At 41.9% G+C, this 72,089-nt stretch overlaps 1 protein-coding gene across 2 annotated transcripts; it reads right to left on the bottom strand.

Moving 5' to 3' along the window:
- Window positions 1–18,851: 18,851 nt before the first annotated feature.
- On the bottom strand, window positions 18,852–49,453 carry LOC309601591 (tubulin-specific chaperone A-like). Of its 2 annotated transcripts, none has more exons than XM_082334695.1 (4): window positions 49,354–49,453; window positions 34,480–34,585; window positions 20,817–20,903; window positions 18,852–19,437 (listed from the first exon to the last, which is right to left on the bottom strand). In XM_082334695.1, the coding sequence occupies exons 1-4, from the start codon at window positions 49,404–49,406 to the stop codon at window positions 19,357–19,359; spliced, it is 327 nt and encodes a 108-aa protein (XP_082190821.1). In that variant the 5' UTR covers window positions 49,407–49,453; the 3' UTR covers window positions 18,852–19,356. The 2 variants fall into 2 exon arrangements, with proteins under 2 accessions (XP_082190821.1, XP_082190820.1); XM_082334694.1 differs by lacking the exon at window positions 49,354–49,453 and adding an exon at window positions 37,991–39,151.
- Window positions 49,454–72,089: the final 22,636 nt, after the last annotated feature.

Genomic DNA, 72,089 nt, shown 5'->3' with positions numbered 1-72,089 from the left:
TGCAGAAGACTTAAAAAAAACAGCTAGAGATTGAAAGTACCTTTTTCACATGTTAATCTTGAAATGTGTGCGATTTTTCTCTTGTAAGAGAATAGTTGCTTCTGCTTGGTTAACAGTATTAACTACCTGTAAGACAACATACTGCATACTTAAAATATTCTGTGCTTAAAACTGTCAAGAAGTTCTGAAGCTTGCGTGTTTGCATGTAAACTTTTTAATGACAAAATATTTCTTGCTTCTTCAGTTAAGTGTATTTTGTTCACTTAACTTTCGTGAGAGGACAGAATTATTAAACTGAAATAATCCTGACCACCACTGGGATAACAAAACTTAAAACACTTAGGTATTAGTTTATGGAAAAGTGAACTAAAGCTTGGAGAGACTAATTGATTTGCTGAAGAACAACAAAATGAAACTGCGGCGCTACTGGTAACCTGGCCCCAATGAGTGGTCTACTGCTCTGCCTAGTAATCACTCTAAAGCAAAGTAGAGTTTGTCTGTGTCTAGCTCATCAAGCATCTGGCCAGTGCAAGTTTTGCTTTTGTCTGTGAAGCCACAGAACAACATTTTTTACATTTTCCTGTTTGAGCTTCATGAGGGAGAAGTAAAACTTGAAAGTAGATTGGCTATTTCTGAAGGACTTCTATATGAAGAGTAGCACATCTCTTTGAAGTTACGCCAGCTGTGCAGTACTCTTGATCATAGGCAGCTGATGATGTTGCAGTTTTTGAGTAAAGTTTTTTATTTGGAAGTCTAAATAGAGAGTATTGGTCTAGCTCCAGCTGAGGTTTTAATTAAAAATTAATAGGAGCCTTTCTGAAAAGTTATATGTTTGGTGCAGAAGGGACTGGAATCTTCTGCTTATCCACAGGACATGTAGTCTTGGCAAAACTGTCTGACCTTTCTTACCTTGATTCCTCATTTCTGTGATGTGTCTTGACGCTGCTCTGGCAGTGCTCCTTTTAATGATAAGAAAATAGTTTAATGATAGGAAGGTAATTTAGTTTCCTGTCAGCTCAGCTCTAGGCTCCTTTGAAGGGGCTAGTATTTAGGATATGGGTTCTCCCCTCTTGTGCCTCTTACCATAAGAGAAATGGCTCTGCCTTGGAACCCTTCATAGTTTAGCAGTGTCCCATTTGCCATATGATATTATGAGGTTTTAATTGTCACCTCTGCTCTCCCATCTGTCCTTTGCTCCTGTAAGACTGCATTTCTTATTTTCTTTTCTGTAGCTTTTGTTGCATGTAGCTGTTGTTACACAGGGGCTTGAGTTCAAAGCCAAGTGAGAGCACTGGTTGTCCTCCTTCCAGTTTAATGCAGTCTCGGCTCTGCCTATCTGTGGAAAGAAACTGATTTCTAGTAGTAGCCACGTGGTACAGCCATCATCGTTTCCTCCTGGCTAAGAATCTTAATGTCTTGGTTACCTTTTTCCTTTTTTTGAGTCTTTGCTTGTCTTAGTCATGTGTTCACATGAGCACATAGACCATAAACTTGTTTGGATTATTGTTCTCCTTTATTTGTACAGCCCCTGGCACAGTGAGGACCTAGTGTGATGGCTTTTTAGATGCTGTCTCTGTAAATGCTCAATAATATTCAGAAATGGACTAGGTTTGATACCTGCGAATATAGATAGAAGCTCCTGAATACTCCCCTTTACCAAACAAAAGCAAATCTTTGTGAATAGTTAAGACACTTGTAAGATAAGAAGCTCCTGAATACTCCCCTTTAGACAGCTAGGCCTTGGGAGAGCAGATATGCGGAGCCATGAGGATAAGAAAGTTGCAAGATGACCATTAGACCAGAACAAACCGACCTTGAAGGACACCGTTTACGTGATCCCAGAACTGAGTTTGCGCAGAAGTAAAGGTCAGTCAGCGAACACAGTGAAGAAGACTACGAGCCTTTATCTGAAGACCCCTGAAGACCACCACGGAAGATGATTGCGCATGCGGATCGAACATTTACATATGTTAATAAGTTCCAGGAAATCTCATGTATATGTAGATGAATTCTTGGAAATCCTATGAATATGTATGTTTTCATAGTATATAATTACTGAAAGTCTATCAAGCCTTCGGAGCACTTATGGTGGAATTATCCCTAGTGCTGCCTGGCGCCACAATAAAGAATGCCTGCTTTCTAAAACTCCAAAATTAAGTTTTAGAGAGTGAATTATTTTGCTGCTTTCCGGTAACAGGTTCACTGTCTCAGTTTATGTAAGCTGCTGTAACAGTGTGTAGGTAATGTTGATGGTTATTGATTTTAAATTGGGTTTGGCCAAATAATCTGAGGTTTGTTAGCTTTGATGTGAAAATTGCTTCATTTTGATCACTCCACAAGCTTTTTTTTTTTTTTTTCCCACTAGCTCCATCTACTGCATCTAAGGGTACATGTGGAATTTCAGATGTCTTCAGTGTGGGTTTTCATGAGTCCATATTAGCCAGAAATTTCCAGTTTACTCAATATTCCTCAAAGCAGGGGGTAGCACTCCAAAAGTAGCAAAGGCAAACAAAATTAGAATTGGTGTCTGGATCCTTTAAAAACAAGTCAATGAATTCAGTATAGGTAGTTGTATCTTTTTAATATCACTGTTTAAAACTTCAGTTTCGTGTATACCTTCTTAATTTAAAGGAATATAAAACTTAAGTTTACAGCTATTTAATTTGCTCAACTAAGAGTAACAGTTTAGCTTTTTGGTTTTGGTTTTTTTTTTGTGGGTGGCTTGTTTTGTTTTTTTTTTTTTTTTTACACTGTTTAGAAGGCAGCTTGCTCTCTTGTGCTGGTTAGAGTTTTTACTGCAATTTTTATTTTTAGGTCACAAATGGTATTTGGTGCATTCATGGAGGTGAGGTCCATCAGTGGCTATTGGCCATGATACAGCCTTTGGGGGCTTAACTCACTGATTTCCCTGGCAGAGCTTCCCAGTTGTCATCAAGGATTGCTGTTATACTTGTTTCTTACACTTTTCCCTTGAGTACTGGCTACTGGCTTTTGCACCCTTCATCTGTGCCCCAGCTCAAGAGAGTGAGAATACAGCTCCCTGCTGCCACAAATGATGCAATCGAGTTTCCTGCATTTGGGGAAATTCCATGAGTCGTCATGTATTGAGTGTGAGGCTTGATCTTCACCCTGAGAAAACTGCATTCCTGCCCAGGGTGTTTCCCCTGGCTTCTGTTGATGGCAGGATACTTGGGGGAGAGAGCCCTTGGTCCGGCCCAGTATCAGGAGCTGTTCTGAGTTCTTACAAATCCTGCAGTGTGCTAGATGATAACTCTCAAGCCTTCCTTTTCCAGGTTCAGCACTGGTTCAGCTTGGCGCCTAGATGACCTGGTGGTAGGTGTTGTGTAAATGACCCAAGGGAATGAAACATAACACGTGTCCTGGTTTCAGCTGGGATAGAGTTAATTTTCTTCTTAGTAGCTGGTATAGTGCTGTGTTTTGGATTTAGGATGAGAATAATGTTGATAACACACTGATGTTTTGGTTCTTGCTAAGTAGTGCTAAGTTGTTGCTAAGTAGTTGCTAAGTAGGGCTTACACTAGTCAAGGACTTTTCAGCTTCCCCTGCTCTGCCAGGTGCACAAGAAGCTGGGAGGGGGCACAGCCAGGACAGCTGACCCAGACTGGCCAAAGGGCTATTCCATACCATATGATATCATGCTCAGTATATAAGCTGGGGGAAGAAAAAGGAAGGGGGGGGACATTCGGTGTGATGGCGTTTGTCTTCCCAAGTAACCGTTACGCGTGATGGAGCCCTGCTTTCCTGGGGATGGCTGAACACCTGCCTGCCGATGGGAAGTAGCGAATTAATTCGTTGTTTTGCTTTGTTTGCGTGCGCAGCTTTTGCTTTACCTATTTAACTGTTCTATTTTATTTTACTTCAATTATTAAACTGTTCTTATCTCAACCCATGAGTTTTCTCCCTTTTACCCTTCGATTCTCTTCCCCATCCCACCGGTGTGGGGGGGAGTGAGCGAGCAGCCGTGTGGTGCTTAGTTGCCAGCTGGGGTTAAACCACGGCACACATTAGTCCTTTTGTGGAGGCATTGATTTTTATGCAAAAATATGAAGTTTATCTTCTGTGTTGAAAACAGAGGAGAAATTATAAAATTGACATATGTGATCAATTGGTTTTGAATGGTACCATCTTCATTTGCAAATGCAGTCTTTTTTTTTTTAACCCACTCCCTTGGAAATGTGTAGAAGCTGTAAAACAGCAGGAAGCCAAGTCACTAAAAGCATCCAGAGGAATTTTATATTATTTTCATAAAGTAATCTACCCACTCGCATCTATCTGTGTAAACTAATTACTTTTTTTTTAATTAGGTAGTGAAAGGATTAAAGCTAAGATAGACAAAGCCATTGTATTAAAATGCCTCCTGAAAGAATTAAAGCCTAGGGGCAAGGAGGATATTTTAAATATCTTAGTCACTTAACTAAACAAAAGAAAGGCCTTTGTGATTTAGAGAGTAGTTAGAATGGTTGTAAAATAAGGGGGCTCCGGGATAATCCCATCTCAGACAACTGGGCCTTGGGAGAACAAATGCACAGAAGATAAGAAAGTTGCAGGGGGATGAAGGTCAGTCAGCGAACACAGGGAAGAAGACTTCATCTGAAGACCCCGATGACCACCCAAAGACCACCAAGGAAGACGACTGCGCATGCAGATCGGACATTTGCATATGTTAATAAGTTCCAGGAAATATCATGTTTACGTAAATGAATTATCGGAAATCCTGTGAATATGTAGGATTTTATAGTATATAATCTCTGAAAGTCTACCAGATCGGTGGAGCACTCATGGTGGAGAATCCCCAGTGCTGCCCAGCGCTGCAATAAAATGTCTGCTTAACAACACTCTGTTGTTATTGAGTTTCATTACATCGGTTTCCTTACCCAGCCGCACCTAGCTTCCCACCTCGGTGAGGAAAGTTAGAAAGCAAGGGGGTTTGGAGAACACCGATCTTTGTATCAATAGCCTTTTGATTGCTTATGGAGAGCTGTAGTGAAATTTACCACTAATTATGCTGGGGCAGAAGGAGGCCACTGGATTGTTAGGAAGGATGAGAAAATTTTATTTCCTTTCATTGAAATGGGGAGCAAGTAGTAATTGATGATACATAAATAATGTGCTTATTTTTCCAATTTCAACCTATTCAGCTTCTGTTAACCTTACTAATTGAGGCTCTTTCTATGGGTCATTGGGTTTCCTTCCATCTAATGTAACATCTACAGGAACTTCAGAACAATAAGGAAACAGAACTGTTGTAATGTTGGTTTTCCTTCTTTCTGTTAAAGGTAACGTTTATACTGAGTGGTTCTAGATTTTGAAATTTGGAGAGTTCCAGTGACGTTTGACCCAAAATGCTCCATCCTAGGACATGCTAGCAAGTAATCTGCAAAGTTCAAGTGCTGTTTTTTTTTCACTGTGGTTGAATATTTAGTGGTTGAATATTTAGTAAACTGGGGGAAGGTGGCAGTTTCACATCTCTTGTGCCATCTCCTCTGAAGCTCTAAGCCCATTGTTTAGATTTATTGTGAGGCCTGTGTGACATATAATAACACAGTATAGCCAAGATTGCACATGGAAGAGAACCCAGTAAGTGGTTCTCCTTTGTTTTCTGTCCGTGGTGTAGTCCTGGCTCCTTATAAAGAGTTGGTGCCCAGAGAGATCAGGTGGGAGGAGGGCCATTAAGATGGTTAGGCCATAAGCAGCATGTTTTCTCCTTTCCCTCAAGCTTCCAGTCCTGCTCTGAGTCTCTACTAAAGCTGAGACTTTCAACTGAATTTGCTGCACCTCCTCCCAGTTGTTTCCAGCAGGCCCCACAGTTCGCTTCTGGTGCCTTGCGAGCTCCATCCTTCAGTTCTCAGCTTCAGTCCAAACTTCTGGCTTATCTTTGCCTGAACGAGTCGCTTGTGCACAAAATAAACACCACTGACAAGTGGGAAATTTGAGGTATTTTTGGTATTGCATTAGTGGTGAGTGTTCAGAAACGTGAATAAAAACAAGTGGGAAGCCAGAAAAAATAACTTCATCTGGATCATAATCTAGTCCTTTCATTCAGGAGGACTATTTTCAGCTTCTTTCAATCCACTGTGTTGTAATGTGTAGTGTAAGGTCTGAAAGGTCTGATATGTATCACTGAAATCCTTTGAGGGGGCTCTGGGGATCACCTCTTCACTGTATTCTGAGTAGTTCACTTCAGCTGTGTCACGAATCTCACCTTTTTTTTACATTTCTGTGTGGGTGGGTGAGCCTAAAAGGGTGAGTGCTGCTGAGGGAAGGACAGTTGCACCATCCATCTCTAGATGCCTTTGCCTAATGCTCAAATATGAGGCAGGATCAACTGTCCCTGTGTCACATGTGACAGAGCTGTCTGGTCAAGAGAAGACCTATAGGAATGCATTTCTGACAGCCTCCCTGGGCAGTCTGTTCCAGAGCTTTGTTTGTCTTAGTTGTTTTCTGAGGAGAAAGGAACCTTTCTGACTTTTTTTTTTCCCCTTGCTGTAACTGAAGCCCATTGCATCTTACTCTGCTAAGCAAAAGTTTATTCCTTTCCTCCATGATCTTTTACATGCTTGAAGACTATTACCACCCTCAGTATTCTCCAGGCTAAAATGTCTGAATTTGTTCCATCTTTCCTTAGAGACCATTTTTTAGTCTTTTTGGTAGTTTTCACTGTTTTCCTCTGAATCTTTCCTATTCATTCATTCCTTTAGTTGTAGCTTCTAGCTGTGGTAATGCTTCTAGATGAAGCCTTACTAATATGAAGGAGAGTGTAAGGGCTGTTGCCTATGTCTTGTGAGCTAGGCTAATATTTTGCATATAATTCACTAAAACACATCTCTTTCAGAAATGCTGTCTAGCTTTTACCTTTTCCTGTGTTTATGCAGCAGATAATTTCTGCTGCCATGTAAAATTTTGCATTTTTCCATATTGAAATATGTTCTTACTGAAATGCATTTTTTCTAAACTTTCTCCAATTTGTTAGAAACATTTTGATTTCTAATCTTGTCCTTCAAGATATTGAACAGCCTTATGTCGCCCACATATTAAATATGCACACTTCCTCTTTCACCTCTTTCATCATATAGATCAGTTGAACAGAACTGCACCTTTTGGGGTGGTCAGAACATTCAATTTTCATAGTAAGCTCTTGGTAACTACCTAGTATAAGGGGCTGTGCACCCACCTATCCTACTTATGTGGGAATTCTGAGGACCTCAGTCTATTAGAAATGAGTGCAGGTATTACCCAGTAGTTAAGCATTTTCCTGGATTGGAACCCCTCTGCTTGCTTGATTTAGACCACGGACTTCAATCCTTCTCCCCCCCCCAAGAGAATGTTTTGAACTGTGGCTGCTAGGTATTCTGTGGGAGAACTCTCAGTCTGGGCTTTTAAAGCCAGTTCAGTCAGTGTTAGAGGAGTGTGGGAGATGATTGACTGCAGCTCAGAGTTGAAGGCTTTCACTAGAGGTGTGGAAGGTGGGTTGCCCAACCACTACATTATTCTAAGGAAATAGAGCAACTTTGTGTGTTTTTGTTTTGGAGTGTTTCGGTTTGGGTTTGTTTTTTTTTTAATTGGTAGATCTGGATTCAAGCCTCTGCCTTAGGTTAAGCAGAAAGGATTTGAAAATAGGTCTTCTAGATGGCAGATAAAGCCTGCCTTTTCCTGCTCCTAATCTTGACATTTCCTGCTGGCTAGAAACTTCTTGCTTAGTTTATTGCCTTTTGTGAATGCCATTCTGAAAGCCCAAATTTTTCCCATGCCTGAAAGTCAAAATCTGACAGAGCATGTCAGAAGTGTTTGTAGCATGGAGTACATTATATTCTGCAGATCCATGAGCATTAGACATCTATGAAATGATTGCCCTTGGATTCAGTGGCACTGGGCTAATTGGCTCTGCACTCTGCAGTCATCCCCTTTTCCTACCTCAAGGCATTTAGCACAGGACATACTGTACCATCTTTATCCTTTTTGTAGATTTAACTCAAAATATTCATGTACAGTTAGCTCTTCCCTTCTCTTAAGGGAAGTTGGAGCATAACCTCCCTGGAGATGTACACTGTAGTCCTTTTTTGTAGCTAATTATGTGCCTAAAGGATAGAGGAAGCAGACTTATTCTGTTGGAGGTTTACTTAAGTCTTGGATCTGATACACGCTCTGTCCCTTCTGAAACTGTGTTTCAATGGATAAATCTCCTTTTAACCTATGCTGTGTGATCTTAGTGAAATTCAGCTAATTCAACTCAATGAACAATATTTTTTATTGGAAAAAAATACATTTTTCAGTTTCATCCCTTTTATGCTAGTAAGCTATGGCCAGAAATGACCTGTACATAATGACGTTCCTTGTGCAAGTGCTTTTGGACCAGATTGTGCTTTCCCCTGCTCCCCATACTTCTTAAGTCATCCCAAAATCTATTTCCGAGTGTAAAATTTCAGTTATATTTGTGTTGTTGGTTGTTCTGTAGTATAGTGTGACCAATTATAAGAGCAGATTTCCATATTTCAAGGAAGTGGTAGCTGCTCGGCTAATAAATAAAAGGATGCAGCGGCAGCTGTTTCCTCTGGTTGCGTTTTGGGAGAAATAACTGACGTAGACATTGGACTCTAAGCAGAAGTTCAGGGTTGCTGTATTGGGTTTGCATGGCAAGGTTTTGGTAGCAGTGGGGCTACAGGGGTGGCTTCTGTGAGAAGAGGCCAGAAGCTTCCCCCGTGTCTGACAGAGCCAGTGCCAGCCAGCTCCAAAACAGACCTGCTGCTGGCCAAGGCCAAGCCAATCAGCGACGGTGGTAGTGCGTCTGTGATAACATATTTAAGAAGGGGAAAAAACTGCTGCACAACAGCAGCCGGAAGAGAGAGGAGTGAGAATATGTGAGAGAAACAACTCTGCAGACACCAAGGTCAGTGAAGAAGGAGGGGGGGCAGGTGCTCCAGGCACCAGAGCAGAGATTCCCCTGCAGCCTGTGGTGAAGACCATGGTGAGGCAGGTTGTCCCCCTGCAGCCCATGGAGGTCCACAGTAGAGCAGATATCCACCTGCAGCCCATGGAGGACCCCATGCTGGAGCAGGTGGATGTGCCCTGAAGGAGGCTGTGACCCCGTGGGAAGCCTGTACTGGAGCAGGCTCCTGGCAGGACCTGTGGACCCATGGAGAGAGGAGCCCACGCTGGAGCAGGTTTTCTGGCAGGACTTGTGACCCCATGGGGGACCCATGATGGAGCAGTCTGTTCCTGAAGGACTGTGCCCCGTGGGAGGGACCCCATGCTGGAGCAGGGGGAGGGTGTGAGGAGGAAGGAGTGGCAAAGACAACATGTGATGAACTGACTGCAACCCCCATTCCCTGTCCCCCTGTGCCACTCGGGGGGAGGAGGCAGAGAAATCGGGAGTGAAGTTGAGCCCAGAAAGAAGGGAGGGGTGGGGGGAAGGTGTTTTAAGATTTGGTTTTATTTCTCATTATCCTACTTTGACTTTTGATTGGCAATAAATTAAATTAATTTCCCCAAGTCGAGTCTTTTTTGCCCATGATGGTAATTGCTGAGTGATCTCCCTGTCCTTATCTTGACCCATGAGCCTTTCGTTGTATTTTCTCTCCCCTGTCCATTTGAGGAGGGGGAGTGATAGAGCAGCTTGGTGGGCACCTGGCATCCAGCCAAGGTCAACCCACCACAGTTGCAAATCTCAGCCAGAGAGGTGCAGCTTAGTTATTGGAATTAGAGCCAGAAGAACAGGGGTGAGGAAGGGATGTGTGGTTTAATGGTGTGCTTCCTACAGTTCGTGCTGAAGTCTGGATGTTTCCTGGATCCTCTTTTTAACTACAACATGTAGTTTTCAGAAGAAAAGTTCTTTTCCTGGATCTTCCTCCTAGACCATAAACACTGTAAAACAACAACCCACAATATGGTGCTAATAAATTGCAAGGTTTGCTTTTCATGCAGAATATTTTGAGATGTGTTGTATTATTAGAAGCCTGTAAGAAGCATTATTTTAGAATCAAGGTTTCTTTTATGAATGTAAGAAAGAAACTTACTTACCTTCAAAGAACCCTTGGGAAATTATTGCTGGGGATGAAAGTGCTTTGTATTAATTAAAACGCTTTTAGTAACATAACAAAAGCAACTGGCCTGCAAATTAGCCAGTTACAAGAAATTACCTTTGTGTTGTGGAGGTTTTTCAAGTGAAGGAAGGAGTTTAAATTAGAGGACAGAGTTTTGAAACTACTTTCAGTTTTGAATATACAGTATAACTGAGGACTTGGGAAATATTAGTTTCTGGGTGAAGATATCAAGTTTGTTTTGTATTTATATTTCAGATGCAGCACATCTTCTGAATCAAAGGGCAAGAATCTTAACTGTGCAAGGGTAAACTTAAAAGCAGGTAGTAGCTAGCAAGCATGTGATCAGAGCAATGGGCACAGGACTTATAATGATAACTTACTCACAAATTGTTATTTTCTGTACCTTTTTCTTCTAAAATCACCTTTGGACTCCTGTTCTGCTGTGGCCTTTCAGTAAAACAAATGCTTTGTTCAGCTGGCAAATAATTGAGAAACTTAAAATTTTTCTGCCATCAAGAGACAGAAGTGTCCAGGGCATAAAAATGCATTCATAAGAGTGCAGTATGAAAACTACTGAGTGATAAATGAACATGTATCATCATATGTAAGGGTAAATACACCTCGTGTCAATCTTAGGTAGACTTTGAAAGGCATCAGTAAAGCTAGTGACAAGGTTCAAAGAGGACAGAGGTCAAAAATGTTGCCCACAGGACTTTTATTTTTTGAAATGGTCTCTTGTATCCGCTAATGCAGACTATGTATCTCCAAAAAGAGTAGGTAACTTTAAAATTAGAAATAACATGGTGTTACTTGATGTGCTACTGCCTTTTGAGTTTGGGATCTGAGAGGACAAAACCAATACTACTACTTAGGCTTAATTTTCTGTATTTTACTTCGCTATGGAAATTGGCCCCAGTCTAAATGATAAATGTTTTGTCAGCAAAAATCATCTTCTATATGAATAATCTGCATTTGGCCACTCAGAGCACTGCTGGAAAAATTTAGTCTGCCATAATATATCACTGGATCAACTGTTTACTAGCATGAGTAATGCATTACCTGCATGGATTTGCCAGTCACCCTTCAAGGGCCAGCCAGATGTTATTGCTGCCTTGTCACAATTTTTTGGTATAGTTTTTACAGATATCATGCTGCTGTCCTCTCAGAAGTTAGACACTTTCAGGGGCACCTGGAGACAAGAAGAGAGCAAGTCCTTTCAGGTATGAACATCATACCTTGATTTTCATCAGTGAAGCTGGCTATTTTCTGTACAACAGTCTTTTGGAGAACTTAGTAAGAGGGAAGAAGAAATGGATAGGGGAGAGTATCATCTTAGTTCATGATATAATCAGAGGGAGCTAGAAAATAGCTTGGACAGAGATGTATAGGCAAACATGAGAAACCACTCTACCCTAGAAACTATTGCACCAAGAAACTTTTCCCTGGAGACTGGTATATATGTTAACTACTCAGTACCATGTGCCCTTAATGCTAAATGCCAACTTAAGCCATACCACAATGCTACTTCCCTTCAGCCACTACAGGTCCCACCTATGTTTAGATTTCATGCTGACCTGTGGTACTCAGCAACTGCACATCATTTTTCTGTGGGTTTGTGTACTGGTTTCAGCTGGGATAGAGTTAATTTTCTTCCTAGTAGCTGGCCAAAGGGCTATTCCATACCATATGATGTCATGCTCAGTAAACTGGGGAGAGTTGGCTGGGGGGCAGTGATTGCTGCTCGGGGACTGGCTGGACATTGGTCAGCGGGTGGTGAGCGGTTGCATCACTTGTTTTTCCTGGGTTTTGTTTCTCTCTCTCTTGTTTTCCTTTTCATTACAATTTACTATTATTATTATTATTATTTTATTTCAATTATTAAACAGTTCCTATCTCAACTCTTGAGTTTCCTTACTTTTACTCTTCCGATTCTCTCCCCCATCCCACTGGGTGGGGGGGAGGGTGAGCGAGCAGCTGTGTGGTGCTTGGTTGCTGACTGGGGTTAAACCATTACAGTCCTTTTTGGTGCCCAACGTGGGGCACGAAGGGTTTGAGATAATAACAGATTAACCAGAGTGTATTAAGGAATTTATATCTGTTAACAATTGCCAGTAACAATATTGATTCATCTGCTCTTGATCTTAGTTTATCTGATCTGCACCATGCTCTTCTTTTTTGCTGTACAGGTTAAAGATTGGTGTTGGGTTTTGCAGTTTGCTGTGCTCTGCCGTGATTAGTGATGTTTTGCCTGGGAGATTTGTTATTAAAACACTGACCTTGAGCGTTATCTGGTATTTGGGTTCTGTAGTGAAGCCATTACTGTACTTCGGGTACCACCTTATGGAGACAATTAGCAATTATACCTCTTCCTCTGAGAGGTTTTTTGTGGAGGAAATATAGAATGGCACCTTTGCTACCTTCTTCTATGATGTTTCCTCCTTCATTACAATAACTTTTCAGTACCTTGAACATCCTTGGGTAGTTAAGATATATCTATTGGTAGTTCTTGGGAATATTGTTTCAGTTTTGTCTAAGGTTAATAAGCAGTTTAAGAATATCATCCAGAGATCTGCTCCAAGGCTGGATAGTTATGAGTGGCAGGGTGTGTGGGAGACCATGGGCAAGTACCTAGGACAGTGGGCACCTCCAGTGTTTTGGAACTTCACCCCTGAACAAGTGCAGAATCCTGAAAAACTAGTAAAGTATTTGGAAAAAGTATGCTGTCACCCTGGTAACTCCAGAGAGACACAGATCACTGCAACGTGCTGGGGCCTGGCCCATGCCTTCCGAGCCCTGTTCAACACTATTCAGAACCCTCAAGGGGAAGAGAAGGTCTCTGGATCTGACGACAAAGCAACAGGCACTGTGGCTACTCCAACCCCCGTGACAGGCACTGCAGCTGAACCAGGGAACCAACCTATGCCGATATCAGTCACCCCTATACTCAAGAAGAAATCTTGGAAGCGAAAGTCAACTCTTTCTTTTAGAAAGGGATGATGAAAAAGCAGGGCCATCATGAGAGGAGGAGGAAGAGGAAGAACCCATAAATGAGATGGAAACCATCTGATCCCTGTCCCTGAGTGAGCTGCGAGATATGCGAAAAGATTTCAGCTGTCGTCCAGGCGAGCACATTGTCACCTGGCTGCTCTGATGCTGGGATAATGGGGCCAGTAGCCTGGAATTAGAGGGTAGGGAAACCAAGCAGCTGGGATCCCTTTCTAGGGAAGGGGGCATTGACAAAGCGATTGGAAAAGGGGCACAAGCCCTCAGCCTCTGGAGGCGACTCCTGTCAGGTGTGAAGGAAAGGTATCCCTTCAAGGAAGATGTTATATGTCACCCAGGCAAGTGGACCACCATGGAGAGTGGTATCCAGTACCTGAGGGAATTAGCTGTGCTGGAGGTGATTTATGGTGACCTGGACAGTGAGCAGATATCCAAAGATCCAGATGAAGTGCAGTGCACACGACCCATGTGGTGGAGGTTGGTATGGAACGCACCATTGTTGCATGCAAACTCTTTGGCAATACTGACCTGGAAAGATGAAGAGGGACCAACAGTGGATGAAGTGGCTAGCAAGCTAAGGGAATACGAAGAAAGTCTTTCTTCCTCCCTTGTCTCAGCTGTGGAGAAGCTGTCCTGGAAGGTCCAGCAACTCAAAGAGGATATGTCCTACTCTCCACCTGTATGGACCAGTATCTCAGCTATGACGAGTCAGCGGTCTTCTGCTCAAGAGAGAGGATATAGAGGGTACACACCACGGGGCACCCTATGGATTTTCCTGTGTGACCATGGAGACGATATGAAGAAGTGGGATGGAAAACCTACCTCAACCTTAGAGGCACGGGTACGTGAGTTGCAAGGAAAAACAATAACGCAAGGGGGTTCTTCCAGGAAAATTGCTGCTCCAGTTTCCAGTGGACGGTTCCCCAGACAGAGTAGAAGGGCTGATCTTACTCCTGATTGTAATGAAGGAACTCCCGACTCATATTTACAAGAAGTGAGTAAAGGATATTATGACCAGAATTAGAGGGGCCCTGCCTCCAGCCAGGTGGAGGAAAGGGGCAACCGGGTGTACTGGACCGTGTGGATTCGATGGCCTGGCACATCAGACCCACAGGAGTAGAAGGCTTTAGTAGACACCGGTGCACAGTGTACCCTCATGCCATCAAGCTGTAAAGGGGCAGAACCCATCTGTATTTCTGGAGTGACAGGGGGATCCTAACAGCTAACTGTATTGGAGGCCGAAGTGAGCCTAACCGGGAACGAGTGGCAGAAGCACCCCATTGTGGCTGGCCCAGCGGCTACGTGCATCCTTGTCATAGACTACCTCAGGAGAGGGTATTTCAAGGACCCAAAAGGGTACCGGTGGGCTTTTGGTATAGCTGCCTTGGAGATGGAGGAAATTAAACAGCTGTCTACCCTGCCCGGTCTCTCAAAGGACCCTTCTGTTGTGGGGTTGCTGAGGGTCAAAGGACAACAGGTGCCGATCGCTACCACAACAGTGCACTGGTGACAATATCGCACCAACAGAGACTCCCTGATTCCCATCCATAAGCTGATTCATTGACTGGAGATCCAAGGAGTGAGCAGCAAGACTCGCTCACCTCTTAACAGTCCCGTATGGCCAGTGCAAAAGTGTCGTGGTTTAACCCCAGCCCTACCGTTAGCTATGGACTAATCCAGACTGCATAGGAACAGGGTGGGGCTCCAGAACACCTGCAATACATTGATGACATCATCGTGTGGGGCAACACAGCAGCAGAAGTTTTTGAGAACAGGAAAAAAAATAGTCCAAATCCTTCTGGAGGCTGGCTTTGCCATAAAACAAAGTAAGGTCAAGGGACCTGCACAGGAGATCCAGTTTTTAGGAATAAAATGGCAAGATGGGCGTCGTCAGACCCCAATGGATGTGATCAACAAAATAACAGCCATGTCTCCACCAACTAGCAAAGAGGAAACACAAGCTTTCTTGGGCGTTGTGGGTTTTTGGAGAATGCATATTCCAAATTACAGTCTGATCGTAAGCCCTCTCTATCAAGTGACCCGGAAGAAGAACGATTTCAAATGGGGCCCTGAGCAATGACAAGCTTTTGAACAAGTTAAACGGGAGATAGTCCATGCAGTAGCCCTTGGGCCAATCCGGGCAGGACAAGATGTGAAAAATGTGCTCTACACCGCTGCCGGGGAGAACGGCCCTACCTGAAGCCTCTGGCAGAAAGCACCAGGGGAGACTTGAGGTTGACCCCTAGGGTTTTGGAGTCAGGGATACAGAGGATCCGAGGCTGGCTATACTCCAACTGAGAAAGAGATATTGGCAGCAGATGAAGGGATTCGAGCTGCTTTGGAAGTGGTTGGTACTGAAGCACAGCTTCTCCTGGCACCCCGACTGCCAGTGCTGGGCTGGATGTTCAAAGGGAGGATCCCCTGTACACATCATGCAACTGATGCTACGTGGAGTAAGTGGGTTGCACTGATCACCCAACGGGCTCGAATAGGAAACCCCAGTCGCCCAGGAATCTTGGAAGTGATCACGGACTGGCCAGAAGGCAAAGATTTCGGAATATCGCCAGAGGAGGAGGTGACGCGTGCTGAAGAGGCCCCACTGTATAATAAACTGCCAGAAAATGAGAAGCACTATGCCCTGTTCACTGATGGGTCCTGTCGTCTTGTGGGAAAGCATCGGAGGTGGAAGGCTGCTGTATGGAGCCCTATACGACAAGTCGCAGAAACTGCTGAAGGAGAAGGTGAATCGAGTCAGTTTGCAGAGGTGAAAGCCATCCAGCTGGCTTTAGATATTGCTGAATGAGAAAAATAGTCAATACTTTATTTCTATACTGACTCATGGATGGTGGCAAATGCCCTGTGGGCGTGGTTGCAGCAATGGAAGCAGAGCAACTGGCAGCGCAGAGGCAAACCCATCTGGGCTGCCGCATTGTGGCCAGATATTGCTGCCCGGATAGAGAACCTGGTTGTAAAAGTACGTCACGTAGATGCTCACGTACCCAAGAGTCGGGCCACTGAAGAACATCAAAACAACCAGCAGGTGGATCAGGCTGCTAAGATTGAAGTGGCTCAGGTGGATCTGGACTGGCAACAGAAGGGTGAATTATTTCTAGCTCAGTGGGCCCATGACACCTCAGGCCATCAGGGAAGAGATGCAACATATAGATGGGCTCGTGATCGAGGGGTGGACTTGACCATGGACACTATTGCACAGGTTATCCATGAATACGAAACATGTGCTGCAATCAAGCAAGCCAAGCAGTTCAAGCCTCTCTGGTATGGAGGACAATGGCTGAAATATCAATATGGGGAGGCCTGGCAGATCATCCCCTATCGTGCACCAGCCTCTGGGAAAATCGAACGATACAATGGACTGTTAAAGACTACACAGAGAGCAATGGGTGGTGGGACATTCAAACACTGGGATACACATTTAGCAAAGGCCACCTGATTAGTCAATGGTAGGGGATCTGCCAATCGAGCTGGCCCTGCCCAATCAAGACTTTTATGTACTGTAGAGGGGGATACTGTAGTACACATAAAAAATATGACGGGGAAGACAGTCTGGGTTACTGCTGCCTCAGGCAAAGGCAAACCCATTCATGGGATTGCTTTTGCTCAAGGACCTGAGTGCACTTGGTGGGTGATGCAGGAGGATGGGGAAGTCTGATGTGTACCTCAAGGGGATTTGATTTTGGGTGAGAAGAGCCAATGAACTGAATGGTATGATGTTAGTTGCTATATAATACTGGATGTCATCACTTCTATGGTGGCTATATGCTATATCAATGGTATTACGGTAAGAATCACCCAGATTAATGAAGAATGAACTTTGAGGAAACCAAGCAAAGTGCAGAGGTGATGGAACCAGAACTGGCTTCAGCATGCAACAATCCAACACCACACACCATCTGTCCTGCCCTGAAAGACTGTTATGACAGATGAAGCCCAAAGTCATGGACTGAATGAACTCAACGGATGTTTTAGAGGGATTGACCATAGACTAAGGGAATGATATATGTGTGTATATATCAAAAGACTGGAAAAGTGGTGGTGATTAATGAGAATGTATTGGAAAGGGTAGGACCTGGGCATGACATAGATGGTGTAGAATAAGGGGTGGATATTGTCCTGGTTTTGGCTGGGATAGAGTTAATTTTCTTCTTTGTAGCTGGTATAGTGCTGTGTTTTGGATTTAGGATGAGAATAATGTTGATGATAACCCACTGATGTTTTAGTTGTGGCTAAGTAGTGCTTACACTAGTCAAGGACTTTTCAGCTTCCCATGCTCTGCCAGGTACACAAGAAGCTGGGAGGGGGCACAGCCAGGACAGCTGACCCAGACTGGCCAAAGGGCTATTTCATACCATATGATGTCATGCTCAGTATATAAACTGGGGGGAATTGGCCAGGGGGCAGTGATCGCTGCTCGGGGACTGGCTGGGCATCAGTCAGCGGGTGGTAAGCAGTTGCATTACTTGTTTTTCTTGGGTTTTGTTTCTCTGTATCTCTCTCGTTTTCCTTTTCCTTACAATTTATTATTATTATTTTATTTCAGTTATTAAACTGTTCTTATCTTGACCCATGAGTTTTCTCACTTTTGTTCTTCCGATTCTCTCCCCCATCCCACCGGGGTTGAGGAGGGTAAGCGAGCGGCTGTGTGGTGCTTGGTTGCTGACTGTGGTTAAACCATGACAGGTTGTTTTTGAGAAGTGTGTATTATTTCTTCTGAAGGAGAGTAGTTTTTATTTTAAATTCTGCCTTACCCAGCAGACTTGACACACCCTGTCCCCCCTTTTCAGGTCAGCATGTATTCATCACACTCCACTCAAGGGCCTGTAAGCATAGTTACTATTACACTGACTGCAGTTGGTCAGCTAAGGCAGACTTTGTTTGCTCCAACTGCTGTTCCTGGTGAAGGTTCCTAGAAGAAACTGACTGAAATGAGTATGCAAAGACAGATGTTCTTCTCAGTAGCAGCTCATTAGTCCTGTGAACAGGGCAGTGTGTCTTTGGCAGTTACGTGCCTAGGGCACAATGCTAGTAAAAAGGTGTGCATATACTCTTATGAAACCATAGTGTTGTCACAAATGGTTTTTATCTCTTAGCACTGTCTAATACTGGTCTGGGGTCACTTACTTCAAAAGTAGGTCATTCTGCAGTCAGTCAGAAATCTTGCAGTGTTGATAATCTGTAAGAGCAGTGCTTAAGAGTGATGAAGAAGTAGACATTAAGCACATTGAGAGTAAGATAGATGATACACAAATAGAGGTTCTGAAACTGCAGTTTACCCAAACTCAGGAAAATTAACAAAAAATTTTAATAAGAGTATTCAATATAGCACTACACAAAAGGTACACTGTGCTTTGTGTTGCCTTTAAGGAACATGCCAAAAAACTTTCAAACTAGGAAAACTAATGTAAAAAGCTTTCTTGTTCATCAGCGCTTACTCTCTGCTGTTTAGAGAAGGCATTCTGAAAGAACCACAGCTTTTGTACATGTTTGGTCTTCCAGGCAGATTAAGCATTGTTCCCTTACCAGTTAGTTCTCTTTCAGCTTCTGGGGTTTAAGCTTTGTTCCAAGAAACTTAAGCCAAGATGCTTTCAGGAAAAGCATTCAGTCCAGAACTCTTACCAGCAGATCCAAATGACAGTATACTAGTCATCTACTAAATTCTGTTTCTTGAAAAAGTAACAGAATTTTGATCAATGATAATTGTGTGAATTGGGCTCTACGAATCAACCCCAGGCAAATTGAGAAAGATTTGGAATCGGCTCTTAATTCTGTCTTGGGCTCAAAGATAAACAAGGAGTAATACTTGATAAAATTACAAATAAGTTGCATCACAGAAAAAAAGATGGGTGATGTTGAAGGGTCATTTACTCCATCTCATCTTTCAGTACAGATTGTTATGCTATAATGGCTTGAAATTATTTCAAATATAAGGTGCCTCTAAAGTATTTATTGGTCCCTCACATTCCTTACATAGCTAAACTTTCTTAGCCTGAATTGTCCAGATGAAGTTCTGTATATTACACTATTATGCTTACATTAAATAGGCTTTATATTTTTCCTTTCTGTAACTGAGGTGAACTGGAAATGTTTCTATTTTGTCTGAATATGGAACACACAGATGTTTCATAACATCCTTTATTTGATGCATCTTGCAGTTAGAGAAAGGCCAGTTTGCGTAAAGGGAACCTTAGCAAGCCAACAATAGTAATAGAGCCATAGTCAAATAAAAGTGTGGAATGGACCCAGTGCTAATGCATATAAAGAGAGTACTGAAAAACTTCTAGGCTTCCAGCTTCACTGACTCTAATATGGAACGTGCTTCTTTATACTCTTCGGCTTCTTCCAATTCTTTTTCATTTTCCTGGAATTAAAAACAAAACTTTTGAGTACTTTGAAAATAATGGACATGGAATTAAATTTAAGAAGGAACCTATGAAACAAGGGATATATCATTATTGAAAACACTAGTTTTACATAATTCGAAGCACAGGAAATTTCTTTTGTCCTGCTTAAGGTCCAGGATAATGGCTGTCATGTGTGAATAGATTTGACCTATGCATACCTTTATTTTGCTAAATAAATATTTAAAACCAAGGACAGCATAACTGAAACCAATAACAACAGAACTCAGAACAAGAGTACCATTAGGAAAAAGCCTAAGCAGAGATTGACAATTGAAAAAACATACTACTACACAGTTGATTTTAAGCATTGAAGGTGAGCTAAGAACAAAAAGCAACCTTTAAAGATTTCCTTTAAAAATTTCCTTTAAAAAATCCTTTAAAGATTTTTAATAAGGATAGTAATTCCCCACATTCCTCGTTTTAACTTTGTACAGCACAGTGTATGGATCAATAGCATCACTTCTGCATGCTGCTGAAATCTAGACCTGCTAACTGTCAAGTAACTAGTTGAATGACAAAAGGACCCTAAATCCTGCCAGGTACTGAGCGTTTATTTTGGAAAACAGTAGAGGCATACCACCCGAGGACAAGACACTTGGAGTTTTCCTTTGAAAAGGGATTTGTATTTTAGTTGTCAAATGTGTCTGAGGCTTAACTTACGGTATGTATTTTTAGCCTCACAGTAGCATTTACATGTGTAGCAGAATTCTTGGTGAAAAATCAGCTTTTAAAATAAGCATGACTATCTCCAAACTTAGTATAATTTCAGTGAATCTATTTGTACAAGATACTATTTATTCCTTCAGGTATTTATATCTTAAAAATGCAGCACTAGTTCTCATCTCACTAATAAATCATATAAGCAGTACTCAGTAAGGACTCAGCTGTCTTGTTTCTTGTCCATAGCGTAATAAAAGTAGTAAGCAAAGTATTCTGAGTATTTCAGTTCACTACAAGCATATTATATACATCTACATGATCTAGAAAGACTACCTAAAGCAAGTGAACTATTTTTTCTGATCATGTAACTATCACAGGAATTCAGAGTCCATTCTAACAGTTCAGTATTTAAGTGTATGTTGAGTGTGCACTCCCTTAAAGACAGCTTCTAATATTCTAACACACAGTTTTCATAGACTGAAGACCAAGTCTGCAAAGACAGTTATCTAAAATGAAATATTGGTATGTTATAGGATGCTAGTCTTGGGACCTATAAAAAGTAATTCTTCAATCCAGTTCTAATATGCTGCAATTGCACTACAGACAAGCATATTTATCCAAGTTCATGAAGTAACAGCAGCATTTCTTGATCGGTGGATTTTGATGCTATACTTACTAGTAGTTGAGTAAGATCTGCATGTGCAACTTCTAATCTGCGCTGGCAGTCTGGAATCATCATTCGTGACTCTTGTAAGATCTCAATCTGTGAAAATTAGAAGCCAATGAAATGAGAATGTATTCCAGATAGGAACGTTATTTTTGAAGATAAGTCTTTACTCTGAAAAATCAGTAGTCCAGTCATCATCTAGGAACTTCAGAACAGTGGTACCTATTTTCTGAATAGGCTTTTTTATTAAAAGACACACTTAGCATGATTACAACAGGACACTTCCATTTACTTTGTGCTTAATTAAATATAAAGTATTAAGTGCAAAAGAGTATTTAGACTAATTTTTTTTCCTTAGAAAAAGGTACTGCCTGGTAAGCTTTCTATACAGCATTTGTTAAAAAGGGTATTTAAAACAAACTTTCTCCTGCTGTCATGAAGCAGCTTCATCCAAAATGGGATCAGCTGGTTATATAAATATCTCCTGCATCTTTTGGGTAATAAAGAAAAACAGTGTTCAGATAATACCACATAGTTAATTACTGCATGAAAAAAGTTCTTGAGTTATTGATCACATTGTGTGCACACTGCAGGAAGCTCTGACTGAAAGAGAAAGGTAAAGAAAAATTAAAAGCAAAGACCAGCAGGCTCATATTTTTGATGCTTATCATGCATGCTTATCATGCATAAAAAGTTATTACTTATCCTTGTGCTTCATTTTAGGAGAAAGATTAATCTCACCATGCACTCTGAACAAAATTACTAAACTGGCACCCCACCGAATCTGAATATCCTGCCTCCTCCTACAGATAACTTCAGATTTATACAAGAGAACATTTATTTAATGGAACATTTCTGGATCTGAAATCCAGCCACTGAGAAGAAAAGGTGTGCAGAGTTGTTCAAATCTATTTAGAAATGAAAATAGGTTAGATATTTAAGTATGAAACAGCATTCAGGATAACCTGCAACAGAAGGCTTTTACTTTAAATGGCTTACTTCATTCTGTCATTCCTATGTTGTATTCTTTCAGTATTAATGCTGCTGTACTGAAGGGAACAGTGCCATCACAAAAGGGAAGATAAGCTACGGCTACAAATGTATTTATGCATACAGGAAGGGCTTTTGTAGTACAACATTATCATAATTCTTAAGTGTCATATGCTTAAGTTCTTAGTTCAAGTCATTTTTGAGAGAAGGGGTTTAAAAACTTTGTTTCTAATTTCCTTTCAGAGAATCTAGGGCAAAACCTGTCTACTTTGATGAAGCAAAGATGGGTGACAAATGTTTAAAAAAAGTTAAGCACCCCCAAGTTCTAGTTCTCATCAGTATTATCACTTTCTTTTAAGCATTCAGCATTGGACTGTATTAAAAATAAGACTAGTCAGTCTGCATGTTACACTTTCAGCAGTGAATGAATAAAGATTTGTAACTTCTACAGAATGAAGTATGCCATGAGATGATGCCTTCTGCTTTATGTGCTACAACTTTGTTCTACAAAGAATACCTACAGGAGTGAGAACATCCAATGACTTCCTAGGGCCGGTATTGCTAAATAGTTGTGTTGTAAAGCTGGTGGATGATACGGAAAGTAGTAACTTATTTGATATATGCCACTCAATAAGCGATCTGGGAAGGCATATAAGCTGTAGTCCTGGCTGCTGTAAGAAAAGAACAAAACTACCCTAACCACTCTGTTCAAAACAGAATTTGACTGAGATCCAAAAGGGTACCTGAGTTTTATTTATATTTGCCTGCAGTTATGCAATAATAAATAAAAAACAGAAGGAAGATAAATCCTGTAACTATATTCAGTAGGTGCAAACGGTTGGAGACTGGAACAGGAATTTTGTGGAACCAAGATTATTAGCTGATTACTGAACTACCTATGCAAACTTTGATAACTTCTACATAAAACACTTTTTTCCAAGATAATCCCAGATGGACCATTTATTGTTACAACTGTATATAATAAAGCAAAATCAAAAGCTCAAATAATTAGATAAGCTTTAGGACTGGAATTTTTAAAAAGTGTTTGCTCTCCAAATTCTATCAAAATTTAAACAGCAGCCCTCTCCCCTCCCCCAACACATTCTAGAAACTTTCTGACTAAATTCTAAGGAGTTTAAATTATAACCAGGTCACAGAGGAAGTTATTACATGAAACTGATCTAACTTTGCAAAGAACCATAAATATCTACAAGGTTTCTGTGAATTACAATGCCAAGTAGAAGTATTAAAAAACTGGAATAATTGAAGTGCATCTGTCCTGGTTTCGGCTGGGATAGAGTTAATTTTCTTCCTAGTAGCTGGTATAGTGCTGTGTTCTGGATTTAGGATGAGACTAATGCTGATAACACACTGATGTTTTAGTTGTGGCTAAGTAGTGCTTACACTAGTCAAGGACTTTCCAGCTTCCCATGCTCTGCCAGGTGCACAAGAAGCTAGGAGGGGGCACAGCCAGGACAGCTGACCCAGACTGGCCAAAGGGCTATTCCATACCATATCACAGAATCATAGAATCATAGAATCATTAAGGTTGGAAAAGACCCTTAAGTTCATCGAGTCCAACCTGTTAGCCTAACACTGCCAAGTCCACCACTATACCATGTCCCTAAGCACCACGTCTACCTGTCTTTTATATACCTCCAGGGATGGAGACTCAACCACTTCCCTGGACAGCCTGTTCCAGTGCCTGACTACCCTTTCAGTGAAGAAGTTTTTCCTAATATCCAACCTAAACCTCCCCTGGCGCAGCTTGAGGCCGTCTCCTCTCATCCTATCCCTTGTTACTTGGGAGAAGAGACCGACCCCCACCTTGCTACAACCTCCTTTCAGGTAGTTGTAGAGAGCAATAAGGTCTCCCCTCAGCTTCCTCTTCTCCAAACTAAACAACTCCAGCTTCCTCAGCCACTCCTCATAAGACTTGTGCTCTAGACCCTTCACCAACTTCGTTGCCCTTCTTTGGACACGCTCCAGCACCTCAATGTTCTTCTTGTAGTGAGGGGCCCAAAACTGAAGACAGTATTTGAGGTGCGGCATCACCAGTGCCGAGTACAGGGGCACTATCACCTCCCTGGTCCTGCTGGCCACACTATTCTTGATACAAGCCAGGATGCTATTGGCCCTCTTGGCCACCTGAGCACACTGCTGGCTCATGTTCAGGTGGCTGTCAACCAACACCCCCAGGTCCTTTTCTGCCAGGCAGCTCTCCAGCCACTCCTCCCCAAGCCTGTAGCATTGCATGGGGTTGTTGTGACCCAAGTGCAGGACCCAGCACTTAGCCTTGTTGAATCTCATGCAGTTGGCCTCGGCCCAGCCTGTCCAGGTCCCTCTGCAGGGCCTTCCTACCCTCCAGCAGATCAACACTCCCACCCAACTTGGTGTCATCTGCAAACTTACTGAGGGTGCACTCGATCCCCTCATCCAGATCATTGATATAAAGATATTAAACAGGACTGGCCCCAATACTGAGCCCTGGGGAACACCACTTGTGACCGGCCGCCAACTGGATTTGACTCCATTCACCACCACTCTCTGGGCTCGTCTGTCCAGCCAGTTTTTAACCCAGCGCAGAGTGCACTTATCCAAGCCGTGAGCAGCCAGCTTCTCCAGGAGAATGCTGTAGGAAACGGTGTCAAAGGCCTTACTAAAGTCCAGGCAGACAACATCCACAGCCTTTCCCTCATCCACTAAGTGGGTCACCTTGTCATAGAAGTAGATCAGGTTAGTGAAGCAGGACCTTCCTTTCATAAACCCATGCTGGCTGAGCCTGATCCCCCGATTGTCCCGCACAGGGAGAAAATTAGAAAGGCGAAGGCCCAGCTAGAACTTACTTAAACTGGCCACTGCAGCTAAAGATAACAAAAAATGTTTTTACAAATATATCAGCGACAAAAGGAGGGCCAAGGAGAATCTCCATCCTTTGTTGGATGCAGAGGGAAACATTGCCACAAAGGATGAGAAGGCAGCTGAGGTACTTAATGCCGCCTTTGCCTCAGTCTTTAATAGTCAGACTGATTATCCTCAGGGTATTTCAGGCCCCTGAGCTGGGATCTGGAGATAGGAAGCAGAATGAAGCCCCAGTTATCGAAGAGGTAACAGTCACCGACCTGCTCCTCCACCTGAATGCCCACAAGTCTATGGGGCCAGATGGGATCCACCCAAGGATACTGAGGGAACTGGCGGAGGAGCTTGCAAAGCATATGATGTCATGCTCAGTATATAAACTGGGGGAGTTGGCCGGGGGGCAGCAATCGCTGCTCGGGGACGTGCTGGGCATCGATTGGCGGGTGGTGAGCCATTGTATAGTGTATCACTTGCTTTGTATATTATTATTGTATTATTATATTATTATTACTACTACTACTATTACTACTATTCTATTTTATTTTACTTCAATTATTAAACTGTTCTTATCTCAACCCACGAGTTTTCTCACTTTCACCCTTCCAATTCTCTCCCCCATTCCACTGGGGCAGGGGGAGTGAGCAAGCGGCTGTGTGGTGCTTAGTTGCTGGCTGGGGTTAAACCATGACAGCATCTAAATAAAATGTTAAGACAAAAGCAGGTACAGACAGAAGCAAATTGAGTTTGTTGTCAATAAGTGCATGTAGGACCAGAAGAGCTATCTATTGTGACTAGTGAGGATGACGTCCCTATTCCTTGAAGTGTACTGAAAAATCCAGTTAAACAAATCTCTTTCTTTGAAGAGCCACATTTCTTGTCAGTTGTCTTTCAGGACTGAAGGTATTTCTACTAAGGGACCAGATGTCTGGTTTCTTTCAAATAAAGCAGTCTGCTCAGATGTTACGGAACTCTCTAACTGTTGGGGTGTATATAGCCTATTTACTAAACATGGTGTGGATTTTTTGTAAATTGATTCAGATGTTAAAGAACTAGTGTACAAAATGCACTATCAATAGCCTTTAATCTGTTTTCCATAAATTCCAGATTGCAGTGACAAGATAAAGTAGAACCGGAAACAGAAAAGCCAAATAGATGCAAACACAGATCCACCTACCAGTTGCTTAAGTGGAAGGGCACCATAACAAAAATCAGACAATTATTTTACATATTCAAAATAAGCACAAAGGCCAAACACAGCTCTGTGAGAAACAACTGAGGAGGTAATGCCCGAGGCTTTAAACATAAGCAACTTGGATTTTAGCAGGTCCTACAATAAAAGTTCAAAGCCAGTATTTCAACTTATCTAGGCAGATCAGAGCTGCTCAGATGAGGCAGATTCTCTGTTTTTTTGGCTCACCCAAGCACTTACTTATACTAAAACAAATTTTTGATACTTTAAGAATACAAATAAATATTACTGCTTATGAGTGTCGATACCAAGTATTCTGCAAGAGGAAGCAATTTTGCTCAGCCTATGTATTGTGTAATGGGGACAACAGTTTTATTAGCTTCAAAAAGATGGAAGCAGAGTTTGGTGAGTTTTTTTGGTTTTGTGTGTTTTTTTTTTCAGCTGACCCACAACTTAACAAGAGATTGAGAGATTTGCAGACCCACAAATAATTTGAAAACAACAAGAAGAAAACCTCCATAGGATGCTCTGTCATTCCTTGATCTTAAGAAAGACAGCCTAATAAACTACTGGGTCACAGGGTATGGTGACAATATTGTTTTATATGACAGGAATGGTGTTCTAAACACAAAAGATATAGGCTAGGAAAAAGTAGAAATGTGCATGAGTCATATATATATGAATTATATACACACACATGAATATATACCCATGCTTTTAAATACTGCCTCGTAATCACTTGCCCTTTGTTGCACAACTGAAAACAGATAATCATAAAAGTATGGATCTACTCAAAGACGGTAGGGAAGAAAAGAAAAAGCATGCAAATAATTCAGTTTGCTAAGAAAAATGCTACTTGTTTGAACTACTTTTCATCAGAAAGTTTGTAAAACACTTGGAATCTATTGACCAGTTACAGCCATATCTGATGTAAGGACAGAGACCCAAAAGAAAAAAAGGACATCTCTAAGTATCATGAACACCAATGGTTCCAAAATTAATAATCCTACTAAGGAAAAGACCGTAGCACAAAGTAAACAGTGATGCTAAGGCTACTAGTTGGCTAATCGACATATATTGCCAAGCCACTCTCCATCATTTATAAGCAGTCCTGGTCAACCGGGGAGGTCCCAGATGACTGGAAGCTAGCAAATGTGACGCCCTTCTACAGAAGGCTCAGCCAGCATGGGTTTATGAAAGGGAGGTCCTGCCTCACTAACCTGATCTACTTCTATGACAAGGTGACCTGCTTAGTGGATGAGGGGAAGGCTGTGGATGTTGTCTGCCTGGACTTTAGTAAGGTCTCCCACAGCATTCTCCTGGAGAAACTGGCTGCTCACAGCTTGGATAAGTGCACTCTGCGCTGGGTTAAAAACTGGCTGGACAGCCGAGCCCAGAGAGTGGTGGTGAATGGAGTCAAATCCAGTTGGTGGCCAGTCACAAGTGGTGTTCCCCAGGGCTCAGTACTGGGGCCAGTCCTGTTCAATATCTTCATTGATGATCTGGATGAGGGGATCGAGTGCACCCTCAGTAAGTTTGCAGATGACACCAAGTTGGGTGGGAGTGTTGATCTGCTGGAGGGTAGGAAGGCCCTGCAGAGGGACCTGGACAGGCTGGATCGATGGGCCAAGGCCAGCTGCATGAGATTCAACAAGGCTAAGTGCCGGGTCCTGCACTTGGGTCACAGCAACCCCATGCAACACTACAGACTAGGGGAGGAGTGGCTGGAAATCTGCCTGGTGGAAAAGGACCTGGGGGTGTTGGTTGACAGCCACCTGAACATGAGCCAGCAGTGTGCTCAGGTGGCCAAGAAGGCCAATAGCATCCTGGCTTGTATCAGGAATAGTGTGGCCAGCAGGACCAGGGAGGTGATAGTGCCCCTGTACTCGGCACTGGTGAGGCCGCACCTCGAGTACTGTGTTTAGTTTTGTGCCCCTCACTACAAGAAGGACATCGAGGTGCTGGAGCGTGTCCAAAGAAGGGCAACGAAGTTGGTGAAGGGTCTGGAGCACAAGTCTTATGAGGAGCGGCTGAGGGAGCTGGGGTTGTTTAGTCTGGAGAAGAGGAGGCTGAGGGGAGACCTTATTGCTCTCTACAACTACCTGAAAGGAGGTTGTAGCAAGGTGGGGGTCGGTCTCTTCTCCCTAGTAACAAGGGATAGGACTAGAGGAAACGGCCTCAAGCTGCACCAGGGGAAGTTTAGGTTGGATATTAGAAAAAACTTCTTCACCGAAAGGGTAGTCAAGCATTGGAACAGGCTGCCCAGGGAAGTGGTTGAGTCTCCATCCCTGGAGGTATATAAAAGACAGGTAGACGTGGTGCTCGAGGACATGGTTTAGTGGTGGACTTGGTAGTGATAGGTTAACGGTTGGACTTGATGATCTTAAGGGTCTTTTCCAACCTTAACGATTCTATGATTCTATGATATTTGTAACTTAAATCCACAGCATGTTATTACTTCTCACCTCACTGGTAATCAGGGAATATAAAGGCACAAGGTGCTAGGCCAGGATGGTGGCAAGGGGACACAGAGAGTAAGACAGCATAGGTGATGTAGGAGAAAGCTGGGTATAGGGAAGGCAGGAGCTCACAGAAGATACAGCATTAAGGGGAATATAGAGAGGAAAAAAACCCAAACACACACAAAAACTGTAGGAAACCAAGTTTTATTAGTTCTACTTCCTTTGAAGCAACTTGTTTTATTTTCACATAGCAGGCCCAAAAGAAAGCTTGAGCTATCCACAAATACAGGATAGAAGAATGCACTGCAGTCTGTTGTGAGTTCTTTGCTAAATACGTTTGATCAAAACACTTCTGAAGGACCACGAACAAAAGCTTGCAGTAAAGAATTGGAGAACATTTTGTTTCTATAGTGCTTGAGCGTTTCAGGCACTGAAATGGCCATGTATCAACCACAAACTAACTACCATTTGTAGCAAGAAAGCTGGAGGAGGAGAAAACCCTCTAGATCTAAATGCCTCAGTATTTCAAATAAGCTTTCTCTGCAGCCCCTCTCAGGTGAGGGCCAACCCTCTGTTTCTTTTAAAGCAGATCACTTTAGGACATAAAAGGCAGAAAGGTTCCTTTGGTCTTTTTGGAAAACAGTTTGTCACTGGCTGTTTTCCTCTAGTGTACAACTGTAAGGTTTTCTTCATTGTCAGGAGCAGGGGATGGAGGGAGAACACCACATGACTTGAAGCTAAAAAAATGGACATACTGTTCAGAGGACAGAAGCAAAACTCCGTGTCCTCCACTGAAAAAGTTTTTAATTAAATACTCTGTATCATAAATTACAGATACTATTCCTTTAAAATTAACTTAGAGGATGATAATGGAATTATCCATTATAGAAAGTTGTCATTTAATCAGCAGACAGCACATTTCCTCCCAGCAACTCAAAATTCTACCTGAACAGATCCATGTTGATGCAACTATAAAGCCTCACCCTGTAAACAGTTGAGAGGTGGTAAACATCTGAATGAAGAGGTTTCTCTGGGAGTAGCATAAAGAAAACACTGACAAAAGACAGACTTGCTTTCCCAACAAGAATGGCTCAACCTTGTTAGAACAAATAACCAAATTTTCTCTCTGCCGAGGTTAAGACTCAGGGAGAGGTTTAGAGGGTTGGGTTTTGTTGTTGTTTTTTGTTTGCTTGTTAAGACAGCATATAGATTCTGAATGCATGCTTTGCTAAAAGGTAGCAGGCTGGTTAGGAGATGTTTTAGAATAAGCTTAAAGGTTTGGGAGGAATCCCCCCAGCTGTTTTGTGGAGGCAAAATACCTGGAGAAATATTTGTGCTAAAACTGGAAGCAGAACAGACATGGGAAGTTGTCCTGGTTTCAACTGGGATAGAGTTAATTTTCTTCCTAGTAGCTGGTATAGTGCTGTGTTTTGGATTTAGGATGAGAATAATGTTGATAACACACTGATGTTTTAGTGGTTGCTAAGTAGGGCTTACACTAGTCAAGGACTTTTCAGCTTCCCATGCTCTGCCAGGTGCACAAGAAGCTGGGAGGGAGCATAGCCAGGACAGCTGACCCAGACTGGCCAAAGGGCTATTCCATACCATATGACATCATGCTCAGTATATAAGCTGGGGGGAGTTGGCCAGGGGGCAGTGATCGCTGCTCGGGGACGGGCTGGGCATCGGTCAGCGGGTGGTGAGCAAGTGCATCGTGCATCACTTGTTTTGTATATTCTTTTATCATTATGATGATGATTATTATTATTTCCTCTTCCTCTGCTGTCCTATTAAACTGTCTTTATCTCAACCCATGGGATTTACTTCTTTTTTCCCCGATTCTCTCCTCCATCCCAATGGGGGGGTGGGGAGGGTGAGCGAGTGGCTGTGTGGTGCTTAGTTGCCAATTGGGGTTAAACCACAACAGAAGTTCCCTAGATAGACAGAAAGCAGAAAAATCAAGTCCAGATTTTTTTCCTCCCTCTAGAGCAGAAGAAAAGTGAGCCCAACTACAGAAGAAATGAATCATGTCCCATCATGGTGGCAAGTCTTTTTTACCATAGGAATGTTGCCATACTAACTTATTCCAAATATTGCACAAGTGCCTTTAATCTTCAGTAGAAAATCTGAAATCCAAAAGGTATTTACACCTGCCTAGATAAAAAGGAAAACAGCCTCTGGAAAACAGAAGGGAAAAAGGAAGATCACAGTAATGATTTTTCATCATTTGGTCTCTTTGAGAAAGCACATTAGGCAATAAAACCGAAGTCTGAAAGCATTTTTAATATCATGTGTATGTTAGGAATATTATTCTGTATTTAGTACAGAGAATTTCAAGTTGCTAGCTTTTAAGGAAACAAATTGTGCTTGTTAAGGATACTGTTCAAATACATAAGGGGGAGCATTAGACCCTTCATTAGTATTTCCACTGCCTCTTTACCTAAGCAGCTAGAGCTACAGAGTTCAGAATATTAAGCAAAGATCATATATTGTTAGAAAAAAAAAAAAACTTATGAAAATAATCAGACTGCAGTGAAACTGTATGTTTCATCTAATCTTACTGTACTTGATCAGTGAGAAGATTGAACCTTTGTTTGAACCAATAGGGTAGGGGGTGGAAAGAGGTAAAAACTTAAAAAGCCAACTGAGCTAACTGGAGCATTTCTTTGATGCTAAATAGACATTTAGAAATGAAAAAGTTACAGAACATTACAACGTTCCTTTCAGCTAGAACTCCTCCAGTAACAAGGTTAGCAGCTCTTTGACAATAATTTTCCAAAACAATATAAATTGTTTCCAAATGTATTTCTTTTTAGCTGTTTCAGGAAATATTCTACCTCCCACTCAACAAAGTAAGAGAAATATTGCTCTTTTCACTAATACTTGGAGAAAAACTGTGTATTAACAAGACTGTATGTACTCTTTGGCATGCAGATATTAAATTCTATGTTAAGTCCATTGGATTTTTAATTCATCTGGAAATGACATTACACTGTAGGGTAACTATTTAAAAAAATAAAAATTATTATTTATCAGTAAAAATGCTGACAGTTAACAAAAACTCCAGAGTAGATCTACAATCCCACTGAGAGGAAATAAGGAGTAGATACCTCAGGCTCTTCCCACACTCACAAGCCTCAAGATAAAAGCATGAGATGGGAAAGGATGTTATTTATATACAGGACAAATCAACAACCACAGAAATACAGAAAACTACTGGTTCTTACCATTAGTCTGCATTCATGAGCAACTACAGTGAAAAGTTTCTATTACAGATAAAGTATCATGAAGCCCTGTGTAAAGTCTTCATATATTGAGAGCCATTACAACTGTGTGGAAACTAAGGCTTCATTACAAAAAAAATCCACACGGAGGTAACTGCATTATTTGCTGCTACCAGTCAGGGGTCTTCATGACCCTCTACAGAAACTATATGCAGAATTTACACCTGATAGAATACATAAAAAGTCTTTTAATACTTTTTTTTCTAACTCATACGAACCTGTTTTGTATAAAATAGTTCAGTTTTTATTAAAATTGTTTTCAATTTAGTATTTTATTAAAATACTTAATAGCCCTTTTTCCTAAAAATCTTGTGGTTGAAGATAGTGTGATTTTGAGATATAAAATTTATGAAAATATTTTCTTTCATAGTATTTTTCCCCCAAATACTGCTCTTCATTTATTATGGTTTTTTTTCTGCCAATACATTGTTATAAGCTTTCCCCTAAATTCTAAACTTCTCATCTTCCTTTTGTAGACAAAAAACAGATAGAGTGTGTTTTTTTGTTTTGGGGTTTTTTGTCGTGGGTGGGTTTTTTTGTTGTGGGTGGGGTTGGGGGGGGATGTTTGTTGGTTTTGTTTGGTTTTTGTTTGTTGGTGTGGGGGTTTCTCTTTTTGTGGGGGTTTCTCTTTTTGTTGTTTTTTGTTTTGTTTTGTTTTGTTTTTTTAAAATAAGTTCTAAGTGATGGGAAAGGAAGGGCTTCCCTGCCCCATAATGCTAGTGATTCTTTCCCTGGGATATACTACTTACCACAAGTAGATCTCACCCAGCTTGGATTCAGCTGAAGTACATGAGTTGAGACACAGAAAGTAATGCAAATACAACATGCACCCAGGACAATGGTAATATACGGGGTCTTCAAGTTATATACTTGGTCAGAGTATACCAGCACTGTGAGCAGTCCTATTTGTTTCTCAGATACTGAATCTTCTCCTCATTAAATTAGTCTATCTGGACAGTGCAGGTGAAGGCTAGTATCTAACAACTGCCAACTACCCTAGTTGGTCACTGCCTCAGCTAGAGATCACTTGAGTTCGCAGAAACCACAAGGTGCCCAATTGTATAAGGAGTTAGGAGAAAAATATTGAGTCAAACCCTAACCGTTGTTCTACAAAGGGACTGATCCCTCCTTACAGACCAGACACACCCTAAAGTCTACGTATGCTTTAGGAATGGCATTATTAATTTTAAAGTAATTTTTTCCTTAGATACTTCTGTACTGTTAAACCATATGTTCTACTGCAGAGTTATAACTAGAAAGCTAGATGAGAATAGTAGTACATTAAGAGATAAGTAATGCTTTTAAGCATCCCTCCCTCAACTCTGGATTGATTTGTATATACATATCTGATTTAGCTGATATCTCAGCTAAAATAAGTTAAAATTATTCTCCTAGTTTAAAATGATTGAATTCATTCCCATCCCCCAAATGCTATTTTTCATTACTGAAATAAAGTCTATAACCATATTTTTTAAATAAAGTTATTCAGATTAGGAATTATTAACTAAAAGCAATTCTTAAAATGTGTAACTACAGATATTTTTCCTGAAGAACTTCTCAAAGTATTAACTCTATCCAAAATGGTTTTTTGAGCAAGCTCTCCTGGTATTGTATAATTTTCTTTAGTGTAAGACATTTGATCCTATGAAAAGCGTGCACATTATTTCCGATCCTCCAAGTTCTTTATAACCTAAAATATTAACAACTTCCAGAATGCCAAGTGCTCTAAAAGAACAATAAATGAAGATGTCATTGGAGGAATAGATTGCTTTCAAAGTGGATCAGGCAATTTCTGAATGAATCGAGACTATTCTCTTTGAAGGCTTTTGTCATCAGTCTCTGAAAATACCTTCAAGTAGTGTGTAACATTTCATTTCACAGCAGAAGTTCCCAGCCTCCGCTGTTTTTGACTTTGATGATATCGTGCCAGGTCACTGTGGAAATACCACGGTGCAGTCAAATAATCTGATGAATGGGGGACACTAAAAATGGGAATTGCATTCATTAGTTCTTGTTAGCACCAGCAGATCTTCAGAAATACTATTTCTGTAGGATCTTGGAATATCAGTCTGTGGTGAGGCAGAAGACAGCTCAGCTCTATAAATACAATTCTTTATTTGCATACAAATTCTTTATTTGTATTTCTCATGGCATAATGAAAGCAAGGCAGGACATGCACACATGAACTGAAATCTGAACTTATTTAAAAAGCTGTTTTAATTTGTTCTAAAAGAGCTTTCTCCTAGCTTGTTTTCATTTATTTTTATATTGGGTTTTGTTTAACCTATTCTTCCATTGTTTGAAAATGAAGATGGGAGAACAGTAGGTTTTATAACACGAAGTCACCAGACTATTGAAACAAGTGAAAATAATTTTAATTTACAGTTTCAGTTTCTGTGAAGATTTAAGAGAAAACATCTGGGAAATGCTTGGGAAAGCATAGTTAAAAGATAACATATTTAGCTGAAAGAATATAAAGTCTACAGTTAAACACAGACATGCCAATGACAAGGAAACTTGACACTCCTCCTTCCAAAAGGGCATGTACCAACTGTCTGCAATGACTATCCTTTATGAGGAACCTTCCAAGAAAAATTCAATCATATTGTAATAGTGACTCTAAACCATACCCACTGTTAGTGAGTGATAGCCATCCTGGCACCAAGTGCTAAACAATCCATACCCAGTCTCCTTATAATTTAACAGTTCTGGAGGAAAGGAAGTTTCTACAAATGCATATTATGACTTTTATAATTGACATGATTTTAGTCTAGTACTTATATAACAGGAGTCTGGAAAAAGGTACAGGATATTATTTTATTTAAGGATGACTATGATTAAATAAGAGCAAAGAAGGATTTTATAAAACAAGTTTTAGGATAGTTTACCTGCTTCTTAATTCCATAATCATCACATGCTTCAGCTTTCATTTTTTCAATCTTTTCTTCTTGCTGTTTTGCTTCTTTTTCATACATAACTTTTTCTTTTGCCAATCTGCAATTAAACCAAGTGATTGTGTTAATCTGGTTCTATTATGGTAAAAAGTTATGCCATTGAAAACAAAAAAAAACCCTGAAAGCTGCAGCCCTATAAGATAATACACAGTTTTATAAAAAAAGGCTCTTAACCACTGCAAAAAAACTGCATCTAGGAAATGCTGAATTTAGCTATAATAATTCTTATAAGAATAATTTCAATTAAAAATATTTTTAAAGATTCTATGTGGGCTTATCCATATAGAATATCCTAAAAAAGCTATATACTAGTACTTCATATTTCAAATACATAATAGAAGCAGATAAGAAGCTGCCTTGTAGATCTGGATGACTGCTAATAAAGACAGTAGTACAGAGGAGAAAGCTATCTCTCTCTCAAAAAAAAAGTCCTCACATCATAGGTAGCCAAAACAAACTTAATATTAAGATGTCTGCAAAGGCAACATTCTTATCATCGACTTTTAGATCAGCATTTGCCAGACTTTCTCATCACCATCCAGACTCTGACAGTTTTGTGAGTGACCTATATTGGCTGTTATAGTCATGTGGCCTTTCCTCTTTCCTATTCACTACTAAATAACACCACTACACCTGCACCAAAAAATGACAGACATTCTTCTTAGTAGTAACTCTGAAAAAAAGTTATCATGTGTAAATGAAAAGAAAAAGCACTTTCAGGTTTACAAACTATGATCCCAAAATGGTTTGTTTTGTTTTTTTTTCCTGATCACAACTCCATGTCATGCCATTAAAGGCAATATTTCCATACTAGTTTTCGTACAAAATAATGAAAAGTAAAATTCCCAAATAACACAGCAGCCTCATAGTCTTGTGTTCCCTAGAGTATTTTCTCCATTTACCTTGATGCTGGTTTGGGAGTTATAGACAAAAGTAACAGTTCTATAATTTACATTATAGTAATTTTCTTTATGGCCTTATTTTTCAAAGGGAAAATAATCCATCTTTTAATCCTAATAATGGACCCATATTTGGGAGCAGGATGTTTTTTGCTAACAAGCGTAGATTCAAGAGTAATGCAAGAAATTTTGAAGGTCAGAAGGGAATATTAAGGTCTGACAGACATTAGTCTGATGTCCTGCAGTAATTTTTACATTGCAATTCAATTATCAGGCTTAATTATTTGTTGTTATTGCAATTTTGCTGTTACATCTCCTACTTTGTTACACATGTTCATTATGTATATGTTGGATTACATAATGCTAGATTCAAACCAGAACATCCTTCAGGATCTGGAGAATGATGAAGTAATTCCTGATTAGCTAATTCAAGACCAAAACAAACATTGAGATGCTAGTGCAAACCTGAGAGCATGCCAAAGACAATCCTTCCCCAAACAAGAACAAGCCTATATCAGATCAGCCTATATAGATTGTTATAGATCAGCCTAGGTAAGATTGTTTCAGGAGAACTCAACAGCCAAAAGAACATAATCACATCCAATAAGCAAAGAATATTATACAAATGAAAGGAGAATAAAGGTCTTGTAGAGAGCTTCTTGGTCACATTAGCACATCAGAGCAAATTAATTCCTAATTTGTCACAGTTGTTAAGTGCTCTACTAGAAGTGCTGCTGAGGATGGACAGAACAGTACTGGGTTGATAAGAACCTTTTATGAACTGAAGCTGCCACAAAAACATCACTGCAGTAATATCTTGAGAAAAATTCCAAAGAGAATATGCTGATATTGCAACAGCAGGAATTCTCCCTGCTTTTGACAGAGTTTACATCATCAAAAATTGTTTTGCCAAAATAGCCTTAAGCTGTGGTTCCACAACAGTTGACCTAAATTGGGCTGTGGCAACACTCACCTGAACTGGTTTCAACCCCCATGGAATCACACCATCGGAGAGGGCCTTCAGTCTTATAAAGAAGCAGTGTGTAGAGCATGTAGTGTAGGTATCATCTAGACCAGTTTCTACAAGTCAGCCAAGTACTAGCTTTGAAAAGTAGTACTGGGGAAAGACAGCAGCCTAATTACTACTACTAAAGATACTAAATCAGGGGCTGCAATTCCAACTACTGGAACTAGCTCCAGTATTAGCATCAGCAAATATTGATTTAATAGAGGATGAGTTAATTGTTTGATCAAGGTTGCTTGATTTAATTCCAGACAGCATTATTTGCTTTGCTATTTTTAGGTTCCAAAGAAGTTAATTTTAATCAACCTGTGAGACATGATTTTTTTTTGAATGAGAACAGAAAATTCCCTTGAGGAGCAGGGGGAGAGAGATATGATTAAAAGCAGTTTTTATGTTGATTTACTTACTAAAGTGTGTAGGCCATCAAAACTAAAGGCAACTTGCATCGCTAAACTCAGCATTTTGAATTATTTTAACCTTTAGCTAGAACAAAAGGCACAATGTTTGTCACTACTTATATTTTCACATTACGTTTTCACACTCACATCTTCCTCTATGCACACTAACTTTTCAAACTGACTGCTATTCAAGTTTGCTTACTTTTGTCAAAAGATAAAGGACTGCATGTTCTGGCCTAGTTTAGAACTAAGTTTGAACTTGATTTTTTGCCCACCTTTCTCAGATCTGGATGCTTAATAATTACATCCATATTTATCTACCTACTTCTATTTCTATATTAACTGTGCATTTCAGAAGCAGAACTTGAAATATTCTGCTTTCAAAACCGGAAACATTACGTGAAACCTGAAATATGAGACTGCTTTCTGTGACACTTTTTCTATTGCACTTTATTCAGTAATCAGAATTGTCCAATTTAATGTTCCATTTATCATTCATATGATTGGGATGCTGATATTAATGCTATTAAGAAGTTTTGATTTGAAAACATTTTCTGTAGTAGATCCTTCCTCTAGATGCCATGAAGCTGTTTCTATTGAATACGTAGCTTGGGAGATGCTAAATTAAAGCAAGCTATTGATTTCAAAAGGAAAGTGAAATTTCATAATGGAGCAATACTATCCCTTAATCACCTCTTCATTAAAAATTTCAGCAGAATTATACACAAAGATACCCACATGATAGTTTGTTCCTCTCTTCTTCCTTCACCCTTTATCTATCTAGAAGCAAGATTCTGGTTTTGTTTTTTTTTTCTTTTGGGGGGTGGGGTGGGTCCCCCCCCGGTTAAAATGAATACTAAACCAGAATCTTATATATTGTGTCATCATACACGGTGAACAGAGTAAGAATAGCTCAGTAGGTACCAGAAAAAGCCAGACCATAAGTTGTTGCATTTCAAGTACATGGGTCATTTATAGATAGAAAAACCTGTAACCATAAAAACTACTACAGCCATAACTTTAGCAGACATTTTACAGTGTCATACAAAATGTAAGCTACAGTAACTTTAACTTTTAACTGCAAAAATCCAAAATCAAAAAAGGAAACAATGTAGATTACTTACTTATAGTTATACTTGTCTGTGCTGGTTTTGGCTGGGATAGGGTTAATTTTCTTCATAGTAACTAGTATAGGGATATGTTTTGGATTTGTGCTGAAAACAGTGTTGATAATACAGAGATATTTTAGTTACTGCTGAGCAGCGCTTACACAGAGTCAAGGCCTTTTCTGCTCCTCACACTGCCCCGCCAGCAAGTAGGTTGGAGGTGCACAAAAAGTTGGGAGGGGACACAGCTGGGACAGCTGACCCCAACTGACCAAAGGGATATTCCATACCATATGATGTCATGCTCAGCAATAAAACTAGGGGAGAGTTGACCAGGGGGACCACTGCTCAGGGACTGACTGGGCATCGGTCAGTTGGTGGCGAGCAATTGTTTTCATTTGCATCACTTGTCTTTCTTGGGTTTTACTTCTCTCTGTTATTTTCCTTTTCATTACAATTTATTATTATTATTATTATTTTATTTCAATGATTAAACTGTCTTTATCTCAACCCATGAGTTTTCTCACTTTTACTCTTCCGATTCTCTTCCCCCATCCCATCAGGGGGGAGTGAGCGAGTGGCTGTGTGGTGCTTAGTTGCTGGCTGGGGTTAAACCATGACGGTCCTTTCTGGTGCCCAACGTGGGGCTCAAAGGGTTCGAGATAAAGACAGATTTGATTGGAATGTGCTAGATCAAATTTATAGCTGTCATTACTGTTTAGGTATTAATTGGCAGGCTCCTGTGCTTGCCACGGGGCTTGCTTGCCTTTACTGCATATTAGAGTCTAGTGCTCGTTAGTGGCTGCTTTTTGCTTTCGCTGTACTGCTTATCATCTGACTCTGCTGTGCCTGGGAACATTCTGATAACAGCAATGGCCATGCGCCTGGGCTGGCAGATGGCCAGGGCATCGCTGCTGTTTCTGTGCTGCTGTACTGGACAGGCTGGAACTCCAGTATGAACTCAAGTCGAAGGGACTGTGACCTGTGGGTGAGTCCATGCGGGAGCAGGACACCCTGAAGCGTCTGTGGCCATGAATAAGTCCACACCAGAGCAGGTACATCTCGAAGCGTCTGTGGCCGTGGTTACGTCTGTGCCGCAGCAGGTATATCTCTGAAGGGATTGTGGCCCAAGGATAAGTCCATGCTGGAGAAGGTACACCTTGAAGCATCTGTGGCTGTGGATAAGTCCGTGCTGCAGCAGGTACACCTTGAAGCATCAGTGGCTGTGCATGAGGTCATGCTGGAGCACCTCAAAGCGTGTGGCCATGGGTAAGGCCACGACAGAGCAGGTACTCCCCTGGAGGGACTGCAGCCATGGGTAAGGCCATGTTGGAGCAGGTTTACTTCTGAAGGCGTTGTGGCTGTGGGTGAGGCCATGCTGGAGCAGGTATATCTCTGAAGGCATTTCAGCCCATGGAGAAGGCCACGCTGGAACAGGCACACCTCTAAGTGACTGTGGCTGTGGATAAATCCATGCCACAGCAGGTATACCCCTGGAGAGACTGTGGCTCATAGATAAGGCTCCACTTGGAGCAGGTACACCCCTAAGGGACTGCAGTCTGTGGATAAGTCCAAGCCAGAGCAGGGGCAAGGGGAGGAGTTCATTGCAATGTTAAACCCTATAACCTGGTCCAAAGGGGCCAGGGGTGGAGATTGTAATGGAAATACCTTTAAATTGTTGTAAGCCATGATCGAGAGTTGCATGTTATAGGAATTACCATAGCAGAAACCACCCGAACCAATGGAGAACAAGCCTTACAAGAAGCAGTGCAAGTGCAGCAGTGACCTGAGCTGGTTTTGGTGCCTGATAACTCCATGCAACACACTACCTCTCCTGTCCTGAGTGACCACCATCACAGATGGAGCCCAAAGTCATGGACTAAATTAACTCAATGGACATATGTGGACATTTTACAGACATATGTGTATTGTATCAAAGAATAGGAAGGGGAGTGGTGGGTAACAATAGTGTGGGACCTGAGCATGACGTAAGTGGTATGGAATAAGAGGAGGAGAATGTGCTGGTTTTGACTGGGATAGAGTTAATTTTTTCCATAGTAGCTAGTATGGGGCTATGTTTTGGATTTGTGCTGGAAACAGTGTTGATAATACAGGGATGTTTTTGTCATTGCTGAGCAGTGCTTACACAGAGTCAAGGCCTTTTCTGTCTCTCACACCACCCCACCAGCAAGCAGGCTGGGTGTGCACAAGAAGTTGGGAGGGGACACAGCCAGGACAGCTGACCCCAACTAACCAAAGGGATATTCCATACCATATGACATCATGCTCAGCAATAAAACTAGGGAGGGGCACTCCTTGGAGACCAGCTGGGCATTGGTTGGTAGGTGGTAAGCAATTGTTTTCATTTGCATCACTTGTCTTTCTTGAGTTTTATTTCTCTCTGTTATTTTCCTTTTCATTACAATTTATAATTATTATAATTTTATTTCAACGATTAAACTGTTCTTATCTCAACCCATGAGTTTTCTCACTTTTACCCTTCCAATTGTCTTCCCCCATCCCACTGAGGGGGGAGTGAGCAAGCGGCTGTGTGGTACTTAGTTGCTGGCTGGGGTTAAACCACGACATTGTTATATGTAATAAGCCTTTCTTCTACCACAAGCAGTTCCTTAGAATATTCTCTTGTTTTTAAACAATTCTGTCACCTAGTACCCATCTGAAACCCTACAGTTAGCCTTATTTCAGCTACACAATATCCTGCATCCTGTAATAGCTCTTGTCGTGGTTTAACCCCAGCCAGCAACTAAGTACCACACAGCCGCTCATTCACTCCCCCGCAATGGGATGGGGGAGAGAATCGGAAGGGCAAAAGGGAGAAAACTCATGGGTTGAGATAAGAACAGTTTAATAGGCAAAGCAAAAGCCGCGCGCACAAGCAAAGCAAAACAAGGAATTCATTCACTACTTCCCATTGGCAGGCAGGTGTTCAGCCATCTCCAGGAAAGCAGGGCTCCATCACGTGTAACGGTTACTTGGGAAGACAAATGCCATCACTCCGAATGTCCCCCCCTTCCTTCTTCTTCCCCCAGCTTTATGTGATGAGCATGCCGTCATATGGTACGGAATAGCCCTTTGGCCAGTCTGGGTCAGCTGTCCTGGCTATGCTCCCTCCCAGCTTCTTGTGCACCTGGCAGAGCACAGGAAGCAGAAAAGTCCTTGACTTAGTGTAAGCACTACTTAGCAACAACTAAAACATCAGTGTGTTATTAAACCAAACACTAATCACCAAAAAGTTCTATACATTGAAAGGCACACTGTGTTAAGAAATATTGTCAGCTCTGCGACCAGTTCTCTCAAATCTGATTGCAAAAGTTAGGAATCTAAATGTTGTTCTAAATGATATCCTTTTTCTTTTCTTTGGTAAAAACAAGCCTGTTTTTTCAGTAGTAGTCTATAAACATAACTTAAATGGACACCAATAGGAGAGAAGGGTACTCACCCTTTTTAAAAGAAAAATCTTAACTTTTCTCACAAAATAGAAATTCTAGTCCTTCATGCCCTCAAGGTAAAACATTTTGGCATACGTTACAACATGTATCCTCTCAGCTACCTTAAAATGCTATTGTATTTTTCAAATTCTTCTCAAGTGCAACTATGACATATGACAAGTAAATGGAAATTAAGTCAACAGATATATTGTTTTCAGTATAAGACAGAACTTCAGTTGAAACGAGTAATTTAAAATGCACTACACAAACAAAACATAAAGGACAGTTAAGAATAACAAGGACTAAGAAATTCAACTTCTCAACATTTTTATATTTATTTATGTTACAGTTAAGCAATAATAGCATACCTGTAAGATGTATTCTATATTATCAGAATAACTGCATTAATTTTGATATACACCAAGTTCATGATGAATATTCCATTCAGAAAAGTCTCTACAAAGCTCCATAAAGTATATTATAATGCAAAGGCATCACATTGATCAGCAAAAAACTGACCTCAAAAATAACTACAGCTTTGGTTCGACACTTCAAAAAATTCACTGTTGTCTCCCCTCAAACTCAAAAAGGTATATAACGACATTCATTCTTTACAATGTATCACTCGGATAGACTCAGATATTGAGATGTATTTTATACAGACGTAGTTGTAGAGAGCAATAAGGTCTCCCCTCCCTGGGTCCTGCACTTGGGTCACAACAACCCCATGCAACGCTACAGGCTTGGGGGAAGAGTGGCTGGAGAGCTGCCTGGCGGAAAAGGACCTGGGGGTGCTGGTTGACAGCCGGCTGAATATGAGCCAGCAGTGTGCTCAGGTGGCCAAGAGGGCCAATAGCATCCTGGCTTGTATCAAGAATAGTGTGGCCAGCAGGACCAGGGAGGTGATGATAGTGCCCCTGTACTCGGCACTGGTGAGACCGCACCTCGAGTACTGTGTTCGGTTTTGGGCCCCTCACTACAAGAAGGACATTGAGGTGCTGGAGCGTGTCCAAAGGAGGGCAACAAAGTTGGTGAAGGGTCTAGAGAACAGGTCTTATGAGGAGCGGCTGAGGGAGCTGGGGTTGTTTAGTCTGGAGAAGAGGAGGCTGAGGGGAGACCTTATTGCTCTCTACAACTACCTGCAAGGAGGTTGTAGCAAGGTGGGGGTCAGTCTCTTCTCCCTAGTAACAAAGGATAGGACTAGAGGAAATGGCCTCAAGTTGCACCAGGGGAGGTTTAGACTGGATACTAGGAAAAACTTCTTCAGTGAAAGGGTAAGTCAGGCACTGGAACAGGCTGCCCAGGGAAGTGGTTGAGTCCCCATCCCTGGAGGTATTTAAAAGATGTGTAGATGTGGTGCTTAGGGACATGGTTTAGAGGTGGACTTGGCAGTGTTAGGCTTACGGTTGGACTCGATGCTCTTAAGGGTATTTTCCAACCTAAATGATTCTATGAAAACTGAAATAAGGCTTCATGTAGTTGAAAACAAAGTTATCGTTAGCTTTTTAACTTGAAATACTTCACAGAAGCCTGACATTGTGTGTGTACATTTCTTGAATTCTTGTTGGAGACTTTTATGTTGTGTCAGAGGCACTGTATAAGCCAAGAATTTTTCCATACTCATTTGCTGTGTACAAAGTTTGTTTGTACAAAAATATAACACCTTGCCAGAGTAATGGATGGAAGTACCAAAATAAACATTTGTTTTGCTCTTTCACCATGTCCCCAAACCTCTGACCCAAAACCATTTTTATCCCATAAACTGTTTTGTCAATGACACACAGTTAGAGGTATCACCTGAGACTCTGCTCTGCCTTTTCTATTTGTAGAAGGGTGATGTCAAATATGCTCCAATTTCTGTCTCCATATCTGACAGCTCTAAGCTACAGCCAGTTTTATTTTTATACCAACACTATAAATCCAGTCATTTGCAATCCAGTTGCATGCTCATTAGCTGCAAAATGTAGCAATTCAGCTCATTTCTGCTCATTCTACTAATCTCCTGTCTTTACTCCATTTATTTGCCACTTTTGCTGCTGCTCCTCCACAAAATACAACACTGCCTCTTCTAAGATTAATTGATCATCAATTTAATCTTAATTTGGACCAAGTCAGGTGGTAAATAGACCACTTTTGCTTGACTGTTAGTGCAAGCACATTGATAAATTTTGATTTTGATCAATTACCACCAAATGAAGTAAATCTATTGAATAAATTCTAGCCTGATTGCTATAACAGAGTTTGAAAATATCGCTATTGATAATGATTCTCACTAATAGTCTTTTCCGACTACAGTTGCTGGGTTGTCGGCACAACAACAACAAAGAATTCATTTTTCATAACATCAGCTGTGTATGCCTCAGCAATCCTTCATTAATCAGTTACATTATGGGGCTGCTCCTCTGTAATGTGTGTTGCTTTGCTCAGAAAGCCTAAAACACTTTGTCATAATTTATGTCAATTACCAGTAATTTTAATATCCTTCCATCAAGGCATCTTGCAATAGTTAGCATATGCTACAGTAAGTGTCTTAAAGCTCCTTGAGATGAGTTAGTTATATTGCAGATACGGTTGTGTTTCATAATGCTGTCTTTGGAATGCAAATAACAAAGCCACAGGCTAATGAAAAAACATCCCTTGATCTTAATTTCTTATTGCACAGGCTAAGTCACTCATATGAAGGGTGGAGCTGAGCTTATTTTAAATGAATCTGCCATTATGTTTTCCCAAAGTTAATGGAAAAGCAGCTCTCTGGAAAATGGAAAAAAGAATTAGACTCAACACACATTCAGTTACTCTGATACTGTATTTTTGAGCCATGTAGCCAGTGCCAGTTCAAATGATAAAACTAAATTGCTGTTGTCATTTTATTAAGGGTATCCACTGTATAAGGAGCTAACTCAAGTGTGCAAAACTGTAGAAAAGCCATGCACAGTATTTTTAGCTTCCAAAGAGGAGAAAGGAAGCAGTGGCAATGCTTCATTTTACTTTGCACTGTGACTGTAGGTCTTGCCCAAGGTCACACTTCAGTAAGTGTGCATCATTCAGCACTATTGCAGAATTATAAATGGTCTGGAATAGAGGCCACTGTTCATTGAATTCTATTTCACTAGAAGAATATACTATCACTGAATAAGACAGATTTCTTTATTATGTGCATGAAAACTATTTTTTTTCAGGCATAAGCAAGCCATTATTCAAACTTGGTAAAAGTATTCTTGACCCTATTCTTGACCCTTATCTTTTTTTATATACTCTTATAGCCTGAGCATTGAATGTGCCTGAAAATCAGTATTACAGGCTAAATTCAATGCACTTTTCTAAACTGCAAATTCAGAAAAAAATAAGGAAAATTAATTGAAATGTAAAGTCAGTCACTTTATGGCATGTTTAATAAGCCTCTATGTGCATCCTCTCACACACTAGGAATAAATACTTATATAGTTGCCATAGTCCCAAATGAGAGGACAATATTAACATTCCTAAGTTGACTCAAGTCACATGCACACCCACTGTAGCACGGAGTACAGAACTAAGCTTCTAGTTGGAGAAGGAAGGGTGTAGTGGGACAGAGCCACACCTCTTCTTGCATTTATGTGCAACTGTCACAGAAGTGGGAGCCGTTGCTGTATCATCTCCCTCACAGGGAGTGTAAGAATTTTTTTTTTTTTTTAAAGTTACTTTCACTTACAGTATGCCAGCTGCTGCAGAGTAACTGTAGATGTGCATATTGTTATCACACAACAAGCACAAGCCGTTTACTTGCTTATTCACACAGCTATTCTTCAAAAGCAAATCTGAATCCTGCTGACTCCACTTGTATAATTTCCCCAGGTGTTTTCATCACTTTCTCTGTATTAGCTCTGAAACATATACAGCAGCATGGTAAGCTGGTCCAGGCAGGTCTCATCCTTCAAAATAACTTTTTCTTTTTAAGTCTGGGTTATTTTTCAGTGGATCAGCTCCCTGAAACATACAGATATGTGACCACCTAAGTCCTTGTGCCAGACAGGAGGCTGTAACACAGCAGCTCAGATTTATATTAGCTTAAGCCACCATGGACCAACACCAAGTCTTCTCCTGTCACAACTGGCAATTGTTTCACCTCAGAGGAATGCCCACCTATACAGTGCCCCTGAAACATAATGTAATTTATTAAGTATGGTTTTTAAGAGGCCACAGGATTTTTATTAGGCTCACAAAATAGTTCTCAGGAATAGTCAGACTTTGCCCGGACTTGTCTCAGACAGCCTAGAGCTTTCTTTTACTTGTTTAACTGTAACCGCTATTATGATTAGGTAACAATTACCTACTTTGTTTTAGTTTTTGCTCAGCTTTGTACAATCATGTGGTATAACACTGCTGTATTGATTTTTTTGTTACTAACAAGAATGAGCTATCTCTGACTTAGACTAAAAATGCAGCATAAATGATCAAATCTGATGAGAGCAGGAGCACGGGGTGATAGCAGAGCCCTTGAAAACACAGGCGCAGGAAGATGCTGAAATGCCCCAGTGCTATAAACAACTCACCAATAGTCAAGTACTGGTCATCAAAGAAATGCAACCCTGAGAGATGGGTAAAACCAGTTTTAGGATAACAAAGAAAAACTATTTAACAGATGCAAAACACCATATACAGTAAATTCAGATAAAGTGTGGAGTGCAAAACAATGAAGAAAAACTAAGATGTGGATTTTTATATGCGTTTTTATATGCAGACTCAGAGAAGCACAAAACCATCAATATCATACTCCTCTCAGCAAAGGATTTGAGATACTGATGACTTGCTTGAATTTGTCCCCTCCCCATTACCAAATTTAGCCAGTGGCCTTAGGACCTAGAGGGCCAGCAAAAAGGTGAGTATAAGATCAGGGAAAGGGTGCTATTAGAAACAAAGTAGAAACATTAGAACCTTTGTGTCTATTAATTTTGACTGTATATAATTTGAACTGTGTTAGTATCATTGTAACTGACCTAATATTCAGTGGGAATTTAAGCAACCTACTCTGTAACTGGGATGCAACAAACTTGTAACAGCATTCATGCGGTTCCATAAATCAAGTGAACAAACAGAAGAGCCACACTAAGCAGTAAAGAAATTGCTCACACAGGATAACACTACTACTAACTTCTAATCTCTTGTTCTCAGCTCTGACTCACTTAAACTGCAGCAGCAGAGAAATTCAGATGAAGAACATGCAAGCTAATCTCAGAGTTGGAAGCACTAAGAACAGTGGTATACAGACACTGAGCTAGCTCCACGCTAGCATGATTAAACCACTTCTAGGTCCAGGGGGAAACAGCCACATGGTACAGCATTCACCATGTGAACATGCAGGCCTGCACCAGCTCTGACTGGAATCTCCACACAGTTGTTCATTGTCTAATGCAGACTTTCCCTCTCTGTTTCCCAGTCTATAAACATGAGGAAAAAAGCTTGTTCAGGTAACTTTTGTGATGATTTATTATTAAGCAATGGTCATCTGAAGTGCTGTTCAGTATTACCACACAGTTCTCTCAGTAAAACCATCAAACATCAGCAATAAGCCAGTACAGAAACTTCCACAAATTACAAATTCTACAAAAGTAAAACCGTGTCTTATTAGACTGTGGTGGGTTGACCCTGGCTGGATGCCAGGTGCCCACCAAGCTGCTCTATCACTCCCCCTCCTCAGCTGGACAGGAGGAGAAAAATACGACAAAAGGCTCATGGGTCAAGATAAGGACAGGGAGATCACTCAGCAATTACCATCACGGGCAAAACAGACTCGACTTGGGGAAATTAATTTAATTTATTGCCAATCAAAAGTCAGAGTAGGATAATGAGAAATAAAAATAAATCTTAAATCACCTCCCCCCCCCCCCCCTTCCCGGGCTCAACTTCACAACCAATTTTCTCTCTACCTCCTCCCCCTGAGTGGCACAGGGGGACGGGGAATGGGGGTTGCAGTCAGTTGCAATCACACATTGTCTCTGCCACTCCTTCCTCCTCAGGGGGAGGACTCCTCACACTCTTTCCCTGCTCCAGCGTGGGGTCTCTCCCACGGGAGACAGTCCTCCATGAACTTCTCCAATGTGGGTCCTTTCTACAGGGCACAGCCCTTCAGGAATGGACTGCTCTAGCATGGGGTCCTCCACAGGCTGCAGGTGGGTATCTGCTCTACTGTGGACCTCCATGGGCTGCAGGGGGACAGCCTGCCTCACCATGGTCTTCACCACAGACTGCAGGGGAATCTCTGCTCTGGTGCCTGGAGCACCTCCCCCCCCTCCTTCTTCACTGACCTTGGTGTCTGCAGAGTTGTTTCTCTCACATATTCTCCCTCCTCTCTCCTGGCTGCTGTTGTGCAGCAGTTTTTTCCCCTTCTTAAATATGTTATCACAGAGGCATTACCACCATCGCTGATTGGCTCAGCTTTGGCCAGCGGCAGGTCTGTCTTGGAGTCAGCTGGTACTGGCTCTATTGGACATGAGGGAAGCTTCTGGCCTCTTCTCACAAAAACCACCCCTGTAGCCCCCTCCTCCACTAACAAACCTTGCCATGCAAACCCAATATATAGATACAACAGTTTTCTAAAAAGTGTCTAGACACCAATAAATTATATTTTTGGCTGACAGAAAGAATACAGAGACTGAAAAAAAATGTTAACCTAAGTAAATCTACTTCTCCCACACCTCAGAATACTTTGTCTACAAAAACTGACACAAACTACCATTCACTTACAAATGCAAAGAGAATATTTACAATGTTCCTGTCCAGCAAAGCCAGTAACTGTAACACAGGTCATGAAAGGGACCCAAAGCAAGAAGCAGTCACCAAGCTGCTCAATCAGACCACACTAAAACTTTCTAGCTTAAAAATAACACACAAGTTCATTATTTGCATGCCCTGCAGAGTGACAGGAAACAGGACCTTACAATCATATAATCAATTTCTTGCTTGCAGCAGTACTTGAGAACTGCTCCCCATTTTGAGTTTTAGTTTGGTTTTTTTTTTATGAGAACTCAAAGTGTCTTTATCTAGCATAAACATAATGATAAACTTGTATCCATTTTACTTTTCTAGTCTTGAAGTCCAATCCTTAAAAGCTAATCAGGTATTAGAAAGTGTACCCATTTTGCTGTTAGTCTTTTACTAACTGAATTTAAATAAGTCATAATACAAAGTTGATTGTACAAAACTGGACTATTTAACCTCCTGATCCAGCAAACATACTAATTCCTGTCTCTGCCTGAGTCAGTGCAGTCTTTGTAGGGTGCAGTGTTAATAAACCCCACTGTGACCAAATATTTAATGTCAAAGCCTTGCGCTTACAGTCATAATAAGAGGGATTCAGATAGATAAACTGCAGCTTTTCTTAAAAACGAAGACTGTGTTAAACCTAGACAAAACCGAGACTCAGGTGTTGAACTTACCATCGGTTTTGCAGTATGAACTATCGAATCAGAAATAACCCATTCAACATTTGTCTTGGTAAAACAGGTAAGACTTCCTGACTCTGCGAGGTATGCGGCGAGATTGCCCTGTACACTGACGGGGCAGCGTGACAAAACCCCCCATTTAATTGCGATCTCGGGAAAGAAAGGCCTTTTCCTGACGACGGTGCGCAAGAAAAAACCGGTAGCCATGGCAGAACTTGTGCCACAGCCGCACTCCAGCACACCTCGGCAGCCCCACCCCAGCGCAACAACCACCTCCAGACCCCGCAGCAGGCACGGCCGGCAGCGCACGAAGCTCCGCTCGCAGCTCCTCCGCTCGGCCCGGCGGAGCCCCCGGGAGCCGCGGCGGCGGCAGGGCCCCCTCCCCGCTCAGAGCGACGGGGACTGCCCTCAGAGCTCGCAGCAGGGCCGAGCCCACTCCCGCTCGCCCCCTCAGGAATGGCGGGACCGCCCTCAGCCTCCCCCAACGGCTTCCCCCCCCGCGTGCACTCACCGCCTCACGACGCCGGTCTTGATCTTGATCTGCCTCAAGCGCAGGTCAGCCATGACAGTGCTAGCGGAGGAGCAGCGCGGACTGGGCCCTAGCAGTTCAGAGACGGAAGATACAGCGCAGCGCCGTGACTGCACAGCCCGATTGCGCGCATGCGCCAAGCCGCCAGCCTGAGCGGCACCACCGGGAACGGGAGCGGGAGCGGGAGCGGGGCTCCGCACCCCTCCCTCCCCCGCCCGGTGGAGGCGTCCCCATAGCGACCAGCGAGAGCCGGGCCGGGTGCGGGCGGACTCCGCGGGCGCGCAGTAACCTGCGCGAGGCTGCGACGCCCCTCGAGCGGCCAAGTGTAATTCACCATTTCTTCATAAGCACACACGCAAAAAAAGTCTGAATCCACCCTCAGATGCAGCAATAGGAGTTATTCTGAGGTAGAAACAAATTAAAAGGCAACATTAGCACTGGCAGCTCAGTCCTAAAGTTATAACCAACTGATGGTTCAAGGGCTGTTTTCCTTCATGCTTATACTTAGTTGAGGCTAACCATTTAAGGGGTCAAATTCTAGAAAAATAATCCTTTGGGTCTGTGTTTGAAAGAACTTCCCCTGAATGAGCATTTAAATCAATAAGAAGGAAAAAAAATAGCTTCAATGAATAAATAAGAAAGATAAATATAGCTTCGTTGAAGTACAGTTCAGGAAGGTCTGTATAGACCTTTTGTTTTTCACATCCTTTTGTCCTGTGTTAGTCACTTGCCCTGACTCTCGACACTGTTAGTGACCAATACCTCTTGAGAAAAAACAGCTGTGAGGGGGGATGTCATATTCCTTTTGATGATGTGCCAGTTATAGGTCATTAGCCAGCAGTCATAGCACTGGCACTATTGGGCCCCCTTCAGACATGGTATAGGGAGGGCCAAGATCGCTCATGTCCGTAGAGTTGTGTCTTATTCGCAGAGGAGGACGAACATGACCCCTGTTACAGAGCCCAGCAAACCTCCCCAGGGACCCGCAAGCTGGGCCAGCCCAAATACAGCCTTGGCTTGGCAGGTTGTCTCTGTAGGAAGACGTAGGTCTTAAAATCAACAGCCCGCATAACGCCATGAATGACTGTGACCTGGAGACAAGTTTATAGATGTATTATTTATTTGATATGCAAACCTGATGTCACTTGTGCAGGAAGAGGAGGAAGCAGAGCAGCATTCTGGCAGGCATAAGGGAAAACGTGGCCCCTTGCTTTGACAGAAACACAAATCTTATTCATCCAGCTCTAGAAAGTTGTATCAAGTCATGCTGGGACTGAAGCTGTTCTCTAAACAATTCCAAGGCAGCATGTTTTCCACTTATGCTACATACCCTTTGGAAATACAGACCTGTACAAGGGAAGCTGCATTACCACTGTGCACCTACACATCAATTAATTTTTCAAAAATAGTCTTCAATGTAATTTCTGTATTTGATATAGTTGTTCCATAAATGAGGAGGCCGACAACAAATAGCAGTATGAAAATAAAAATTGCCTAGAAGCAGCAGTATTAAGAAAAGTAACTCATGTTTTCAAGTGCTACAAATGTTTTATTTCTAGCCCTGAAGCATTAACTCACGTCACTGACTGTTCAGGCTCAGCTACTGAATTTTAGAAGTAGAATACAGCTAATTCAGATAACTAAACAGATGATAATATATCAAATCTGAGTTCATATTTAAGCATGTATGATGATAACATGAAAAAAGTGTTACTGGTGGATGCTGAAGTATATTGTAAAATGTGTCTAAAAGCGTGATCTACTTTATTATTAATAAAAGTTGGTACCTGAAAATTATAAAGTAACACTTAAAAAAATAGTGATTTTATTTCTAGTGAAGTTACACCAGAGGTGAATACACTCCGTTATGAAGATTGTGAACCCTATTGTACCTTTTGAGTGGTACAGAAACTGTAGATTCTTCCATGAATTTTGGCAGCATTCTGCTTGTGTTGCATCTGGTTGAATGTTTTTCATGAGATCTATTAGTCCTAAGTCATTATGTGCACACTGTTGCATAGAGGCGGGTGCCTAAACATAATTTGCTGATGCTCTAGCTATGCTGACATATGGAGCAAGTCATTCTGTACATGGGACCCTTATATGTATCTTTCCGTATTCTCCTGTATTGCTCCCTCCCAGCATCTCAAATGTAAAGCTGCAGCTGCCATGAATATGACTTCCTTCCCTCTGACCATTGTCATCTGGTCATCTCAGCTTTCATCTGGCTCCACATAAGGAATACTTCCAAGGCAGTTTGTTATGTGTTTTGCACAAATTTACTCGAGTGGGTGCAATTGTTGCTACTGATGTACTTCTGTCTAAAAAATCCAGCTAAGTCTTGTTTATTTTTTCTGGATAAGAGCACACGTAGTGATTACTGCTCATTTCCATTTCATTTAAGAACAAAGGTCTGGAAGCAGCTAATCAGACTGATGAGCTCAGGTCTCTACACACATAAATAACTATATAATAGATGTTTGATCTGAAATATTCACAGTGCACCCATTTCACATGCAAGGGAGCACACCAGGCTGCAAAGCACTTCCTAGAACTCACAACAATCTCTATTAAAGACCAGCTAAGAAGTTAATGCCACATATATATGCTTCACCACAAGAAAAGAGTAGACAGTCTCAAAGGCATTGCTATATGCCACAAGTCCCTCTGATATGGGCAATTGCAAGGTAATAGGTCTCCCAGTTAAAGACTACCCTTAAGAAACACACAACTTCTAAGCTGTGCAAATAGTAAATCTCATTAATCCTGTATTCTCATCATATCCCTTCCTCCCCTTTAAATTCATGATGCTTCCTTTGCTTTAGTAAGGGAGTTCCTGAAATAACAGGGTTGGATTTTTGTTGCAGTGGAGCTGTTTTGTGTTATACCACTAGTTCATTTGGACTATAGAGCCAACATGTTTATCAGCTGATATAGCTAAAATTAGAGGTATTACCAGTTGGTTTAGACAGCTTGAAAAACCCATGGCCAGAGCTATGCCAAATGTACATTTGCTTCAGCTGAGGACTTTACTTTAATAAGTAAATGCTCAATGAGCTTTTATACTATTTTGTTTATCCATCAAAACCATCTGTACAGTTAGAATATAATTTCATTTTCATTTATGATAAAACAAAATGTGGAAGTTATTTAGTCTTCAAATTTTATCTTTTTTGTGGGAAAAGCAAAATTCATTCAGCCTCTCTAAAGGGTATTACATAAAAAAGATTAGATTTTGAATAAAGGTTAGTAGTGCCTCCTTAATTTTTTTGATATATTCAGTAGATAAAATTAACCTCTGTACAGCTGGCCAGTGCAAAGCTGGACACCATTTAAGTGCACAAGAATGAATTTCCCTGGTTGTGAGCATGCAACATAGTATCAGTATTCCATGTAGTGCAGATCTTTACCCACTTTCTTATTAGGTGATCATCACTGGTCAAAATGATCTTCCAAATATATCCCCCCCAAAATGCTTAGAGAGTTATTCAACACCACAAATACAGGCAAGTGGCATAGGTTATTAGCACATAGCCATGGGATGGGACAAGGATAAAATGGGTTGCTGCTGCAGAGTTTGCGAGATACCTACTGAACACGGTGAACCAAGCAGGAACTGTGTTTTGTTACAGGAGAGGCTCAATAACTTCCCAGTTAGGTAAAGGAGGAATGATGGGTGGAGGCGTTGATCTGCCTGAAGGTAGGAAGGCCCTGCAGAGGGACCTGGACAGGCTGGATGGATGGGCTGAGGCCAATTGTATGAGGTTCAACAAGGCTAAGTGCTGGGTCTTGCACCTGGGTCACAACACTCCCATGCAACGCTACAGGCTTGGGGAAGAGTGGCTGGAGAGCTGCCTGGCAGAAAAGGACCTGGGGGTGTTTCTTGGTTGACAGCCACCTGAACATGAGCCAGCAGTGTGCTCAGGTGGCCAAGAAGGCCAATAGCATCCTGGCTTGTATCAGGAATAGTGTGGCCAGCAGGACCAGGGCGGTGATAGTGCCCCTGTACTCGGCACTGCTGAGGCTGCACCTCGAGTACTGTGTTCGGTTTTGGGCCCCTCACTACAAGAAGGACATTGAGATGCTGGAGCATGTCCAAAGAAGAGCAACAAAGTTGGTGAAGGGTCTAGAGCACAAGTCTTATGAGGAGCGGCTGAGGGAGCTGGGGTTGTTTAGCCTGGAGAAGAGGAGGCTGAGGGGAGACCTTATTGTTCTCTACAACTACCTGAAAGGAGGTTGTAGCGAGGTGGGTGTTGGTCTCTTCTCCCAGGTAGCAAGCAACAGGACAAGAGGAAATGGGCTCAAGTTGTGCCAGGGGAGATTTAGATTAGATATTAGGAAAAATTTCTTCACGGAGCGAGTGGTTAGGCATCGGAACAGACTGCCCAGGGAAGTGGTGCAATCACAGTCCCTGGAAGTATTCAAAAAACGTGTGGATGTGGTGCTCAGGGACATGGTTTAGAGGTGGACCTGGCAGTTAGGTTAACGGTTGGACTTGATGATCTCAGAGGTCTTTTCCAACCTTAATGATTCTATGATTCTATGAATGAGTCACCAGGCAGAAAATGAAAAGAGTCAGGGGCAAAGTCCGTTCCTGTTTCTGCCTTTGTAGCTTCACCAAACACTGCCGGGACAGATTCTGATTTCATCTATGCTTCTGTGAAAAGGAAGTAGCCCACTGGGATGTGGTGGTATAAAATCAGAAGGAAACCTACTCATTTTCAGCAGAGTTATAGTGACAGTACAATTGACCCTTGGTAGAGAAGGCAGCAATGGTGATTCCTCACATATTACACTATTGGGGAGCACATGTTACAAAACAACCCTCTCACACTGTTTTGAGGGTTAAACTGTGCCTATAATAAATGCTAAGCTACAATTCAAACCTTTTTAGCTAACTCAAGGCTTTTTTTAAAACAGTTTTTCCTAGCTCAGACCAAGCATTAGGTGAAGAGCTGGAAGTAGTGAGAGAAAAAGGGATTTACATGCATGCATCAAAAGGAGAATATATCCCTTTGTGAATTATTTCCATGGGTCCCCTACCTACAAATGAAGAGATATGTGATATAACAATTCATTGTTCTGACACACATTACAATCATGATGTGCAGTTTTTAATACATCGTGTTACATTAAGCTTAGCCCACGGTCTAACACCATGTAATATAAATTTCTGTGAAGGGAGTAACATAATACAATACTGTCTTTTAAAAGACACACATGATTTTTTCAGATCACTTACTTACTTTTTATCCATGAATGCCCAATCTAAAAATCAAGGTGGCAGATGAAAGTGAAGTGAATGAGTATCTGCAAATCAGAATATTTATCTTATGTAGTTTTTTTTATTGCTACCTGTATTCAAAGACTCTAGTCAATTTTTATGTTGTAATGCATGAGCAAAGTTGACGGACATATTTTTTTGTCACCCTCAGTTAGATTTTATTTGCGGTCAATCGAGGGAGACCTGACAGCCATTAAGACTAAAACACACTGAGAATCCTCACAAGTGTTTATTTTGCAATAGAGAGGGGCTTTGATTATGAACCTGCCACTAACATTATTTTGGCTGCTTTGTTTTTATCCTACCTATGAGACAGATTTTCTGTTTTAATTGATAATTTATTTAAAAATAAAAATATCATGTAAGTGATTCTCATTGGAATTAAATAAAATGAATTATAGATTTGACAATAACTGGATATAATAAAATCTCCAGTGAAAGATAAAATTCAAATCTGAAGTTTAAAGAACTCACAGAATAAAGCTGCATGTGATAAATCTCTTTGGAAAAAAAGAGGTAGATTTTGTATATTTATATATACATATACATTTGCTTATTTATCTCCTCCCAAGTCATTAGAAAGCTTCAGGATATTTGAAGAATTTTTATATAAGTGTCTTGAAATCAGTCTTCAATGCCTGCTTGATTCCTAAGTGATTTTTTTTAATTGAATCCTTTCTGTGGTACAATACAAAGCAAAACCATGAAACTCACAGACATCAACTGACATCTGTGTGGGTTTGACTGATCACATGCTTCAGTGCAAAGTTTAAATACCAGCAAAGGGGATTCCTCCTTTTTTGGCCACATCTGAAAACTGCAGTTCTTACCAGAGACTGAACACTAGGGACAATATTCTCCAATGAAGAAACAATCTTTGCCAGTGCTTAGCAGACAGGAACATGTTGGTAGCACACAAAGGTGGAGAACTGTAAAATAGCTGGCACAAATTTGCAGATCATGCTAATATTCCTCATGGTGCCACATGTGATGTTTTCAAAGCCTCTCATGAGTCAGTAAAAAAGGGAAATAGTATCTGTAGACTGCAGCATCAAGATGAAGCAGTATTTAGAAAGTCTAAGGGAGATGAAAAATATATGCTTTTAATAAGACAGCAATCTTTGTTGATATCCTGATTTTGGCTGAGATAGAGTTAATTTTCTTCCTAGCAGCTGGTATAGTACTGTGTTTTGGATTTAGGATGAGAATAATGTTGATAACACACTGATGTTTTAGTTGTTGCTGAGCAGTGCTTACACTAGTCAAGGACTTTTCAGCTTCCCATGCTCTGCCAGGTGCACAAGATGCTGGGAGGGGGCACAGCCAGGACAGCTGACCCAGACTGGCCAAAGGGCTATTCCATACCATATGACATCATGCTCAGTATATAAACTGGGGGGAATTGGCCAGGGGGGCAGCAATCGCTGCTCAGGGACATACTGGGCATCGGTCAGCAGGTGGTGAGCAATTGCATTGTGCATCACTTGTTTTGTATATTCTTTTATCATTATTATTATTGTTTTCTTCCTTTTCTGTCCTATTAAACTTTCTTTATCTCAATCCACGAGTTCTCCCCCATCCCACTGCAGGGGAGTGAGCAAGCGGCTGTGTGGTGTTTAGCTGCCTGCCTGGTTAAACCACGACAGTTGGCAGAAATAAACATGCTGTCATGGTATAGCTTGACACTGTAAAGCAACTGGCACAAAATCACACTAGGTTGTGATTAAAAGTTTAGCACTGTGCAGTATCAGTTCAGCACATGTTAAATACTTTGGAAATTGATGTATTGCAATTGAGTAATTAGCATAATGTAGGAATTTTTGGTGAGTTCTTGCAGGAATCTGTTTGCCAGGCTTAAGCTATTAAATATATTTATTAATCATCTGAGAGGAAGTATAAAATAATTGCTAGTAAAGCCTGCTGCTGGCACAAATATTGTTGACATTGTAAATAATAAGAACAAATTAGTTCTGTAAAGCAATTTGGATTGCTTGGTGAAATAAAATAATTCAAAAAATATAATTTCAATGCAGGAAAAGTCAGGGTCATACATTTAGGAGCAAAGAATATAAGTCAGACTTACAGGGTAAAAAACTGTGGCTTGGAAACTAGTAGCCCTGGAAAAGGACTGCTGGGTTGTGATGGCTAACCAACTGAATGTGAGCCCAGCTATACTATGGCTAACAGAGAGCAGATATCATCCATGAATATACCAACATGTCAGTATTATGTAGGAGTCTTAATATCCAGAAATGCCAAAAGAGTGAGGCTCTGGATGGAATCATATGCCCAGTTCTACATCATTAAAATGGAGAGAAAAAAAAGCTTGCAAGGCTCAGAACAACTCTACGGGACTGATACAGCACCTGGAGAACATACCCCACACAGCAAGGCACAAGAAGCTAAGGGTATTTAGCAAAGAAAATAAGGGATTTGGTCAATATCTGCAATCTACATAGAGAAGGAATTTCTGATAGCAGCAAGTTTACAACCCAGCAGAAAGAATGAGCAGTAGGATACAACAGCAAGCTCAAACTAGACAAAATCAGGATAGAATTAAGGGACCATATTTTAAGTACTGAGCAATTATCTACTGGAAAAACTACCAAAGGATAAGGGAGATGGAGATGTTTAAGATCGGATGTTTTTCTGTAAGATATGTTTTAGCTTAACTGCAAATTAAGGCTCAGTGCAGAAATTAGCAGTTGAAATCTGTGCAGGGGGTTAGACCAGACAATCTTAATAGTTCCCTCCATCCCTAAAAGTCTGCTTGTCAAAACATATGTACCTAAACTGAGGAACCAGGCTCTTGTACTGCAAGCTTGGCTGCAGGATCAGAAATTCACCCGTTCAGAACAAACTGTAAGACTGAAGTCCTGCTCCTAGACTATTAAGTTTTTTTATGGAGAAGGAAGATGAGATAGAGGTCTGTTTACTTTTCTCTTACACACAGGACATTGAGGTGCAGGGGATGCTAGAAATAATTACAACAAAATGTCAAGCTGTAAATATTATAGCAATACTGATTTTGCTAAAATTAGCCTGGCCAAACCAGTTTAATGGGATTTTCATATTTCTAGTCTTCAGTGAGGAATGAAACCCTTTCTATTTTCAGATATATAATTTATTATTTTTAATAGATATAAAGCTTTCAAAGTACATACTGAAGCAATCATTCCTAATCCAGCAGAAAACATGAGCATATCAGGGAACTAAGCCCTTGAAATATCAGGTACACCTGAATTACACTTTAGTACCAAGTCTCATCTTGCTTAATTTAAGATGCATCAGGATTAGGTGTCTAGTCTGTGCCTATTAGGCTTCATTTACACTGGAGAGAAACAGTTCAGTTCATGCTGTGTAAATTGGGTATCTAAAACTGTTTGGATGATTCATCATCTACAAATGGCTGAAGTTAGATGAGATGAATCCCACACTGAATGCTTAAATTGAAAAGGTAATCCCCCAACTCAACTCCCTTTTAATCCTGGAGATGTTTACAGTTTGTAGGCACTACATTTCCAACATTGACCATGGGGAAAATTCCTCTAGGCATGCAGAGAAACATCTCAACGCTGACCATACACAGCATGTCACATCTGTGACTAATTTAGAAATCCCAGCAAGGCTTTCTGTCCCTACTTCATCTTTGGAGTGGTTATTTGCTGTTGTTTTTACTCCACAGCTTAACCAAACCTGCTCTGGATTTAGAAGAACGTGGGTCAATGCACACTTTTGCCTTCCAGGAGACCATCACTGGTGGAAGCACAGAAAATATCAGGCATGGAAAACACTCTTTATTTCTCCTGTTTATGCTGCTTTGTGTTTCCTGTAATAATTCCATATGATTGAAACGGAGAGAGAAAGAAGAGTGACAATGCAGCCAAGTAGTTAGGTTACCTCCCTGTGGGAAAATATTCATATGCAAAATGGTAAAACCTCAGCAGGTGGATGAGGAAGAGCTTCCATCTCAGAAAGTCCCTGCTTACCTGGTCATATGGACACTGTTTTAGGAGAGCTTCCTTAGCAGAAGAGGGAATTCAAGCGAGGTGAAAGCTCGAACCACTGACCTACTGGGTAAAGCAGGGGCACCAATGCATTTAGGCTTTTAAAGAAAAGATGTAGCTATCTAAATCCATTAGAAAGTTCAGGCAGGGCATCCTGAGTATAAGGGAGCACCTCAAAATACATCAGAGAAGGCATTGAAAGGCCAAAGTTGAGATGGTAGGTATGGTTTTCACACTGGTACTTTCAGCAGTGCCTTGCTTAGATTCTAGTTGGAAAGATGTAATGCCCCCATGACTGTACCAGCAGCCCAGGCACCTAGTGTGGTTGCTGGGAATTTCTAGAGGAGCTCAGAAGTTAGACTAAACATGGATGATTTAATTAAAAAATCTAGTCAAATTAAATGCATTAAAAATAAAACTGTGAAATCAGATGTAAAACACTGATAACATCTATTAAAGCTTAAATTTTCTCAGCATTATTTCAGTATATCGGAAAGATGCTCCTACTTCTCAGTGGCTCAAACAAAGCTACTCATGGAATTAGTAAAAAAAACATTAAATTTTTAAGGTCAGCATGGACTTTATTAAAAAAATGACTATGTCTTCAAATCCAGAAATTTATTCCTTTTTTCTGCCTTTACTGTGAAGCTGAGACTGTTTTTTGCACTTTTTCAAATATTTTATTGTACAGAAAAGCCTCTGTTTTCCTTGATGTTGGTTTTAGCTGAACTAGCAGGTACAGCAAATATTTTTGTCATTTAATTAGCATTTTTCATGCAAAATTCAGAAGTGGATTGAAGACTGTGCAGGATTTTTTTCTTTTCCAGTCTATGAATAAAAAAAGTGGAGAAGATAACACAGTCAAAACCCTAATGGTGAAGGGTCAGATTTCCAAAGATATTTTGGTGCCTGGAGATGGAGACAGATGACCAGTGGGAGTTTCAAAATCCCTCCTACAGATTAAATGTCTAACTCCTATTGACTTCAGGGGAAATGAGGCACTAGCCCCTCTAGGCACTTCTGATAATCTCACTAGCCATTTATCTGCATGTTAGGCATCTAAGTATTAGCTCCTGGAGACAGGAAATAATCTCTCAGTTCACTAAATAATGTATCTATCTATCATCTGCTTCGTTCATTTAGTAATCTGGCTAGTTTTAAATACATTTCCTGTTTATAAGGAAAAAAAGTGATACCATATGTTTAAGACAGTTAAATACAATTAATTAAACTAGTTTTATGCATTTAAATTTATTTTTAGTTTCCACCCCAATGCATTTTGATACAAACCCCAAATAAAATCATCATTTAGTAAAGTCTTTTGCCATTTTCTGAGATAATATGAATGTAAAACATAAGCATCTGAACAAATTAAAATAATTCTTGCACTCTCAATGTGTATATTTATATGCTAAAATAAAAAAGATATTGAAATGTATCAAATATACATTGCAAATCAGCTTGTGTTAATCATTATGCCAATCAATGAGAATGAAGATAATTACCAAGTACAAATGCAAAGCAAAAATAAAATCAGCTATGTCAATCAAGGTTTCCTTCTCACTGGTTTTAATCCCGATTAAAATTGGAATCTTAAATTACTATGAGCAGGTAAAGACTAAAAAGGATCTGTAAGATACGGCCCTGTGAAATACAGTCACAATCTCTTAAATCTGTTCTTTCCAGAATCACAAGAGATGTTGCACCTTGTTCTCCTGTTTATTGACCCAGATCTATGAAGATTTCTGTGCCTTAATCAATGCAAACATAACACAATTTAAGTAAGTGACCTGTTCTCTGAGTTTATGATTACCCTTAGCTCCATTGCTAGCGTATCACAGGTAACATTTGCCAGCAACAACCCATAATATTCAGAGCTTTTTCATTTCTGTGTAACTCTTCCCAAGTAACAGCTGGGCCCTTTGAATGCTTGAGTTTAATTCCTTGACTTTCAGAACCCTTGATGCATTCCTCCTCTGTCTCTCTGGCAAATAAAATAAAACACTCTGCTGTTACAAAAGGGAAGAACATAGCCCAAATCTTGTACCATCAAGTTGAAAAGGGCATATACATGATGCAGCTTGTATGTATTAACCCTATGCTCTGCAAATGCTTTGCTTAAAATGTACAGGGAATGAAGTAGATCAAATCATAATGCAGAATAATTTGATGAAAAATAACATCCTCTTCTTTTCACTGATACTCGGGCCAAAACATTTTATCTTTTTATTTTCTAAATCTTGCTTTGTCTTGCTGAGAAAGCTGGGGAGAGGGGCAGGGAGCTAAATTTTCTTATTGAGTGTATGAATAACGAGACTTGTGTGCATAACTTTTTTGCGCCACTTGGAAAATTGCCTCCTGCTGCATTTCTTTGAGGCTGGAAGAATAACCTTTATACCTCTAAGGGCTATAAAAGGCCTAAATTAAACATTTAATGGAATGGAAACAATAAAGTGACATCATTCCAGTAAATACAGTTTTGTGCTGTGCAGCTTGTTTTATAATAATGGTGTTACTTAGTCATTTATTGATCTTGTGAGCAGCTGGAAGGAAAGGAAAAAAAAAACCAAAACCAAACAGGTGCACTTAGGGGAACTGCCTTGACTGAGAGTTGAGAAATGTGCTCAAGTTTACTATATGAACATATAGCTGAATACGACAGGGTTTGCTTGGCTTGATCTCCTCCATACAAGCTTTGGTTTTATGTATAAATGCATGAGTGTTTATTTACCCTAAACCATTTCATTGGAACCAGTGGTTGACTCCTGCATTTGTTAATTTGTTTTATTTCATTATGAAGTCCTTGATCAGCCCCCTTTGCCCTCCAGCAATTCCTATTCCTTCTGCACAGGGGAGCCTGTGGGCCACATAAAGGCCCTTTTGGCTTTCTCTTTGTGTTAACAGAAGAGCAAGAGGGACCTTAAAGCTGTCCTAACTGGCCAGCGGATCCACTAGCAGCAAAGCACCGCTGGATTCTTGGCACCTTTAATTAATTCTCATTTTAATTTGGTGTTGCATCACCCTGAAAGTGGAGACCGGAGAGCCCAGGGATGCCTAGCCAAATTCCTGAGAGTTTGGAATATCTGAAGGAAGAAAGGGAGGACCAACTCCATCCTGTACACAAACACAGGGCAGAGCAAAGCTTGAAGTGCAAGTCCTCCTCACTGCCCAGCAGCCCTCAGCACAATAAAAACAAGGTCCTCTTCTCCTAGGAAGAGCTGTTCATGTGTTAGCAACCTTCCCCGAGGCTTCTTGCTAATAGGTTTCAATACCCCTGGCTTGTCACTGTGCTTGGGTGGGGGTTAGTCCACATCACCATAGCGATGCTGGGATGTGAAATAAGCTGGCTCAGGGAAACAGATGGACCTGTACCTCCTGGGGGCTTCCCTGCGGGCTGTTGGGGGGGGTCTCTGCTTCAAGAACTAGTGTTACTGTCAATATGCCGGTGCTGTATGTACCGTGGGAAGATTTTCCCTCCCTCAGCTCCCAGGCACCGGCTGTGGGATATGGCACAAATGGAACATAATGGTTTCTCACTCATTTTAAGATGAGAGAGCTACAATTCAAATTTTCTCTCCCTTATCTCGCTGGAGAGCTTATATGTTAAGAGCACTTGTATAAAGTTGCTGGAATACAAAGTATGTATTATTTATTATTTTCATGCTTGCAACAGTTTGACAGAAGACAAGAAGAGATGATATTTGAAGGGAATATAAGAAAGAGAAGAGGTACATTAAAAAATCATGAGGAACGCTTTGTCAGCTAGTTCCTGTCTGTACACTGCCTTGATTAGATGAAATGCATGTGTACATTTATTCCATACCAGAAATAAATTATGGTGATACATAAAGGTTTTACAAGTACAACTTGGAGATAAATTAACTACTCAGAGGTGGAAATGTGAGCAATGATATAAACTATGTGCCTCACTGTCACCTGTTTTGCATCTTCCATTTGTGTTTCATGGAAAATGGCTATTGAAATGTTTCAAAAAGATTTTGACAGCATTTTCTTTGATTTGGAATTTTTACCCCTCCACCTGCCCAGCACAAGATGTTAATGAGTGCGAGTTCAGCCAAAAGGGGAATCAGGTCAATGTCTTATCTGGCTCAGAAAAGCTTCCAACCACAGAATAAATGTCTTAAGACTTTTTATGATTAGAAACTAATATTATGCCCCATTGGAAATAATTTGAAAGAGGTGAAGCACCTGCTAGAGATCACTAAGATAATTTCTTTTAAAAGTACGGGATTCTTCATCTGTTCCATTTTGGGGATCCCAAAGCAGCTAAGTGTCTTCAGACGATGGTTCCTTGCAAAAGGAGAGAAAAAAGAAATCACATTGGTAAAGCTTGAGAGCTGGAGAGATAACAGCAGGCAGGCTCCTAGGGACAGATCCTTCTTTGGAGTAAATTGCTGTAGCTCTCCTGGAGTTATGACAATTTAGACCAGCAAAGAGCTCCCCTTTGAGCTCTATACTTGTCCTTTTGGGAATTAGACTAGACCATTTCAACACATATATTGGAGGAGATGTACAATCTTTGCTTCTATTTATAAAGTGTAAAAAGAGGCAATCTCTTCAAATTGTGGGAGTTTATCTTGAAGTTTATATGATATTCTTTCATAAATTGCTATTGTAGCAAGAGATTGAAGCCATTTATCAGCAGGTATTGGAGATGTTACAATGATGCATTATGATACATCTAGCTACCAATATTTAGCTATCAATATGATATATTTATCATCAATATCTAGCCAATACTACCAATGATTTAGCAGGAAAGGTTAGATGAAAATACTCTGATGTATCATTAGGGAGACAGAGTGTCTGGAATGGAAGACTCCAGTATCATTTATATTTCTTGTGTTACTGTGTCCCAAAATTGCATCACTGCAGACCAGGGGGATTTTTTTAGTGTGGCTTCCCTTTATGAGTAGGTGGTTTTGCCTCCTTACATAGAAGTCTGCACAGCTCTGAGTCCTCACATTACAAATATCCAGGTGACAGACTTTGGCACAGATGCTTGCAGATGATGAAATTCACAATCTAACTGAAAAGAATGGGATTTGGGCATAAACAGCCTATTTTATTACTGCTCAACTGCTTGTGTTACTAATTACAGTTACGCAAAGGGAGCTAAATGCTGCAGGTTTGCATTTTGTGTTTTTTGTTTGTTTTTACAAAAAAATTTGCAAAAGTATCAATGACCATACAAGCAGGTTAGTAAAGAAATTAGCACCCCAAATCCTAAGTATAAAGCACAGGATGGAAAGAGGTGCCCAAACAGATGTCTGAATATATTGGATAAACTGGACTTGTGAAAGCTGCCAGTCATTTCTCTCACAAATCAGAGGTGATCCAGTGGAGCTGTAATGTCCCGGATTGCCCTTCCAAATCCTCTTTCAATCCTCAGTCGGCGAGGAGCACAGCGGCGGCAATGGTAAGTTCTGCGGCTGAGCGTGAGGCTAAAAGGGGGGTTCCTGGAGCCCGGGAAACCCGCGGACACGCCGGGAGCTGCCAGCTCTCGCGAGCGAGGCCGACGCGGCAGGGGACATAGCCAGGAGCAACTGTGGGAGATTTAAACACGGCGAAACCGTAAGCACACTCAGTCGGCAAGGAGCATTTAAACGGCTTCTAGGGAGTGCGAGCGACCAGGACGTGGTGCGTCAGTTTGCACAGGGAGGGCGCTGAAGTTCTGCCAGCTCAAAAGGTAAGTTCAGCTGGTGGTCATCACCCTCTCAGAAGGAGCTCAGCTATGGTCTCCACCCGGCAGAAGGCCATGTCCTCTATGACCACCCGAACGGATGTGGCAACCCAAACTGCGCTCCTAACCATGCAGCTGTCCAGGTCTCAGGCTGCAGGGAGTGCCAGAGCCTTTCACTGGTAACAGTTGGCAGTAGTGAGAACAGCTGTGTGAGGTGTGAACAGGTGGATGATCTGCTCAGCTTGATGGCAGAGCTACAAGAGGAAGTAGAAAGGTTAAGGAGCATCAGGGAGGCTGAGAAAGAGGTAGACTGGTGGAACCATGCTCTGCCCTCCCTGAGACAGAAACAGCCACCAGAAAAAAACCAAGATCAAGGGGATCCTGTATCCTCCCCCCACCAGGCTGAAGGCAGTAGCTTAAAGGAAAGGAGTGAATGGAGGCAAGTCTGCACTCAGGGTGGCAGGCATACCACTTCCTTGCCCAGCTTGCCTTCCCAGGTGCCTCTGTACAACAAGTATGAGGCTCTGGATCTGGAAGGCCAGTCCATGGATGATGTGGATGACAGTCCATCTACACCAGAGGTGTCACCAAGGTCAGAAAGGCCTACCCCCTGTATCACGACCACCTCCACGAGGAAGGAAAGAAGGGTTATAGTTGTAGGTGACTCCCTTATGAAGGGGACAGAGGGCCCAATATGCTGGGCAAACCGTCCTCAAAGGGAAGTCTGATGCCTCCCTGGGGCCTGGGTTAAGGACATCACTAGGAAACTTCCCAGCCTGGTATGGCCCTCGGACTACTACCTGTTATTGATCTTCCATGTAGGTGGAGAGGAAGCCGCAACCCGTAGTCCAAAAGCTATCAAAAGAGACTTCAGGGCCTTGGGACGGTTGGTGAGGGAATTGTGAGCACAGGTCATTTTTTCCTCCCTCCTTCCAGTTGCAGGCAGGAACACTGAAAGGAACAGATGGATCCAGTCCATTAATACATGGCTCCATGGCTGGTGTCAACGTCACAATTTTGGGTTTTTCAACGATGGGATGGCCTACACGGCACCAGGCTTGCTGGCATCTGACAGAGTTCACCTTTCTCAAAGGGGGAAGAGGGTCTTTGCTCAGGAGCTTGCGGGGCTCATTGACAGGGCTTTAAACTAGATTTGAAGGGGGAGGGGGTTGATATCAGGTTTGCTTGTGACAAGGGGTGGGATGGCACGCCATGGTTAGAGGGACAGGGTACTAGCGGGGGCTGGGATGCTAGCGGGGGCCCTCAGCCTGTTGATCTGAGGCGTGCTGGAGACACTGCAGCACAGTCGAAGTCTTACGGGGAGGAGCGGGGTGCACTTGAGGAGCCAACAGGGAAATATCAGAGAAATTCCTCAAGGGAACCAAGGGGTGTTCCTCCAAGAAGGTGACACGGACGACAGCCCAGCTGAAGTGCTGCTATACAAATGCATGCAGCATGGGCAACAAACAGGAAGAGCTGGAAGCTACCGTGCTGCTAGAAAGTTATGACCTAGTTGCCATCACTGAAACTTGGTGGGACAAATCCCATCACTGGAGTTCAGCTAGCGAAGGCTACAGGCTGTTCAGAAGGGACAGGTGAGGTAGGAGGGGCGGAGGCATTGCCCTCTATGTCAAGAAATGGATAGAGTGTGAAGAAGTGTCCCTGAAGAACAGCCACGAGCAGGTTGAAAGGTTATGGGTAAGAATTAGAGACCGAGGCAACAAAGGGAACCTTGTGGGTGGGGTCTACTGCAGGCTGCCTGATCAAGGGGAGCCTTTTTTCTCCAACTACAGGAAGGTTTGCGCTCATAGGCTCTTGTCCTGATGGGGGATTTCAACCACCCCGACATCTGCTGGGAAAGTAACACAGCAGGCCGTAGGCAATCTAGGAGACTCCTGGAGTGCATGGAGGACAATTTCCTAAGCCAGGTAACAGATAGCCCTACCAGAGGGGATGTGTTACTGGACCTCTTGGTCACCAATGCAAGTGAGCTCATCAGTGATGTCAAGATTGGAGGCAGCCTTGGCTGCAGTGATCATGCACTGGTGGAGTTCACAGTCCGGAGAGATAAGGGTCAGGTGAAGAGTATAGTCAGGACCCTGAATTTTAGGAAAGCAAACTTCCAGCTCTTCAAGGAGTTAATCAACAGGACCCCCTAGGAAATGGCCCTCAGGGACAGGGGAGCAGAACAGAGCTGGCAGGTCTTCAAGGATGCTTTCCATAGGGCACAAGAGCTCTCGATTCCCAGATGCAGGAAATCGGGCAAGGAAGGGAAGAGGCCGGCATGGCTGAGCCATGACCTGCTGGTCAAACTAAAGGGCAAGAAGAGAATGCACAGGCAGTGGAAGAAGGGACTGGTATCTTGGGAAGAGTACAGGGACACTGCCCAGTTGTGTAAGGATGGGATCAGGAAGGCCAAGGCTCGACTGGAGCTGAACCTGGTGAGGGATGCAAAGAATAATAAGAAGGGCTTCTATAGGTATGTCAACCAGAAAAGGAAGGTTAAAGAAAGCGTACCCCCTCTGGTGAGCAGAAGTGGTGAGCTGGTAACAACAGACGAGGAGAAGGCTGAGGTACTCACAACTTCTTTGCCTCAGTCTTCAATGGCAACCTCTCTCCTCACACCTCCCGAGTCAATGGACCATTTCACAGGGATCAGGGGGCAGAGGTCCTCCCACTGTAAGAGAAGATCAGGTTTGAGACCACCTGAGGAGCCTGAACATACATAAGTCTATGGGTCCCGATGAGATGCATCCCCAATTCCTGAGGGAATTGGCTGATGTAGTTGCCAAGCCACTCTCCGTGATATTTGAAAAGTCATGGCAGTCAGGTGAAGTCCCTGGGGACTGGAAAAAGGGAAACATTGCACCCATTTTTACAAAGGGTAGAAAGGAGGACCCTGGGAAGTACCGACCTGTCAGCCTCACCTCTGTGCCTGGGAAGATCATGGAACAGATCCTCCTAGAAGCTATGCTGAGGCACATGGAGGACAGGGAGGTGATTCGAGACAGCCAGCATGGCTACACCAAGGGCAAGTCCTGCCTGACCAACCTAGTGGCCTTCTATGATGGAGTGACTGCATCAGTGGACAAGGGAAGAGCTGTGGATGTCATCTATCTGGACTTCTGTAAGGCCTTTGACACGATCCCCCACAACATCCTTCTCTCTAAATTGGAAGGATAGGGATTTGATGGGTGGACTGTTTGGTAGATAAGGAATTGGCTGGATGGTATCATATCCTGGGCTGCATCAAAAGAAGCGTGGCCAGCAGGTTGAGGGAGGTGATTCTGCCCCTCTACTCCGCTCTGGTGAGACCCCACCTGGAGTACTGCATCCAGCTCTAGGGTCCTCATCACAGGAAGGACATGGACCTGTTGGAGCAGGTCCAGAGGAGGGCCACGAGAATGATCAGAGGGATGGAACACCTCTCCTATGAGGACAGGCTGAGAGAGTTGGGGTTGTTCATCCTGGAGAAGAGAAGGCTCTGGGGAGACCTTATTGCAGCCTTTCAATACTTAAAGGGGGCTTATAAGAAAGATGGGGACAGACATTTTAGCAGGGCCAATAGCAATAGGACAAGGGGCAATGGTTTTAAACTGAAAGAGGGTAGATTCAGACTAGATATAAGGAAGAAATTTTTTACGATGAGGGTGGTGAAACACTGGAACGGGTTGCCCAGAGAGGTGGTAGATGCCCCATCCTTGGAAACATTCAAGGACAGGCTGGATGGGGCTCTGAGCAACCTGATCTAGTTGTAGATGTCCCTGCCAATTGCAGGGGGGATGGACTAGATGACCTTTAAAGGTCCCTTCCATCCCAAAGCATTCTATGATTTTTCATGGCATTTCAGCTCATGGGTGTGGGAATAAATGAGATTGTGTTTTACTTTGACGAGATGCAGCTGTGGCCTTGAGGCTTGTTACAAACAAGTTTGTGAAACTTAGAGGCAGAAAAATAAGGATGAGATTGGATACATCCCTGAAAGAGGAATTCGCGTGCACCAACTTGAAGAACCAATAAGTAACGCTGAAGACGCGTGGACGCAAGACAGTAACCAATGAAATAAGTTTTGCTTGCTCGTGAACACTAGATGATATTATAAAAGGGATAGATTGTAAAAATAAAGTGTCGTCTTCACTTGTCTTCACTTGTCTTCGCTTGTCTTCGCCTAAACTCATATGCGGAGTCCGTGTTTAATTGCCACAATGGGTGAGTAGGAAGCTATTAAGGACAGCTAGCTATCCATGAGTCTATCATTTTGTAACTGAATATTAGATAGCAAAAAGTAGGCAGCCACAGGGAGAAGTTGTGAACAGCACTCCTGAGCTCTGGAAATAAACCTTTCAGTTTAGCAAGGACAGTGTATTGGGTTTGTGTGGCAAGGTTTTGGTAGCCGGGGGGTGGCTTCTGTGAGAAGATGCCAGAAGCTTTCCCTATGTCCGACAGAGCCAATGCCATCTGACTCCAAGGTGGACCTGCCACTGGCCAAGGCTGAGCCAATCAACGATGGTGGTAACGCCTCTGTGATAATATACTTAAGAAGGGGGAAAAAACTGCTGCACAACAGCAGCCGGAAGAGAGAGGAGTGAGAATATGTGAGAGAAACAACTCTGCAGACACCAAGGTCAGTGAAGAAGGAGGGGGAGGAGGTTCTCCAGGCACCGGAGCAGAGATTCCCCTGCAGTCTGTGGTGAAGACCATGGTGAAGCAGGCTGTCCCCCTGCAGCCCATGGAGGTCCACGGTAGAGCAGATATCCACCTGCAGCCTGTGGAGGACCCCATGCTGGAGCAGGTGGATGTGCCCTGAAGGAGGCTGTGACCCTGTGGGAAGCCTGTACTGGAGCAGGTTTTCTGGCAGGACTTGTGACCCCATGGGGGACCCATGCTGGAGCAGTCTGTTCCTGAAGGACTGCACCCTGTGGGAGGGACCCCATGCTGGAGCAGTTCCTCAAGAACTGCAGCCTGTGGGAAGGACTCACGTTGGAGAAGTTTGTGGAGGACTGTCTCCTGTGGGAGGGACCCCATGCTGGAGCAGGGGAAGAGTGTGAGGAGTCCTCCCCCTGAGGAGGAAGGAGCAGCAGAGACCATGTGTGATGAACTGACTGCAACCCCCATTCCCTGTCCCCCTGTGCCTCTTGGGGGGAGGAGGTAGAGAAATCAGGAGTGAAGTTAAGCCCTGGAAGAAGGGAGGGGTGGGGGGAAGATGTTTTAAGATTTGGTTTTTATTTTCTCATTACCTTACTCTGATATGATTGGTAATAAATTGAACTAATTTCCCCGAGGCGAATCTGTTTTGCCCGTGATGGTAATTGGTGAGTGATCTCTCCCTGTCCTTATTTCAACCCATGAGCCTTTCGTCATATTTTCTCTCCCCTGTCCAGCTGAGGAGGGGGAGTGATAGAGCGGCTTTGGTGGGCACCTGGCATCCAGCCAGGGTCAACCCGCCACAGACAGTTACAGAAAGAAAAAGCAAGTGACGTCTCAACACTGTGTACACACACCTCAGCAGGTTACGTGACGCTTGGTCTGGATGATGCTCACTGAAGACAGTAAAAACATTCTTGTTTGCATTAATGCTCATCCCTAATAGTCATTCAGAAAACAGCCACTCAACAAGATCACACATTGCCATAATTCCCAGAACAGCAACTCTGAAATAGTTTTTCCTATATCATATTTTCAATTAATCGTGCTGAGGAGAACAGAAAGTATTTTCACTAAGTTTATTCAGAGTCCTCCAAAATCCCTGTTTAGTCCCAAAGTCTCTGAGTGCCTCACTTTGATTACATGTAGCTTTATTAATGAACAACATATTGACAGTAACTTTTAGTGGTGATGAAAGCTATTCAGACATTAGAGTCTCCAAAAGACTATGAAAATCTCAGAATGACCTGACAAAGCTAGCTGAATAAGCAATGTGAAAGTTGATGAAATAAAACAGAAGTATAAGGAGGAAGCATCCTTGTATGTAGCTCAGTGAAGTTCTAAGCTCGAAAATGGCTGTGCTCGACAAAAGCAGGCAAGGTGTTTGGATTTATCTGAAATTAGATGATAATAAGGCAGAAAATAAAATGCCATTGTATTTTATGGTATTATAAATACTTTACCTCCTCTGGAATACTGTGCTCAGTTCTGCTCACCAAATCTAAAAGGGGTGTTTGCAAAATTAGGCTATGTCTATAAGGTACCAGACAAAAGAGCAAAAGACAGACAAGTGTACTCCTCATTGAGCTCCACCTATCCATGTTGCCGTATCTGTAATGTTGGATGGACAACTCATATGCAAACAGCCTACCTATACAGTCTGCACCTGGGGTACAGAAGACTGGATCAGGGACCATAGCATCTGATTTTTCTGCACAGCATCAGCCAGGTAATACTGCTGTGCTGGGATGTATGGCAGTGGGCCAGGCTGAGCCCTCTGTGTTCACCACACTGAAGGTAGGAATGGGCTGCAGATGAATCTCACCACGTGCCCTTACCAAAGTCCAATCTTACGTCCAAAGACCGGAAAGGTGAAGTAGATTAGACTTGAGCTTAAGGTTGGACATGGGATCAACATACAGTATTGGAATGGCCCCAGCAGAGCTGGAGAATGAAAATCATTAGAAGGGAATGGAGATACTTAGAGGCATGGGAAAACTATCATGCAGAGAAAGTTTTGATTTATTTTCTATGAAAAAGGACGCCAATAATAGAGGATGTGATAAAAATATTTAAAATAACAAATAGCCTGTGGAAGACACTTTTTTTCCTGTCTGTCGTGGTTTAACCCTAGCCAGCAACTAAGCACCACACAGCCACTCGCTCACTCCCCCCCGCAGTGGGATAGGGGAGAGAATCGGAAAAAAAGGTAAAACTCGTGGGTTGAGATAAAGATAATTTAATAGGATAGAAAAGGAAGAAAATAATAATAATAATGATAAAAGAATATACAAAACAAATGATGCACAATGCAATTGCTCACCACCTACTGACCAATGCCCAGCACATCCCCGAGCAGCGATCACTGCCCCCCAGCCAACTCCCCCAGTTTATATACTGAGCATGATGTCATATGGTATGGTATATGCCCTTTGGCCAGTCTGGGTCAGCTGTCCTGGCTATGCTCCCTCCCAGCTTCTTGTGCACCTGGCAGAGCATGGGAAGCTGAAAAGTCCTTGACTAGTGTAAGCACTACTTAGCAGCAACTAAAACGTCAGGGTGTTATCAACGCTATTCTCATCCTAAATCCAAAACACAGCACTATACCAGCTACTAGGAAGAAAATTAACTCTATCTCAGTTGAAACCAGGACACTGTCTTACAACACAGGTGCCACAGGACAATGAAAATAGAAGACAGCAGATTTGAAATGGTGAAAGATTTGTTTTCACCTGGTAATTAGCTAAACAGTCAAAATCAGTGGATATCAGTGAAAGCAAGAACAGCAGTATTCAGAAGAAGAGTTAGCCTCTGCTGTGAAAAACTGAATGCTATGTGTTAATGCCAAAGAGTTTTGGAAGAGACTTAAAGATTGACCTTTGAGGATGAAGCCAGTCTCCAGATACCAAGAGTTAATCCATGAGTGGCTTTCATGTGAGACATGAGCCCACATCTTCCTCCTGTTCACACCACCTTCTAAAGCAGATGCCATGATGGAGAGGGGATCCTGGCCTAGACTGATGTTAATGATGATAATTGCAGTGCTTGTCTCCCAGTTTAAATGACCTGTATTTAAAAC

The sequence above is a fragment of the Platalea leucorodia genome (assembly GCF_965183815.1).
Source record: "Platalea leucorodia genome assembly, chromosome: W".
NCBI lineage: Eukaryota > Metazoa > Chordata > Aves > Pelecaniformes > Threskiornithidae > Platalea > Platalea leucorodia.
This window is presented reverse-complemented; position numbering and strand designations above follow the sequence as displayed.

Coding starts and splice junctions, on each gene's coding strand:
- LOC309601591 (XM_082334694.1), bottom strand. CDS start 38,046: ATGAAGAAAATTAACCCTATCCCAGCCAAAACCAGCACAGACAAGTAT. Junction 34,586..37,990: donor ACAGACAAGTATAACTATAA/GTAAGTAATCTA, acceptor GTTTAATTGCAG/ATTGGCAAAAGAAAAAGTTA. Junction 19,438..20,816: donor CAGATCTTACTCAACTACTA/GTAAGTATAGCA, acceptor TTTTAATTCCAG/GAAAATGAAAAAGAATTGGA.